This window comes from Arachis stenosperma, chromosome 10, assembly GCF_014773155.1.
Source record: "Arachis stenosperma cultivar V10309 chromosome 10, arast.V10309.gnm1.PFL2, whole genome shotgun sequence".
In the NCBI taxonomy this organism is placed as follows: Eukaryota; Viridiplantae; Streptophyta; class Magnoliopsida; order Fabales; family Fabaceae; genus Arachis; species Arachis stenosperma.
In genome coordinates, this window is record NC_080386.1 from 129,202,545 (window position 1) to 129,274,633 (window position 72,089).

A 72,089-nucleotide genomic window follows, 5' to 3' on the forward strand; every position below is an offset into this window, starting at 1 on the left:
AGGGGCTGAAAAGTTTTTTCATTCTCAACCTTTTTTTACTTACAAAATCGTCCCTAAGATTTAACTTAATTTGTCATTCGGATAAAAATGTCCTTCCTCCTTCTTTCCTAAACAATCAAAAACAAAAAACAGAAGCAGAACCACAAGCGAAAGCAACAACAATGAAACAACAACAACCAGAAGCAGAAGAACAAGAATAATGGATAATGAAATAAGAAGAACAATAACAACAAAAGCAACCAGAAACAGAAGAAGAAAAACAACAACAACCATGAATAATGGAATCAGAACAATAACAACAACAAAAGATCCAGAAGCAGAAGCAACTAGAAGCATAAACAAAACCACAAATAAAAAAAATCCAACCATATAATTAACAGAAAAAACAAAAGAATGGGAACTCTAAGAAGCACAGCGACGAGTGACTGGCGACCGAACGAGGAAGAGGAGTAGAAACAGCAAGCGATATCCTTTTTTTAGTTAGGGATATTTTCGAAATAAAAATTAAAAAATTGTTAAAAAATACGATTTTAAAATTAAATTAAATCTTAAAAACGATTTTGTAAGTAAAAAAAGATTGAGAATAAAAAAAATGTTCAACCTCAATCTTAAAAACCAAAATTATACTTAACCCTTCGTCTTTATCAATACCACTATCACAATAATAACTCACATCACCATCATTGACACTTCCACAAACGACTCCGATGTTTTTTTTTTTTTAAGTAGTAAATCAAATTGTTACTATTTTATTTTGTAATATACCAATTATGTTTTACACCATATCTAGCATAACCAAAACATCTAAAGACTATTATTTCTAGGAATGACAATGAGTTTTTATAGAGGTGGAATTTTTCTTCATTTATGTTTTCGTTTAGTAAAATGTCTTTTATTTATCTTTGCACGAGAGTAGGATACATACGAATATTCATGGATATTAAATTTTAAGTTTTTTAAAATAAAATTAATACAACCATAATAAAATTTAATACAATTTAAATAAATATATCAAATCAAGCACAAATTAACATAATAACTACACATAAAAATTTCAATATATAAATTAAAATGAAATACATTAGAATTACTAATATAACTTATTTATATATATAAAAATATTTCAGTAAATTTTCTTTTATGAAAATTTTGTTGGTCTCTGTAGGATGGATACTTCAATATCTACCTCGTCCGATTTTTTTGCAGGACAAATTTTTATTTGTGAGAATTTTACGATCCTGTTAATATTTTTATTGCAGATAATCTTTGCAGATATTTACAAATATAAATTTCTTTCGCCATCCCTAATTATTTCATTCTTTAATTTACATGTGTGTACGAAAATCACATTGACTTTATAATACAAATTACAAAATCACAATTTAAATTAAAAAAAAAAGAAATTTACATAAAAAATAATATATGTCCAATACAATTTTTCCACCTTTTGTATTCTACTTCTTTAGCCGTGTGTTAGACAATTTTTGTCATCGGTATATTTTAAAATAAAATGTGATCAATTTACCCGTTCACCTAAATAAATACGAAGATTCGAATTCGTCTTTGTACATACAATAATTCATTATTTATACTATAAAAAAGTTTAAAAAACTAACTAGTAGAGTGTAGCCAATTTAAAATCAACTAATTTAAAAAAAATTAATTTTAAATTTTAAAATTCAAAAAATCAAAATAATTTTTTTATAATGAACTTATTTTTCAATTAATTGACTCTAAGTTAACTACACCTAGTTAATTTCCTAAGAGAATCATTGTACTACAGCAATGATGTATAAAGACATCTTCATGTAGCCACGAACCACGATACTGTAATTTGTGCAATTTTCGCATCGGATTATCGCACACAGGGACAATCTAAATTGCAATCCATGAAAACCTGTTGCTCTAAACGGATTCTTGATTGTGGCATGTGGACGATGACATAGGCTTGGCCAAGTATGTAGGGTTGCTATCTCCAGCCATTATAACAACAATCTTAGGCTCCGAATCTTCCACTTCCATTCCCGTTGTCTTTGCCGGCGAGGTATTATCGGTAGATGATGAAGAATGTTGTTGATTGTGATAAGAACAAGCTAGAAGCATCAATGCCATTGCAATGAGTCCAAACATAAATGCTAAGCCACCAAACAGGTACGGAGTTGGAGATGAAACGTTTCTCAAACTTGTCGCACCTCCTCCTGCTGCATCCATTATGAAGTACTTTAATTTCTTGCAAATTGCAATTAAAGACCTCAATTATATGAATTTATTTCATTAAAGAGCATATAATTTTAGTGCTCTGTTACTTTGCTTTGAGGATGGGTTTTAGTTACTTGTAGCCGTGTTATTGGGATATGGCATAGAAGGAGAAGGGATTTATTTATTTATATATGAATTATTGAATTATAAGGTGACTCACATTCACATTAATGGACCCACTCATGTTGAAATTGTGATGAATGGAATTTTTGTTGTTGTTATTCGTTTCTTTGGATAACATAGGCTAATGCTTGAACTCGTCCATAAATAATATATTCTTTCGTGTGTTTTGAAGCATCATATCCCGGGCATCCTCCTCGCCTCTCTTGGAAGTTTCTTCATCATTAGGAGTTATCTCTGTATATATATTAAAATCAATCATCAATATAAAATATACGTTAAAAATTAGAATATAAATATATATTAAAAATAAATTAAATTATATATAAATATATTAGTAACTGATTTTAGTAACTAATTTTAATATATAAATAATTTTTTATGTATATATTTAAATATATATTAAAAAAATTAACAATTTTAGTTTATATTGATTATTAACTTATTACTATTTTTGTGGTTAACATTTCAATACCTTTAACTAAATAGTCCAGTATTATATTTTTAGGTAATATTTTTAAATATTAATAATTAATTATTAATTAAAAAAATTAAACTGGTCTGATCTTAGAGCATTGATATATATATTATTTTTGTTCTCTCCTTTTTGCTTTTAATGAAAGTTCTATGTGGCTATCTGTTATTTCATCTTTCACACATGCATTGCATCCCAAAGTCAAAGAAGGCCCCAATCTTGAAACGATTATATAATTTTTATTTTAAGAAAATTGAGAACTATTATAGACTTCTTTGGGAAATAACGTAAATTTGAAATTAGTTATTTTTATTAAAAAATAATTTATAAAAATAAAAAAAATTAATTATTATATGTTTATGTATATATTATACATATTTATATATTTTCTAATAACATAATCAACTACCAATAATCAAACTTTTTCTATAATAGAATGATCAAATATTTTGCCACAAAATATTAAAAAAATCAATTTTTTTTCTGGAACATTGAAAATAGTCACAAATAATCATTATTCTATTTTTCTATTTATATATATTATAAATGTAAATAAATCAAGTTTAGTTATAAATATTTTCTTCATCAAAGTGTCTATAAGTCAACGAAAATTAGCAATCATGATATACCAATATCATGTATGCATAGTTAATGCATGGTTAAAACTTTTAAAAAATATTACATGTTTACTTAAAAGAATTACATAATATACAGTTGCGGAGTTTGAAACAAAATTTTGAGGGCCAGATAGAAGATAATTGTTAAGATATTTTTTATATGGACTCATTTAAGATAAGTTCGTCTAACATCATCTCTCTAATTTGAGTGATATTGCCAAATTTGAAGCCGTTTTCTAGAGTCTCATTCCAAAAAATTAAGGTCAAACTCATCAGATGCAACTCTTTGAACTTTTAAAAGTTGTATTTCACTTTTTTGTAATTCATTAAAGTAGAAAAACTATTTACATGTGTTGATATTGTAAAAGTTATATATTTTTTTATCAATTTATACAAATACAATAATATCAATACTTATTGAATATTCTAATAATTTTTATCGTATAAAAAATTAAATTAAATAAATAGTAAAATATAAAATAATATTAAATTACATAAATAAAAAATACCTAATTTTTTGTATTTAAACTCAAAGGTAGAGAGAATGTTACTTATTGAGTAGAGAATTGCGAAATATGAATACACTTAGTTCAGTCCAAATCCAACAAAATTTGAATATTTAGAACTAAAATTTATTGTGTAATAAAAGTAAAAAATGAAAATTAAACTTTGATATTTTAAATTATAGTAAAATATTTGAATTAATTAAATTATTTTTTATTTTTTAAAAAAATACTACTAATTTTTTAATAAAAATTTAGAAAGCCATAGTCCCTTATCTTAACTAAGCTCTGTCCGTGATAATATGCATGTTAATGTTATGATGTTATGTTCAGTTGTTCACTTATCCTTTGTGTATTTATCTTTAAGCTGGGCATACAAAGACAGATATATAATACTATATCCGCTACAAGATGGATCAGTATATGTATTAATACTGAGGAAATCGTTGAATATCTTCGGTATGCGACTACAATAGGAACTTCGTCCCTTAATTAGTTGCTTGTATAATAAGCTCGATCTCTCTAGCAGATGCTGATCCAAGTCTTTTGCCAACACAAGAAATGTATTTGATATCGTAATATTTGTGTTCTTAAATGATCCATTGCATCATCCACGTAACAACCAACGCCATGCTGGATGTGGAAAGTGGAAACTAAAGAAGGAAATAAATATTTGTTGTATTTTTAAATTATTCAAAAATTATTTTATCGATAATATTTTTTAGTTCATGTTTAAAAAAGAGATTAAAATTGAGAGACAAAAATTGAAAAGTCTTAGTATTGTGTTTAATTTAAAATAAAAGTAGAAATAAAAATATTTAAAATTACATAAATATTTTTAAATTTAAAATACAACTCTAATCCAAATCTAATTTTATTTTTGTCACTAATCAAATGCAATTGTAACCCAATCCAGTCCCTTTTTCCTCTCTTCTAAAATTTTAACCGAAAAGGGAAGGAATCCTCCAGTCTTTTCTGCTGTCAATAGCACCGCCAAAAATTCCGAACGAACAAGGTGCATCTGCAAGTTTCCAACGGTTCACAATCGCACTACCATGTACTTCTCAAGGTTCGTGTTGTTGCCGCCATTTGCGCGCCTCTAGGTCTACGTAGCCACCATCACTACCGTCTCGGAGCTGTCTCTTTGGTCTCTTCTGTTTTTCTCTGGTCTCCTCTATTTACGGATGCTGTGCAAGTCTGGTAGGTACAAAACGTTGTCATTTTACCTTATTTGAGAAGATGAGAACACAAGGAATAAGAGATGAACTTCGATGGCGACTCACCTACCTAGCGGCGGCTACGACGGCGGCAACGAAGTGGCTATCCTAGCATTAGCGATGCATAGGCTGCAACTGGAGGTCTTTGAAGAAAGAATGAGAAGATGAAAGAATGAGGGGCTAATAAGAATGAAGTCCTAATTTGATTTGTACAAAGGGTAAAGATAGAATTTCAGTCTCCATCTCCAAAAATTTCAGTCTCCTATGTCTCCACTTTTTGAAAGTACTGAAATACTGGAATTTCGGAAACGGAGACTGAAATTTTAGTACCAGTCTCTGGACCAACAACCATAATATTAAGTCTCAATCCCCCAATTTCCGTCCCAATACTTCAAAACAAACGCATTCTGACAGATTTTTTTTTTTTTTTTGCAACTAAACTTTTTAGATACTGAATTGGTAATTAACTCTTATTTTTCTGTCCAAATCTAAGGTGGTAAACGATTTGCATCGTTAAAATATGCCAATAAATAAGGTGAATTTGCTTGCTCTACCAAACATGTGGTTGAAAAATTTTACCCCACCTTACAAAATAAAGGTAGGTCTAGGTCAAACAGGATAAATATAGTGGGTAGTGTAAGAATTGGAGATTAACAACCGTTTAAAAATAAAATGAAATAACAATTTATTTGCTCGGAACAAATTTAAAATTTTAAAGGTGAGATTTGAATTCAGTGAATTTTTTTGAGTGAAAAAATATAATTTTTTGAAAAAAATTGCGTAAAAACGCGTACCGGTAAATTAGCCGGCAGTACCGGCTTAAGTCTGTTCGGTACTGCATGAGAGTGATAAAACTGTAGAAAAACTTAAGAAAGTATTTAAAATAAAAAATCGGACACTAATCTTAAAAGTTTTGGTCCAAAATTGAACAAAACGAATCTAAAATGCTACGCGGTTGGACCGGGCCCAAGTCCAACGTATATAACACACTAAATGAACCCATTTCAGCCACATTAACACTTAGAGAGTGAGGGTTGCAGGTGAGTGAGTTGAGAGGAGAAGAAGAAGAAAAATACTATTCACTCTTCTCTTTAATTGCTCATAACTTGAGTTACGGTGCTTCGATTTGCATGTCATTTGCAGCCACGCATAGTTCTCGCTGAGCCTGTCATTTTTATCTAACAATTGCTGGTAAGAACTCGAATTTCACACTTCTTTCTTCAGCCCTAAAAGTTTCAAAAATTTGGCTTTACTTATTGAATAGATTTTGTGATTTTGGTTGTTTATGGGTGATCTAGCATTGGATTATTATTGGATTTTGTCCCAATACCGTCGGATAAGGTAAATTACTTCGAAACTCTTGTGGTTTGGTGTATTTTGAGCCCTATGATTAATGTATGGTAAATTGTATATATGTAGCTTGAATTATTGTATTTGGGGTGAAGTTGGTGGAATTGGAGTTGGACTTTTGGTGGTGGAGCTTGTCAAACTTATTTGGAGATCGTTTTTCAGTGTTTTGAGTTGCGTGAGAATCGACCAAAGTATGGTTTCGATTTTCTTTATTTAATATGTAATATTTTATGAAACTTAGGCTAGTGGATCCTAGGATAGGATTGAATTGAATGAATGGTTGAATAAATTGTGTTTGTGGTATATGTATTTTGACGAAGATTGAACGGATTGTATGTTTTGGAGCTTGCTTATGATGGTATATTGATAAATAATTATTGTAACGGATTAGAATGGTATGACTGAGGTATGATTGAGGTTTGGATTGGAATTGTTGAGGTTGATGGTTTTAAAGAAGAATTGTTGAAAGAATTGAGAGTATATTTATGGTTTAGATAGTCATATAATTAAGGAATGGTTGAAGAAGGTTTATTATGGCTTTTGGGTTGAATTGAGGTTGTTTGGGCTGTGGAAAACTTGATTTGGCATTGAGAGTTTTAAAAGTTAGAGGTTTTGCAAATTTTTGTATAAACTAATTTTTTTAACTAATTTTGATCAGCTATAATTTGGTCCCAGATCCTCAATTTTGATGAAATTTGATTTAAATGAAAGTTGGGTCCGAGAGTTTCGAAGAACAGATGAAAACTATTTTAAACGAAAAAGTTATGCGCGTTCAAAGTTCGGTACAGAAATTTGAATTCCGTAGCATTTAAAATTTTTCAAGATTTTATGGCATACGTATGCGAACTGTTGCACGCGATGCGGGGACTGGCTGCTGCCAAGCACCCTTATGTATGCGGCACAGGCATGCATATGCGAAAATGACACTCTTACAAGTATGCGTACGCAGCATGTTGCACTCGACCTGAGTCTCCCTTGCTGTTTTGAGGACTCGCGTATGCAAATGAAGTGTGCGTACGCATGACCCCTGTTTTACTAAAAATTTATCTTCTTGCAATTTCAACTGGTTCTCTAGCTTTCTAAACTTCTTTAAATATTGTTTAAGACTCCTAACTAGTAATTAGACTTTGAGGCTAGTGAGGATGGATTGGTAACTTAGACTAGATAATTTCTGTTTGAATTTAGAAGACGAAGACTTAGGGTTGCAAAGTTCTGTGGATGGAATGACTTGAGTGGATTGGCATAGAGTTGAGATGATAATATATTGAGAACTGATGATGAGTTTGAGACTTGGACATGAATGATTGTGATGAGATGAGTAATAATGAACTTGTGCTATGAGCAGTGATCACTGAGATTTATTCTATACTATTGATATATTGAAATTGATGAGTCGTTATGCGCTTGGCAACGACAGTGGTTAATCCTGGTTGTCGAGGTCGCGGCGCTGCTGTAAGGAGTAAGGACGATGGTTAATCTTGCTTACGTTGAGATGTGAGGTTTTAGGCTGAGTATTCCGCTCGTATCCTTTCGGGTTTCAAGAGTGTGTCGAGCATTATATCCCTGGATAGTGTGCCGGGCACTATATCCCTGGGGTACCAATTATTCGTGACTGTAAGGCTACATCTCGAGGGGATGTGTCGGGTTAGCAGTTAAAAATCGACAAGTGATATCACGACCAATAGGACAGGCATTTATCATGTGCATCTTCTATATGTTTATTTGTTTTGCTTAATGCTTACTTGCATCCTGTGCCTAAATGTATAATATACTTACTTGCTTCTTGAATACTTGCTATAAATGTATACTACTTGTGTTTTACTTGCGTGCATTATTTGTATTTTTTCCGCTGAGATTGAGGAGACTTGGTAGGCGGTGGCGATAGGATCGCATGGATGATAGGTTGGTGAAGGCTGTGGGACAGCGGTGTTTATGTTAGTTAGAAATTCCTTAAGTTAGTTTGCCCTATTATTGGTTTAAGTTATATATTTCTTTAAGTTTGAATCTTGTATCGGTGTGAAGTTCTAGGATTGTCTTTGGCATCCCGAAACCTTATATCTTTTCTGTTGGGTACTGTTACCATACTGAGAACCCCCAGTTTTCATACCATATGTTGTTGTTTTTCAAATGCAGGTCGCAACCCATCTCGGTGAGTTTGCTGAGCGGTGATGGGGCAGATGATCTCTTTTATCTGTTGGTCTTTTGGTTATTTTGATGTAGTTACAGTCTCTCTTTTGTATATTGCATTAATTGCGTTAGAGGCTTACTTTGAGAGTTAGGATGTTGCTATTTTATTTCAAAAATTCTATTATATTTTTATTTGAGCTAGCTGGCCTAAATTTTGTAGACTGTGACTAGTTTTCTTTTGTATATCATATATATACTTATCTTGATTTCTATATGTATTATGTTATCTCTTGCACCTTTACGCCTATAGTTAGTTCGTATGAACATTACGTGCTTTGTATCTCTATTTTTGAGCTTTATTTTTTTATCGGGATTCTAGTATTATTATTTTCTTCTATACATATTAATATATAAGCTTTAGAACTGTCGTAGTACTTTGTTATCATTTGCTTTACGGCTAGAGATAAAGATTAGAGTGATAGAGTGGTACAGGTAGAGTGATGCTACATGTACACTTGATTTTGGTAACTAAGTCCAACCAAGTTAACCCAACTACAATAAAAACCACTCTCAAAATGAAACGTGTGACACGTGCTTCAATGCTCTATAAGCGCACAATTCAAAGAGCTTGCACTACATATACGAGTATTTCTACACTTTCTGCAGCACACAAATTTTTGAAGTATAACACACACAAATTAGAAAGTAATATAAACTTAACAATATAACACACAAATTTTTGCACATAAGACACAAATTTTCGAATCATAACACACAAATTTTTGAAGCACAGCACACAAATTTTGCGACAACAAAATTTATGTGTATATTCTTTTATTGAGTTATATTACACCGTACCACATCACATGTGTAAATCAAATAAAATGAAATAACACACTTTTTCATTTTCACAGCACACAAGTAATCAAAGCTAATAGCTTGGTAGCTTACACTAATTGACAGATATCATTAAACAAATTCTTGTTTATTAAAGCACATAAATATTTAAGCGTATCACATATTTTTGTTTAGCATAGCACACAAATTCACATATATAGCACAAAAATCAGAATCATAGAATAACACTAATTTTTCAAACAACTCAATTAAGAAAACTAAGAACTTTATAAATAACCATAATTAAGAAAAAAACAAAAAAATATACAATAGCACACAAATATCTGAGTATAAAAAAACAATACAAGATAATCGAAATTCGAAGCTAATAGCCTGGTAACTCACACTATTTTGTCAGAAATCATTAAACAAATTCTAGTTCATTACAACACAAATATTTAAACATAGCACATATTTTTGTTCAACATAACATGCAAATTCATACAGATAGCACACAAATATTGAGTATAGAAAAATAATATAAAAGAGCATTTGTACTTTTTCAATTTCACTCAATAAAAAAGATACATTCAATGCACAAAGAAAAAGAAATTAAATAACAACAACAACAAGACGTTGAAAAAGAAAGAAGAAAGAAGGAACGTATGGAGGAGGAGAAGGAGGAGGAAAAAGAAGAAGAAGAAGAAGATGGTGGCAGCGACAGCAGCAACGACGACGATAGTGGTAGTGGCGACGGACAAAGACGAATCCAGAAATCTAAGAGTGGAGAGGTCGAAAATTAAAATTTTATATAATCATATATAATGTCATATATTTGATAATAAATATAATTATAATTAGATTTTTAATTAAAAAATTAATAAATACTTTTAAATAAAAAAATTATCTCAATTTTTATAATTTTTCATATTTTTTTATAATTTTATGTCTAATAAAATATAAAATTATCTATTTTTAAATATTTTGTTAATTAATTTATTTTATTGAATATTTATGTGACAGTGAATTATATTTTTATGTTTTATATTATTAAAAAATATGATATAAAATAATATAAATTAATTACACTAACAATTTTATTATGTGAATTTAAAATATATTAAAATATTTGTATATAACAATAGAAATAAAAATTAATTAAAAAATAATAAAAAAATAACTAAATAAAATTAGAAAAAAATAATATTATTATAAATAATATTAAATTATTTTTTATATGATTATAGATGTTAAAATTAATTTAAAAAAATATAAAAAAATTTTAAATCAAATAAAAATATATAAATAATATAAATACATGTAGAAAAATTTAAATTCTTAATTTATAAATAATATTAAGTAATTTTTTAACATTATTCGTTAATAATATAATAAACTAATAAAGATTTAGGTTTGGTGAAATTCTCGTATTATTTAAATAAAAATAAAATATATTTTTTATTTTTAAAGTTTGTCTTTTTTTTTAAATTTTATTTTATTTTAATTTTATCGTAAAAATTTATGATTTGTATATAGTATATTCATGGCGGTTAAATTTTTAAAAAATTTAAAATTAATTCAATAATATTGTTTAATAATTAGAGTCAAAATTTTGTATTTGTTCTACTTATTTATATTGAAGAATATCCTTTTTTTTGGTGATATTAAAAAAGGTTTGTATATTGTTAAATTAGTCATTAATTTTTAAAAAAGTTAATTATTAAAAATATATTTAATACAAATAAAAAAATTTAAATAAAATATAAAACTCACAAATATTTTTAAATTTTTTTAGCAAACTTCATGGTCAAAATTAATACTTTAGCCTTTAAATAAATAAAACTTAAAACGACGTTGTTTTAGTGACAGTAATATTTTCTTTTTGGTTTTTACCAAAAGCCCCTTTTTTCTCCTAATCCCCTCTCTCACACAGTCGCACTCTATTCCTAAACTCTCAGAAAAACTCTCCGGCCTCCGCTCTTTCTGTGCTCGGCGCCGCCGCTGCTGCTTCTGCTCCTTCCCCTCACGTTCGACGTCGTGTTTGCTAAGTTACTGGTCGGTGGCGATCAGTCTTCGCCTGTGCTTCTCCGCCATTCGCCTCTGCTTCTGCTCCGCCGTTTCTGCCGCTTCCTCTCTCTTTCCTTCGGGTACATTTTCACTCTCCAGCTCCATTATATCTCTTTCAGAATTAGAAATAGCATTTGGTTGTGGCTGTTAGTTTGTTACATGTTTGTCGCTTAGTCTGTTACTCTGTTAGTGTTAGTAATTTGATAATTGATTCTCTGCTATGGCTGTTACTCTGTTGATGATTGTAGGTTGTGGCTACCGAATGATTCTGAGTTGGTTTGAGTGTTGGACATTTTTCAGGATGTCTGAGAATGCACCAGGAAATAGAACTTTTAATTGTTATATCAGAATCTGAACTTAGATTGCTTAATCATGAATTGTTGTAATCTAATTGTGAAGGATTTGAATGCACTGCAGCACAAGAGAACTTCTGTTTTGACTATGTGCTTTGTGTTAACATTGTTAACTTAGACGGCTTATATTTGTGTAAAATTTCTATATGAAATGTTTCTTTCGTAGTACTAATATATATATTTATTTACTTTTTTGTATTTTATAAATATTTAAAACAGGAGGTAAACTCTTACGTTCTACAAGTTGACTCAAGGTGATCTCCGCTAATTTACTTAGACTTGCAAGTTTGACATCCTTGGGTAGAATGTCTAGTGAGGCAAGCTTAAGGCTTAAGCTCAAGAAAAAGGCTAAGCTAGTTGGAAAAACTTCAAGAAATTCTGGGAGAACTAAAAGAAATGAGGGTTCTTTTGAAGCTAAAAATGGAAATGGTGGATTTACTGGGAAATTGAAGGAAAGGGTGAAGTTCAAAGGAGGTGAAGAAGGATTTGGTGTGAGAAGAAATGTGAGAACTTTGGATTATAGTGGGAAGGACGGTGGAAGGAAGAAGAGAATTTATGGTAAGGAAGAAGAGAAATTAAAAACTAAGGACAGTGGAAGGAAGAAGAGAATTTATGGTAAGGAAGAAGAGAAATTTAAAACTAAGGATAGTGAGGTAGTGGTTGAGAATGGGAAGGTTTTGAATGGCGTAGCAGCATCGAAGAAGAAAGGCTCGTTGAAGAGAGGGAGTGATCGGAAGTTGAAAGATGAAGTTGTTGGACTGAGGAGTTCGACCAATGGGGGGAGGATGTGGGTTCAAGGTAAACAAAGGGACAGTGCCGGGTCTGAAGCAAAGAATTTGAGTCGAAAGGCTATGGGCAAGGAGAGTGTTGTATTGGCTACGAAACTGAAAGGGAATGTGAAGGAGGATGATTATGGTAGTGGTTTATTGAAGAAAAATAGAGAAAAGAAATCTGAAGTGAGCAAGGAGAAAAGCCTAAAGGTTGCATCTCCTCTGAGTTCTGGCAAGAAGAAAGCCCAAGATAAAGCAGGGTTGGAGGGTGATGATGATGCCGAGACACAAGACATTAAGCCAAAGAAGAAGAAAAGGATAATCAAGATTGACCCGAATGATATCTCAAACAAGAGACTAGATGATGGCATTGGTATTGATGGTAGGTAACTTATATTCCTCTCTTTGTATAATATATGCTGTTTGCCTGTTGTTCTTTGTTTTATTTAGATTGCATATTTGCATTAGGATCTCTAAAATTTCCAGTAATATACTGGTGATTAATAAAGGTTTGATAATGATTTTATGTTTCCCTAATGATTTTATGCAACCTCTCCTTTTCCATGAGCATAAATGTCAAACCCAGATTTCCACTACACCCACTTTGTTTTTTTTTATAGTTTGTACAGTCTTAGTTTTTTTGAAGAACGTGGACATCTATGCCTTCTCCATTGAGGAAAATATTAGGTTTATTACATTTAAACTAAGTATATCCGAGGACTTACACCTGAACTAAGAACAACATGCTAGGAATTCAGCGGTGCCAATGAATCAATTATATGTTTTTCCTGAATGAGGTTGAAGGTTGAGACTCCATGCTTAACATCTGCTTTGTGTAGACTGTCTTTGTTTTTGTGTTTCAATCTAGAAGCTACAAAGGAATGATCAAGAAGGTGGAGTTCTATGTTTCTGTTTGGGGCTCAGACCAACTTCCTGTAATATTTGTCTGTGGAACACCCATAATTACTTATTGTTTTTCTCGAATGTGTTTCTATGATTTACATGAGTGCTTTGAGGACTTCCCTTTTGATACCCAAAGTAATTTCAGGAAGTAAAGAAGTGAAGAAAAAAGAATGTGAGGAAGAACATCAGATGTCCAAGAATGCCCAATTCCGTGCGATACAGCCTACCCCTGAAATACTTTCTTTTGTGGAACAAAATGTAATTTGTATGAGTAGGGATATGGTTGTGTTGATTATGTTGTTCATTCATTGTTGCTATGAATGTATTTTGATTGCTTGAACAATGGTTATTATTTGCAGCTTTTGGGGAGGAGACGTTTGATTGACTTAAAAAGGGCAGGCTATAACATAGATCTTTCTGCGCCATTAGACAATATTCCCTTCTCCAGCAGTTCGGAAAGAGAGAGAATTGAAGAAAATGTATGCGACTGCTTAATGCATTTGACATAATATACTTGTAGAATTATTAAAGACACTCATAAGTAGTTTGTTCAATGCTGACATTCGATGCTGATTACCTGCAACAGGCTTTTAGGAATAAATTGGAATTTTTTGCTGCCGCAAAAGCCTCATCATCATTTCCGGCTCCTAATCTGCCAGAGATTGCATTTGCTGGTAGGATTGAGCAAACATCAATTCATCTCTATTTATTTGTCTCTTTGTTTTTCTTGGTTCACTTCTATTATTTTATTGCACTGTTGCATTCAATTGGTTACTAGGTAACTTTTATCTTGTTTCTAGTTCCTTTTCTTATCTGTTTTTATCTTTGCTGTATCTTTGATAAAAAAAACCTTCGACTTTGTAAAGTTGTTTGATGTGCTTATTATTATGTAATTAACTAATTAACTAATTATTATAATAACAACAAAAATTTAACTAAAAGTAATTTGGTTATTCTTATTGAGTGTTGGTGCAATAATAACAAATATTTCAGGGTAGTTCTTAACATAGATGTCTCAAGAGACAAGTACAATGATATTATTTTGATTTATGTTCTTGTTACCAGGAAGGTCAAATGTTGGGAAGTCATCACTTCTTAATGCACTCACTAGACAGTGGGGGGTTGTACGAACGTCAGACAAGCCTGGCCTTACCCAGGTGACTATGCTCTTAAAAGTTGTCATGTATGGCAATTCAAAAGATAGGTATCAAAATTTTGAATATTTTGTTGATCTAATAATGAATTTTATGCAGACAATTAACTTCTTCCAATTGGGAAAGAAGCTTTGTTTAGTTGATTTGCCAGGATATGGATTTGCATATGCAAAAGAAGAAGTCAAAGAAGCTTGGGAAGAGCTTGTAAGTTCACAGATTTTATTTTATCTTTTAGTGTTCATGTCTTAAATCCTCACAAGTGCAATCATACCACACATGCTTGTCTGTTTAGGTCATGGCAGCTGGCATGAGAAATTGATAGAACACTGTTAAGGCAAAACAGAAACAACTCAACAACGAATAGAACTAGAGTAATTTTCTTATTTTAATACTCTGAAGAGATGATCAAAAGCTCCTCAATTCAGGGAAATAAAGAAGAAATGACAAATAGAGATATAGCTGGAATTAGGTAACAAGCTAGAGTATAAAGAAGCTCTAAGCAGTCCAGAACTCAATCCTTTCATAAAACTTAAAATTAAAGTGTACTACCATAAAGGTAACTAGGTACGTCAGATCTGCCCCCTTCTATCTGGGCAATCTGTCCTACTAAGACTCAATTCTTGTTATTTACGGTCGTGACCTCCTATTTTCTCTTTTTTCTGTCTGTTTTCCTCCAATAAACTTTGTTAAATCCCTTAATTGGCCTTCCTACCATTGGGGTCTTATCAGTGGCCTACCAGTTCATAACTGTTATATTAGTAGGATAAGTAAAATAGACTTATGCGACTGATTTTTTGTGCTCTAAATCTAAACTATAAATGTCTTGCATTCATATGCTGCTTTCAGCTTTACAGTTAAGTGCACCAAGCAGGGTATTGAAATCATGTTTGTCTTTTCCTTGTTATATTAAAAGCACTGGTTAATTGTAGGTGAAGGAGTATGTTTCCACAAGAGTTGGACTCAAACGCGTGTGCCTTTTGATTGACACGAAATGGGGTATGAAGGCAAGAGATTATGAACTGATTGAATTAATGGAAAGGTACAACACACTTGTTCAATTCGTGCCTCACACATAGAAGCATGGCTTAATATGTGTTCATATAACACCAAATGGTACATGTCCATATGCTTAAATTTATTTGATGAGTGATATCAACCCAGATCAAAAACTAAATACCAGATAGTATTAACCAAGACAGACACAGTTTTCCCAATCGATGTGGCACGCCGGGCCACACAAATTGAAGAGGTAATATTCAAAACTATCATTCAGTCTGAAAGTCAATGTTATCCTTTTTGGAGATTGAAAGTTTCTTTTTGGCTTGTCCACAGAGCCTCCTGCAGAACAAGTCTGTAGTTCAGCCTCTGGTAAACTTCTTTCTGCAGATTTCTTCATACTTCTCTCCCCCTTTTTTTTTTTTCATATAATATCGTTGGAACTTGGAGGTAAGTTATCTCTTCACTGTCTTTTGTCTATTGCAGATGATGGTAAGCTCAAAATCTGGAGCAGGTATCCGAAGCTTAAGAACAGTTCTTGCCAATATAGCTAGATTTGTCAAAGTATAATACATACCACAAGGTGAATATTTTTATTCTACACACATCATGTTAGGAGAAATTAACGGTTTCTTTTTATTGTTAATGGTTTTCTTAACATGTAGGGCATATGTTAAAATTACAATTAAAAAAGTTTTTATAAAAAAATAAAAATATATAAAGTTTAAGTTTCTAATATATTTATTATGCATTTATTAAAGCAAAAATGTTTAAAAATTTCTACTATATTAATCTTAAGTTAGCTAATGGAAAAATAGAAATTATAGTCCTAAGTGATTAAGAACTTCCTTTAGTGACTTTGGACATTATTATCAGGGGTAAAAGTTAATAATTAAAGCTAGTTGCTCTAATTTGCCATCAATAACATCTAATTTTGCTTGCAGGCCATGATCTTCTGCTGATGCAGATATTTTAGTCCGAGACTGAGGGGAACCACAAAGGAACAGTTGATTTTTTTTTACTTTATTTTTTTTTTAGTCTAAGGTGCTGATTTGATTTTCTTCTGATCTCTGGCTAAACCTAATCTTTGTTTTCTGTCGAATGAATTTGTCCAGTCACCTGTCAGAGAATGGTGAGGATGAATTTATCATTTTCAAATTCTGAGAAACGTTTTTGTTCCATAATGTGCATGATTAGAGATTTCAAACTTAGAGAAACAAAATTGTCCAATTCAGATATTGTTGGTGATTAATTTAAAATTTTACTCTTAATCAAAATAACTTCACTAAGCAAAATAGTAATTTACTGCATATGACTAATATGTAAATCACTCCTTTAATTTGAAAATTTAGTTGTTTAAATTTTACATTAATATTCGTGTTTCGCTTTTGCCCTTGTTTTCTCCGTGAACTTTGTTTCTTTTTTCCCCTTATTTTCTTTCCTCTGTAAACCATGCCATCTAGCTTGCACTGTGGTCCTTAAAAATAAATTGCTGCATATTTTTTTTTTATCACTTTGTTGAAAGGAATTTGGTACATGTGAAACAGCGTTCGTAGACACGGAAGGTAGGATAATGTAACGTATCTATAAGGATTGATACGCAACCTTTCGTTATTTCGAGGTCACTTAATATTCACCAACAGTCCAACACAACGTCTGGAGTTTCCGACAACTGCTTGCACCAAAATAATATTGATTCTATTGAGGAAATGTACTTTTATTCCCTTTACGATGGCCTTCACAAAGTTCCCTTTAGAAGGAGAACTTTAAGTGTTTCCCCTGAAGTTTGAAAATATTATAAATGACAGGAGCAAGTTTTATATCGCATGGAAATTACAATATTGGACAATCTAGTTAACAAGGAAATCAAAAGAAATCATCTGAATATATCGAAGAAAATTGAAAATGTAGTAAAATAAAAAGAGAAACGAGTCCTTGATATGGAAGGTGAAAATGGTGAAATAGAGAAGAGGAAGATGAAGTCATGAAACTAAACCCTCAGAAAGAGAAGGGACTTGGTTTATATTAAGGAGGTCCACTAATTGACTTGGTTTACAAGAAAGGTTCCTTGCGTTGCTTTTCTTGCCCTTCTCTTAGCTTAGCATTGATAAATCATGACCCAGAGCTAGGAATAAAGATGGCAAGAATTCTCGAGACGCCAAGATCTATAATGAGAAATACTGGTTCTTCTAATAAACTAGGCAACTGCAACGGGAGGACAAGAGGCAAGCTTGGTAACAGATTATGTACTAACTACTAAAGGTAATAACATTAGAAATAAGTGAAGCAAGGACACCCGATTCGCCGAGGGCAACAATATTTTGTTTTGGCGGTGCGAAGAGTTTTCGAAGCAGCCGCAAGAGACAAACAGAAGGAATCATGACAAGTCACAAACCAATGTAAGGGATAACAAAAGTAAGATCCGAAATGGCCCAATCCAGAGTATTGCCAGAGTCGGATGTATGTTTCAAAAAAGAGGAAGGCTCTTAGATACTCGATTTTTATTTATGGTTTATCTGTCATAAAAAAGTAACTTCACTTTAACTTTTGTGTCATAAATAATAAATAAAAACTCAAAGCATCTCTCTATTCTCTATAAGGAGAAACTAACTTTAGTCCCTGTTATAGTCCCACTTAATTAATTAATTAAAATATTTAAAATTAATATAATTAATTTTTTTCAATAATATAATTTAAATTTATAAATTTAAAGATAATTCACTATTAAAAGATATTAATATTAAATAAATTCATATATAACAATAATACACAATATATAATTCGGGATTACAATAATTTGTAAAATTACTTAATATAAAGAAAAACATAATTAAACTCTATAGTTGACGACAAGCATTGTGAAATTGCCATATGTGTTCAATCAAGTCATCTTTCAATTGTCTATGCTGCTGCCTATTTCGAAGTTGGACATTTCTTTGGAGAAATTGATGGTATGGTGCAAAATCTTCTTCTCCCAGTTGATGTTATGATAAGCCATTTTCGACATCATCGTACTCTAAGTCTTTAGCAAAATTTCCTACAAAAGTGTCTCTTTCATCCTCAACAATCATATTATGCAATATAATACAAGCTCTCATTATGTTGGCAAGCTTCTTCTTTTCCCAAAAGCGAGTTGGACCACGTATAATTGCAAAGTGTGCTTGCAACACTCCGAATGCTCACTCCACATATTTTCTTTACCCTTCTTGGTATTGTGTAAATAACTTGCGTTTCTCTCCTTGTGGCTTTGAGATTGATTTGACAAATGTGGCCTATTCAAGATAAATACCATCTGTTAAATAGTATCACATAGTATAATTATTATCATTAATAGTATAATTTACCTTCGAAACACAGTCATTTAGAATATCATCGAACACTGGAGAACGATCTAACACGTTGATATCGTTATTTGAACCAGAAACTCCAAAGAATACATGCCATATCCAAAGGTCTAAAGATGCTACAACCTCAAGTACTATGGTTGCAACCCCACGATAACCACTCATGTACATACCTTTCCACGCATTTGGACAATTTTTTCATTGCCAATGCATGCAGTCAATGCTACCCAACATGCCAGGAAAGCCACGACCCTCTGCCATTTATAGTAGTCATTTGGATTTGGTTTTCGCAAGTATTCATCCTCGAACACCGAAATGACACATTCAACAAATTTTTCCAAGCATTCAATTGTAGTGTTCTCGCCTATGCGCACATAATCATCAACAGCATCAGCGGCTACGCCATATGCTAACATCCGTATCGCAGCGGTACATTTTTCGAGTGGTGACAAGCCTCTTCTTCCAGTTGCATCAACCCTCTGTTGGAAATACGGATACACGTTTAAGAGCATGTCTACTATCCGAAGGAACACATGTCTTCTCATTCGAAATCTCCGTCGAAAAATGTCAGCATTATACATCGGTTCATCTGCAAAGTAATATTGGAAAAGACGATCATGTCCTGCTTCTCGATTTCTGTTGATCCATCTACGAGGAGTTGGGATAGAGCTTCTATCGATATCTTCTTCTTCTGAATCTTCGAGTAAACACTCATCGATCCAATTATCTATGAGTGTGTTATCTTGCCGTCTTCTTTTGCCATACAAAGCCTCATTAAACATATCATCAAAATTTCTAGCCATATCTAGAAATGTAATTTTTAGTTCTCTTTCGAGGTGAGAAACAAGAGTTGAAGTGGAATTGCAGAGTCATTGATAGTTGATATTTATAAGTGTGTCTGCAATAAGTACCTACTCCTCAACGACTAGTTTTACAACGGCTACTTAACGGCTAGTTTTGCAATGGTTGGTTTTGCAATGGCTCGTTTCACAATGGCTACTTAACGGCTAGTTTTGCAACGGTTAGTTTTGCAACGGCTAGTTTTGTAACGGCTAGTTTTGCAATGGATAGTTTTGAATGGCTAGTTTTGCAACGGTCACTTTTATGAACAATAACGGCACAATAATATAGACTAATTTAAAAAATTACATCAGAAATAAATAAAACAAACTTCATCACATACCAGTAATACGCAATAAAAATAAGAACATACTACATAACTCTACGAATACAAGGAACCATTAAGTAAACCAGTTGGCGATTATTTTCTCACATGCAATTTCATGAAGAGCTCATAGTTTTTTCACTCATTGTAGACGTGTCAGCATTAAGTATTTGCATATCCATTTCCCTTTCCCTTTCCTTGGCCATCCTTTCCAATCTCCTTCCTTTTGCATTTATCTCCATTTCTTTAATATACCTCTGAGTTTATAATTCTTGTTCTTTTATTGCCGCTTGAGCTTGTAATTCTTGTTCTTTCATTGCCGCGTGAATTTGTAACTCCTTCTCTTTGATTGCCATAATCTTTGCTCTATGTTTCCTCTCTTTTTCTCTTTCTCTTTCCTTATCCATTAGTTCCTTTTCTCTAACATTCTTAATATCTTCCATGAGAGATAATTTTTTAACAACCGATAATTTCTTTTCGCTAAAATCTTCAGATATTTGTACTTTTTTCTTACCTTTTCGCTTGCTCTTCTTTGATCCTTGTGGGCAAACGGGAGAGTCCACACCAGGTTCGTCAGCCAATGGTGTTTTTGGATTTGATGAGGATGAGTATACTCCAGTTGCACTAACCTTGGTTCTCTTTGAGCCGCCACTCTGTGTAGGTAGTTGGCTTCTCCATTTTTGCTCCAACCTAAGCATGTTCCAATGCCTCTCAAAAGTGAATTTTTTACCATAATTTGTGGAATAAAGTTTATAAGCCAACTCCTTTATATCATCAGCGTTCGAACCACTCTTTATGTTTCGACTAGCTTGATCGTAGCAACCAGCAAATTGTGCAACAGCCTTGTTGATCTTATATCATCGTTTCTTACATGCAACTATCCCCTTGTCATGTCGAAGCAAAATTCTACACAGTAGCTATGAATTTAACTCCAAAATATTTTTTCCTTTTGATCGGTACCAACTATAGGGTCAGTTAAAACATTTAACCATGCCCTGATCAACATCTCATCCTCTTTCTAATGCCAGTGTTGAATACTATCTTGCTTCTGATCTTCAATATCATCATCATTGAGGTCGATAACATCTAATCCACGAGAATTGGCAAAATCTGAATATTACGAATTTGGACTAGATTGTATAGGAGTCTGAGAGGATGGGTTAGAAGAGCCACCAACACCAGATGAGTTATGTATTGATGCACTGAATTGAGTTGGAAACGGAAAGGAAGTTGGAGTAAAATTTTCGATAGAGGGGTTAAATATGGATGAAAATGAAAAATGTGGTGTTTGTGAATTTTAATTTTGCGGTTGGAATATAGGAAATTGATTATTATAAGGAGTTTGAAAATTGAAATTAGAAAGATTTTGTGGATTTGGATTTTGAAATGTATTCGGTAGTGTGAAGTTTTGATTTAGAACTTGAGAGTTTGTGGTTTGAGATTGTTGGGTATTTGGAATTTGAGAAAAAATTTTGTAAATAATTGAAGAAAGAGTTGAGTTGGTTTGGATCCATTTTTCCGAACAAAAAATAATATTAGTATAACTTTGATTTTGTAAACTTGGAAGAAGATGAAGAAGAGTAGTAGAAAGTGTGAGAATAGAAGTATATCTAAGTGGTATATATAGAGTAATAAAATATTAATTTATTAATAATAACGGTAATATAGTAACGACTAGTTTTCAACGGCTAATTTTGTAACGACTAGTTTTACAATGGCTAATTTAATATAATAATATCAATAATATTCAACATTAATTATGACATAAATAATTAATATAAATAATTAATTAAATAAAAATTTAATTATTTAATCTAATTAATTATTTTAATTATTAATAAATTAATTACGATTTAATTATTATTTAAATAATTAATATAAATTATTAATTAAATAAAAATATAATTATTTAATATAATTAATTATTATAATTATTGTTAAATTAATTATTATTTAATTATTTAATATAATTATTTATTTAAATAATAACTTACCATTTAACAAGTTATTATTGGCCATTTCAAAGTTCTCATTCAGAGGGCCTGGTTTCCCTTAAAAATCGTGTGGGACGTTCTCCTTTTTTTCTCCAACAGTTGGGACCTCTCTCTCAAAAAAAAGTGAAATTAGCACTCATGTATTGGAGTTGCTCTTAGATGAAAAGCTGCTTTGGGTCTCATTCCAATTGTTTTTCATAACTAAGAAAACAAAAGGCTATATAAGTATAACATTTTAGATTATGAACACCTTTTGGCCTTTATTTTGGCGCCTCAAAGTAGCCTTTAATGCTTCTTTGTGACAAGCCTCCAACGCTTCTTTGTGACAAGCCAAAGGGAAGTTCAAGATGAAATTGCAACATAACCTCCTCATATTTTAACAAGAATAACTTGAATTATAAAGTTTTAAATGAGATGATTTTAGTGTTATTAGAAAGTAGATTTTTAAAACTTTTCAACTATAGGTACAATCCTTTTTAATTAAAAAATGGATAAATTTATATGCTTATTACAATAGCTAACGCCTTAGACTAAGATAAAAAAATGAATTAAAGAATTAAGTGATGAGTATGTTTTCTAGACTAGTGGTATTTTTCTTTATTTGAAAAAACTTTTTACATTGACTCCAAAACTAAAAACGGCCTTAATCGAGGTGAAAAGTTCAGAGAACCTTAAATCAATACATTTATGAAATTACAAAGTGAAGTTAAATAGTACATGCCAAGTATCTAAACACTCTTTTCACTGCAAGCAAGTGCTCTTGACATGGTTGAGACATGAACCGACGTAGCTTATTCATCGAAAAGCTAATATCAGGTCGTAAAATGGTTGCATACTGCAACCCCCCTAATGGAGTGAGATGGGGTTGGATTTTCAAAGGGGGTGCCAGCATTCGGTTCCCTCCTTCTCCGTTCTTCCTTTTCTTTTCCTATATGCACGTGTTGTATTTAGATTTTAGAAAGTGAATGGCAGTTAGGATAAAAGGGTTAGGGTTAAGACACTCATTACTTAATTAATAAATCCTAGCTTCACGAGTTTTATAGTGTGTGTAAAATAATAACATATATTAACATTAATATATAAGAAGAATCACATCACTGATCATTCTGTGCATCGCACCAATTTTACCCTAGTTGATGATAATTACTAAACAACTATACATTGATTGCAAGTTGTTTAAGGTGAATCCAAGGTGATTTTCGTGTACTCCTCACCTCATTAAGTCCGTGTTTAGTTTTGGAGTCCATACAAAAAATATTTTTCAAGTAAAGAAAAATACCGTAAGTCTAGAAAGCACACTCATTACAATGAGATGGTGTGTAATGCAACAAGTATTACGGAATTGAAAGAGGTCGAAGAAGAGCCTAACCCGAAAGCGAAGAGATTTTATCATCTGTTAAAAGTTGCTGCGAAATTTTTGTACATCCAAGAAGTGATCTCAAAGTCAGCATTTATATCTTCTTGAGACAAATTTAAAGCTTGGCCAATATTTTTCTCATTTTGATTTGTATAACAGTATTACTTGGTCCATCATTATTTAAAATCAATTAATTCCACCTCTCCTAATAAATTTGTTACAGTATTATTTTTTTTATTTTTCACAAATGATGGTGGTTCGATATCTAGTGATCTGGGAGCGAAACCTATTCCTCTGTGCGAGTACCAATTTTCTAGAAGTGCATCAAAGCGTCTCCGATTAGACAAGTTTCGACAATGAAAATCAAATGAATTTGTAAAATGTTAAATAATATTTAAAAATCAAAGTTTTCAATAAATAAAGACATGGTAAATGAAAAGACTTATGCCAAAATCAAAAGGAAACAATAAAAAGTGCCTTTAATTAAATCAAAGAACTTCAAAGTAAGTCAAAGAATGCTAGAAAATAAACTAAACAGAGAAAATAAAGAATATAAATAACACTTAGCGAATAAGATTAAATGAAATTGTTTTACAAACAGAATTGAATTTAAAAGAAAGAAGAAGGAGGTGGAAGGAACCCTACAGAAAAAGTAAACTCAATCGCAAACTCAGGGATTCGCTGGGATGTGAGAGTGCTATAGTGTTTTTCTGAGTAAAAGTTCCAACCCTTATTCCCTAACACTTCACAGTATTTATAGACTATCCTACATAACGGTTAACTTGATTACAATTAAATGAAGAATTACAAATTTAAAATACAATCACTCGTGGTAACCGTTCCCACTATGTGATTGTAGGTATTTCCAATATTTTCTTCGTGTGATAAAAGCCACGAACTTCCCCGCTTCCACCAATACTCTAACGGTCCTTCGAAAAGTTTTATCTGATTTCTCGAATCGAGACTCCTGCTCGATTTAACTTATTCGATTAACAACATAATCGAGACCCAAACTAGTGCCGATTACTTTCAAATCCATCTCGTACATGTATCTTTTCAAAAAATTATATTTAACTCACTTCGAATCAACTTACTTGTATCAAAAATATTTTTTGATCAACCCACACACACACACATATTTATATTGTTAACGGTTACCGGGTGGTTCGGGTGGAGTTTGTGAACTGGGCGGTTCGGGTGGAGTTTGTGAACTGGGAACGCTTCGATCACGGTCGTGCTGGGATCCGGTCGGCCGGGTAGCCAAGCTCTCGCTGTGGGAGGAGGGGGTGTCACCTGCAAAGACACTCCGACGCTCTAGTCAGTTATTGTGCTGGTGAGAAATGGGTTAGGTGAAATGTGTGACGTACCTTGGGGGAGGGGTAGGACCCTCCCCTTATATACTGTGTCAGATGTGGGTCCCACAGGGGCAGACCCCGCCTTCTTCGAAGTTTCCTTGTACAGCTGTGGCGGCCAGCTGTCCCGGACGCGTGTTCGGGTCGGATATGAGCGCATCACCCGACCGTTCTGGTAGGGTGGTTAGTGGGTCGAGTCGGCCCAAGTTCCCTTTGGTCCAGGCCACAACAGTGCCCCCAATGTGCCAGCAATAGTCGCGTGGGCTGTTGGTGGCGTGTTATTTCTGACTCCATGTGTTCTCGTTAGGTCGGCCGCCTGTGAGAGGGGCGTGCCTTTTGTGCGCGTGTCTGTTTGTTGTTGGGGTGGTCACTTATCGCCTCGTTCTTCGCATCAAGCATTAAATGCTCATAATGGGTTTAAAATCCTTCGTGCAAAGACTAATATGCCCCTCGACTTTCGCACTCCTTTTGGTGGTGGTTTTAAAACAGTTTTGTGGTGCCTCTGGTATTCATTTGGCGTTCATCTCTTTGCTTCCAAACCTGCTATCCCACCTTCTTCTCCCTCAGCACTCCGTCGTCGTTGTTTTCCTTTCGGTCATTTGCTATCATTGCAGGTAATTGTGCATCTTTCTCATCCTCTTTCGTTGTTCTTTTGCTTCTGCCATTGCTTCCCTTTGTGCATGCCATTTGTTTAGCTTTAATTTGCATGATGGTTGATCTTAGGCCCTAAGTAGGTGTGTCAGGGGGGTTGCCATTCTAGGGTAGATTTTGTTTGGGTCTTATCGTTTTTAATCGTGTTTAGTCTTAGTTGCGGAATAGACTGAGTGTAGCTTCTGTATTCACTCCGAGCAACCGACCTCTTAGACTGACTGGATGGTCCCCCCGTGTAGGTATGGCTCGCATCGCCTCCCGGGCTTCCCCTTCTCCCGCGGCATACGATCCCTATGCCTAGGTTGTTTCTGATCTAAGGGACTCCCCCAATCAGATGGGCGAGGAGGAGCTCACCGAGTTTCGCCAAAACGAGTATCTATGCGGAGGAACCGACGAGGAGTCCAACTACGACGTCTTCGTCCCGGCTCATCACGAATGCTTGTATGAGCTCAACTTCCACGCTCTCCGAGTTGCCGATTGGATTTGGTTCTATAAATTCATGTTTACTCAAGTGGGGGTTCGTATTCTGTTCTCCGCCTTCCAAATGGCGCTTCTGAGCCGGGTTTTCGTGGCACCGTCACAGCTGTATCCAAACAGTTGGGCTTCTATCTGTTGTTTCGAGATGGTTTGTGAATATCTCGAGCTGCCGATGTCCGTAGATGTTTTTCTTTTCTTTTTCAACTTTACAAACCCTTCGAAGGAAGGGAAACATAAGAAGGGGTTCATGTCCTTCCGGTCTGCCCAAGGTCGGAGGATTTTTAGTTTGTGTGAGGACACCTACCACGGGTTCAAAGATAAATATTTCAAGGTCCGCCCCGTCAAAGGTCGTCATCCTTTTTGGCTGTCGTTAGAGGGGGCACGCCTCATCCCGACCTATTGGAGCTTCGGGGCGGGGTCCAATGCCTTCATTAAAGTATCCTACAAGGGTATGTCTGCGGTGGATAGGAAGATTGCCGATGTGTTACTGGCAATCTTTGGGAGGAATCATGTGAATCCTCACCTCCTCATGGGTGACCAGGAAGTCGGTCGGAACTATATTTGTGAGAAGTCTTAACTTGCTTTGCCTTTAGTTTCTTGCTTTTCCTCATATTTTATCACGACTAAAGAATTTTCTTTTCTTGTTACAGTGGGAATGTATGCCGAGATAACGGGTCTCCCTAACTTGTTCCAAACCATTTTATGTGCAAGTGACGATGAGGCGGCCAATGAGAAGTCGACTGCTGCCTCGGAGGACAAGAACAAGGCCACTTCCGAGCAAGGGGCGGTGGCCGATGAGACCGGTACTTCGGCTCAGGGTGCCTTGGCTCAAAGTGACAAGGAAGTGCGCGTTTCCCCCTTTTGTGAAGTGGTCGATACTGGGGGTTCGCCGTCCAACCCTGCAGCCGACGATGAGGTGGAGGAGGTGCCCGCCTCAAAAGGAGGAGGACGTCCAGTATTCCCGAGGGGGTTCTCACTGTGATGGAGAAAAATTTTGACGCCGGGAATTTTATAGATTCTCAATTGATTCCCGGCACTGAGGAGCACTTCCACGAGTCATCTCTTGCCGGGCAAGCGAGGTGGATGTATCGTACCCTCTTGCGCGGCGCAGTGATAGCTCGGAAGGCCGAGTTTGAGTTGTCCAGGATGGAATCTCTCCGCAGGAGGTTGGAGTCTGCTAGGAAGGCCAATAATGAACTTAAGCGCGAAGTTGAAACTCTTCGGGAACAACTGACCTAATCCAATGAGAAGCTCGATGCTGCCAAGAAGAAAGCTTCCACTGCCAAGAAGAAAGCCTCTACCGCCGAGAAAAAATTAGAAGAATCGGATGCCACGGTTTCCCGGCTTGTCGAGCGGGAAATGACTTTAGAGAGTCAGGTTGGCGTGGCTCAAGGGCGGGTGTCCGTGTTGGAGAAAGAGAAAGAGGCTGTCGAAAATGAGCTTGCAGGGTTGAAGACGAAGTATAAAGATGTCATTAAGCAGGGGAAGGGCGCGATCCTGGCGACCAAGGAAGCCCTTAAAGCTCAGGTTAAAATTGTCGCTCCTGATTTCGACACATCGGCAATCGGCGTCTTCAAGGTGATCAAGGACGGCAAGATTGTTGACGTTCCTAAGAAATGATTTCTCTTGTTCTGTATGAAACTTTTGGTTAGCCGTCATGTTTTGGCTTTTGTGAACAGTTGGTTTCTTTGATCGTTTGCCCGTTTTATCATAGTTAATACTTTTTTATTTGCTTGGTTGTGTTGTTGTTTATATTCACCGTTATTGGTTTGTAGTTGCCGTTCGTTCTACCATATTGATGATATTCCGGCTGAGCCAACTGAGCCAGGTCGTGGCTTTTCAGTGTAGCCGTTTGCTATTGTGGTAGTTGATGGGCTCCCGGGGTGATCAGTCCCGGGGCCGTGTATCGTTGTTGCGTGGAATTCGTTTGCGCAATGGGTTGTCCAGGAAAGGTGAACAAAACAAAAGAAACAAAACTTTGCACAAGTATATCTTAGTCGATAATTGCACGAAAGGTCTATAGACCATAGCAAAAAGTACAATTCCATGAATTAAATACTTAGCTCGATTGGTCGGCATGTCGCCTCATGTGCTAGGAGTAAAATCTTCTCAAGTTACTTGTGTTCCACGTTCTTGGAACTTCTTTGCCATCCAGCCTTTCCAACTTGAAAGTGCCTTTGTCCATCGCTTCTTTAACTTTGTAGGGACCTTCCCAATTTGCCGCCAGCTTGCCCTCCCCCGGGATCGGTAAGCCGATGTCGTTGCGCTTCAGGACGAGGTCGTTTGGCCCAAACTCTCTTTTGAGCACTTTGGTGTTGTAGCGTAGGGCCATTCTTTGCTTCAGCGCTGTTTCCGTCAAGTGGGCCATTTCTCTGGCTTCATCTATCAGGTCCTTCTCCATGGCTTCCCCTACTCCCTTCAAAAGTAGTCGTGGGCTTGGTTCCCCGATTTCCACAGGTATTACCGCATCTAGCCCGTATGTTAGTCGGAAGGGGGTCTCCCCGGTGGATGATTGCTCGATTGTACGGTAAGACCAGAGGACCGAGGCGAGCTCGTCGGCCCAAGCACCTTTTTTATTATCGAGCTGCTTCTTAGGCCCTAACAGGATGATCTTGTTTACGGACTCAACCTGTCCGTTTGTTTGGGGGTGTTCCACCGAGGAAAACTTCTGTCTTATGCCCAGGCCGGTGAGGAACTCCGTGAACTTCCTGTCGGTAAATTATGTCCCGTTATCCGAGATGACGATTTCTGGGATGCCGAACCGTGTTATCACTTGCCTCCACATGAACTTCCTGCAATTGGATGAGGATATGCTGCCCAGTGGCTCGGCCTCTATCCATTTGGTGTAGTAGTCAATGACGACTATGAGGTACTTGACTTGTCCAGGACCAATCGGGAAGGGCCCCAAGAGGTCGACTCCCCACTGTGAGAATGGCCGGGAAGACGTTAACAAGTTTAGCTCGGAGGCCGGTGCCTGTGGAAATTGACGTTCTCTTGACACTTGACGCACTTTCTAACAAATTCTTTGGAGTCTGCCATCATTGATGGCCAATAGTATCCAGCACGGATTAATTTTCTTGCTAGGGCCTTACCCCCTATGTGATGTCCGCAACACCCTTCATGGACTTCCCTGAGGACGTAGTCCGTTTGGTCGGGGTGTAGACATTTCAATAGTGGCTGGCTGAGTCCTTTTCTGAACAGCTGACCCTAGATGATCGCGTACTTGGCCGCTTCCCTTCTCAGCTTCTTGGCGTCTTTTTCGTCGTCGGGGAGCTTGCCGTTTTCTAAGAAGCTGGTGATGGGGTCCAACCATGAGGGGCTTATCCTTGACAGGTGCAAAGTGACCGCCGGCTCCCTCATCATACCTTGGATGAGAGACCGGTTACCTTCTCCCGGTTTGGTGCTAGCCAATTTTGATAAGAGACCCGCCCGTGTGTTCCTTTCTCTTGGAACGTGGTGGATCGTGACCTCCTCAAACTTCTGGCTCAAATCCTTGACTTTCTCCAAGTACTTTTGTAATAGTGAGTCTCTGGCTTGGTAACTCCTGTTTACTTGGGAGGTGACGACTTGTGAATCGCTGCATATTTCCAACCTTGTCGCGCCAACTTCCGTTGCTAGGGCTAAGCCCCCTATGAGGGCTTCGTATTCTGCTTGGTTGTTCGAGACGGGAAATTCGAACTTAATCGACTGTTCGTATACGACCCCGGCTGGGCTTTCCAGGATGATCCCGGCGCCCCCGGACGTCTGATTGGAGGCTCCATCCACGTGGAGCATCCACTGTGTGCGCGTCTCTTCGGTTGGATCCCCCGTCACTTCTACCAGGAAGTCATCCATCGCTTGTGCCTTGATCGCTTGCCGGGGTTCGTACCGTATGTCGTATTGGAAAAGTTCAATGGACCAAGTCATCATCCTTTCCGTCAAATCGGGTTTTTGGAGTACTTGTCGGATTTCTTGGTCCGTCCTTACGAGAATCCGGTGACCTTGGAAATATTGTTTTAACCTCCGTGAAGAGGTCAAGAGTGCTAAAGCTAGCTTTTCCAGTTTGCTGTACCTTAGTTCTGCCCCTTGTAGGGCTCTGCTCATGAAGTAGACTGGCTGTTGGGCCCTTCCTTCTTCTCGTACCAACACCACGGCCAGAGCTTCTCCTGTTATGGCGAGGTATAGGTATAATGGCTCTCCGTTCTTTGGCTTTCCGAGCACAGGGGGTGCCGCCAGGATTTCCTTGAAGTGTCTAAAAGCTTCCTCGCATGCGAGCGTCCATTCAAACACTATCCCTTTCCTCATGAGGTTAAAGAAGGGTAGGGCTTTTGTTGCCGAAGCTCCGAGAAAACGGGATAACGAGGTCAGTCGCCCTGCTAATCTCTGAATGTCCTTGATACAACCCGGGCTCTTCATCTGGAGTATCGCTTGGCATTTCTCAGGGTTAGCTTCTACCCCCCTTTGGGTTATCATGAACCCTAGGAACTTTTCAGCTTCCATGGCAAAGGCACATTTGAGGGGATTGAGCCTCATGCCGTGTTGTCGGAGAGACGCGAATACATTTGCCAGGTCATTCAGGAGGTCGTCGGGTCGCGTAGTTTTCGCGAGGATGTCGTCTACATAGACTTCCACCGTCCTGCCTATAAGGTCACGGAATATTTTGTTCATCAGCCTTTGGTATGTTATCCCCGCGTTTTTTAGGCCGAACGGCATCACCTTATAACAGAAGGTTCCCCCAGGCGTTATAAATGCTGTCTTGTCCTCGTCGGGTCGGTGCATCGGTATCTGATTGTAGCCGGAGTAGGCATCCATAAAGCTCAGATACCGGTAGCCCGCCGCCGCGTCGACGAGTGCATCTATGTTGGGGAGGGGGAAACAATCTTTAGGGCATGCCTTGTTAAGGTCGGAGTGGTCTACGCACATTCTCCATTTGCCATTGTGCTTCTTTACCAGAACTAAATTCGGAGCCAGGTCGAGTAGTCTAGTTCTCGTATGAAACCTGCTTCTAGGAGGCTGGCCGTCTGCCTGGCCACCTCCTCCGCCCTCTCCCGCGACATCTTTCTCCTCCGTTGGGCTATCGGGCGTGCTTCCGTCTTGACGGCCAGGTGGTGTGACATGACTTCGGGGTCTATACCCGGCATGTTGACCGGTGTCCAGGCGAACAAATCCCCATTGGTCCTGATCATTTCTACCAGAGGCTCCTTCAATTCATGTGGGAGGTTTCTATTGACAAACGTGAACTTTTCCTCCGTGTCGCCGACCCTGAACTTTTCCAGGTCCCCCTCTGGTTCTGGGCTTGTCGTCTACCCTAGCGTCTAGGTCAGCCAGGAACACCCCCGACGCCTCTTTAGACTTCTTCCTTAGGGAGAGGCTGGCGTTGTCGCAAGCGACCGCCGTTTCTAGGTCTCCCCTTATGGACCCTATAGATCCGTCGTCGGTAACAAACTTCATGACTAGTAGCTTTGTGTTGATTATTGCTTCAACATCGTTAATCGTCTTCCTCCCCAAGATGATGTTCTAGGCCATGAAAGCTCGGAGAACCACGAACTCAGCCATTGCCGATCTTCGGCCTTGGGCCTGTCCCACGGAAATCGGCAGGGATATTACTCCATCTGGCTTGATGAAGTGGTAGCCTAACCCGATGACCCCGTGCTGATGAGTCGATAGGTCGGCGTCCCTTAATCCCAGTGCATCGAACACGTTGCGGAACATGATGTTCGAGTCTGCCCCCGTGTCAACAAGGATTCGTTTTACGAGGCCTGTTCCCACCCTGGCCGTGATGACCATGGGTGGATTTTCAGGGGCCTCGTCGAACCACTGATCTTCCAGGCTGAAGGAGATAGATGGGGGCTTCTTAGAGCTTCGCATCCGCGTAGAGCTTCGCATCCGCGTGGAGGAGATCGCCAGGATCTTGGCGTCTTTCTTATGCGCCGATCTCGACCTTGGTGCGGTGTTTTTGGCGGTTACTACGTTTATCACGGTGAGACCGTGGTCTTTGTCTTCTGGCTCTTGTCGTCGCTTTGCCGACCGGGTCTTGCCTTCCTCGTCTTGGTCGCGATGTCGCCTCCTCGGCTCCCTTATGAGATGGGAGAATTGTGAGAGTTTACCGTCCCTTATGGCTTGCTCTAGTGCATCCCTCAGGCAAAGCAGTCTTGTGTTTAGTGCCCATAGCCCTTGTGGTAGTCACAGTAGAGGCTATTGTTTTCCCCCGTACGGTCCTTGAGTGGTCGGGGCTTCGACAAGATTTCTTTTTCGGCTATTTGCTGGTAAACTTCCATGATGGGGAGAGTGAGTGGAGTGTAGTTGGTGAATTTCCCGATCCGGGAAAACGGTCTAGGTGCCTTGCTCGGCCCTCCCTCTTTGGCTTGTTCTTTCTGTCTTTCTCCGTTACCTTGTTGCCTAGGTTGATTGTAGCCGGAGTGCCGTTTATTGGCAGCCACGACCTGGCTGACTTCCTCGTCATTTATGTATTCCTTAGCTACCGTTTAGATTTCGTGCATCGTCCAAACCGGTTTGGTGGTGAGGTGTTTTCAGAAGTCCTTGTTCAGGAGACCGTTCGTCAGACAGAGGCTGGCCACCGAGTCGGTTAGGCCGTCAATTTCCAAGCATTCGTCGTTGAAGCGGTCCAGGTATTTTTTGGTCGGCTCCCCGGGCCTTTGGGTTATCCCGAGCAGGTTGATCGGGTGTTTTGCCTTTGCTATTCGTGTTGTGAATTGAGCCAAGAAGGCACGACTGATGTCCGGGAACCCATAGATGGATCCCTGTGGGAAGTCGTTAAACCATCAGATCGCAGGTCCAGCTAGGGTGACTGGGAAGGCCCGGCACCTCACATCGTCTCCTACTCCCTCCAGATTCATTCTAGCCTCGAAGGCCGTGAGGTGTTCCAGAGGGTCTTGGGTTCCATCGTACCTCATGTCCGTTGGTTTGTCGAAGTGCTTCGGCAACCGGACCTCAAGAATGGACCGATGGAACGGGGTGGCACCCATTATCACGGGTTGTCGTGTCCTCACAGGCCTCCCTTCTCCGTCTTCGCGATCCCGTCCCGTGTGGCGCGTTTCCTTGCCTCGGGAGTAGATAATTGTGTCGTTTCGTCTTCTCGGGATGGGCAAATCTTCTCGGGTGCTCTCCGCTTCCATTCTGGAGGCGGAGGCGTGTCGGGGGTGACTCCGGTGGGAACCTCTCTCCCGGCTTTCAGGGGATGGGGAGTAGCTAGGATCGGTGGTTTGTCGATCATGCTCTTGGTCGGCTAGTTGTCGTTCCAGGTTCTGGACCCTATGGCGTAGCTCCTACATTATTCTGGTGCTGTCACCACCAGTTCCTCCGAAGGGTCGCGTCTCTCGCGACCTTGTGCGTGGTTCGGTGCGTTGTCGGGGGGACCTGCGTCGCCCTCCCGGGGAGGCGACAGAGGCTGCCCCCTCTGCGCCGACTGGTCGGCCTTGGTCTCCAAAGCCCGACAAGACTTTCATTTAGACGGTCCCCACAGACGGCGCCAATGTTCTGTTGAACGGTTATCGGGCGGTTTGGGTGGAGTTTGTGAACTGGGAACGCTTCGATCACGGTCGTGCTGGGATCCGGTCGGCCGGGTAGCCGAGCTCTCGTTGTGGGAGGAGGGGGTGTCACCTGCAAAGACACTCCGACGCTCTAGTCAGTTAGTGTGCAGGTGAGAAATGGGTTAGGTGAAATGTGTGACGTACCTTGGGGGAGGGGTAGGACCCTCCCCTTATATACTGTGTCAGATGTGGGTCCCACAGGGGCAGACCCCGCCTTCTTCGAAGTTTCCTTGTACAGCTGTGGCGGCCAGCTGTCCCGGACGCGTGTTCAGGTCGGATATGAGCGCATCACCCGACCGTTCTGGTCGAGTGGTTAGCGGGTCGGGTCGGCCCAGGTTCCCTTTGGGCCAGGCCGCAACATATATATATATATCATAGTGATTTTCCTGATTTTTTAACAATTTTTTTTCGATGCCCAAGCAAGATTAACCATTCCTCTATTATTATAAACTCTTTTAGTTAAAACATCAAGAATTGATGAGCTTATTCTTGAGATGATAGATTTTCTGATAATGGTGTCTGTGATGAGTTTGGTTTCAACCATCCTTGTCTTTTATGTTTTCGCTCCTTTGCACTCCCAAAGTAAGTTAAAATTTGGAAAGCAGGGCACCATTTCAGAAATCCAGTCTCCCAGTTAAGCATCACACTAGTTGGCACCACGATTAAATGTGGACCCCATATTCCCTTTTCATAAGCAAGATAAGCAAGCAAAGCTATAGTCATAATTGTTTTGCCAAGCCCCATTTCATCGGCCAAAATTCCATTCAGTCTCTGCATTTTCAAATCTTTTACTCTTGTTCTTTGCATTCTCAATTTTTTTGTTTTTTTCTGTGTTTTCGTTTTCTAAAATCAAACATTAAGAGAAATAATTGTTGATTTTTTTCATTTATTTTCATAAAATAATCACTAATGCAAGAACATATCATCAGAGCAAGGTTCGAGAGGGAGCACAAGTGCTTTGTGGGTATGGCCTCTAGTATTACCATGGAGCATGTTGAGTCTCAAAGGGGAAGGAATGCTATTCCTTCTTAATGGGAGGCAAGAAAACCTATTCTTCAAGTGAGCCTAGAAGTAAGGACTTTAACTTCTTAAAAGAGAGAGTTTCTATGTTGGCGAACGTTCTATCCTCTATGGATGAGCGCTTCCAAAGAATAGAACATGACAATGAGACCCTCGAGACTCACGTGTTGGAAGAACTAGACGCTTTTAAAGAAAACATGCTCCAAATCAAAGAGAAGCTTGAGAATTTCTTGAAGCTATTTGAGAAAGTTCGAGGAGGCAAAATCTTGACCAACTATTATAAGGGAAACGACAAAGATTGATCTCTCAACGGCAAAGGAGTTCAAGGGCATGAGGGACGCTCGAGAGGTGGAGAACTTCCTATGACAAATGGAGAGGTATTTTGAAGGCTAAGGGGTGGTCGAAGAAGCAATAAAGGTACGCACTACAGTTCTTTACCTTTCTGATAATGCTACTTTGTGGTGGAGGAGAAAGTATGTAGATATGGAAAAGGGTACTTACAACATAGCCACGTGGAAAGATTTCAAATGAAAGTTGAAAAGACAATTTTTTTTTCCGAGAATGTGGTCTATGAAGCAAGAAAGAAGTTGAGGGAGTTGAAGTATAAGAGTACGATTAGCTACTATGTAAAGGAGTTCACTACTCTCACGCTTTAAATCATCAACTTAGCATCAGAGGATGCATTGTTCTTCTTCATTGATGGACTCCAACCTTGGACAAAGCAAGAACTACAAAGAAGGAATGTTAAGGATGTCGATGAGGCCATCGTGGTGGCCGAATCACTCCCTGAGTATCATAGGGGAGACTCTAAACCCAAATCTTCCTCCAAACCTAGTTCTACTAAAGGTGGGGGAGACAAGGGGAAGAGTTTCTAAACCAAGAAAGAAGGAAAATACTCTTCAAAGAAAGAGTACGATGAAAAGAAGAAAGCTTTTGTGCCCAAAGGAGGATGCTTCATGTGCAAGGGACCACACCAAATGAAGGACTGTCCCAAGTTAGGAACTCTGGTATCTATCATCGAGGAACAAGAGGCCCAAACTCAAGTAAATGAGTGTGTTTGATCTATCCAACTCATGAATGCTGTGAAGGGCAAAGAGGCAAGCACTTAACAATGTAACCATCAATAAGAAATACACCCATTCCTTTGATAGTCGATTTGTTTTATCAACTTGGTAGAGTCAAGTGGTTCTCAAAATTGGATTTAAGGTCAGGATATCACTAAGTGAGAATTGCTGATGGTGATGATCCTCAGACCACGTGTGTTACGATGTATGGATCGTATGAGTGGTTGGAGATGCCTTTTGGCTTGACCAATGCTCCTGCGAGCTTTTGTACCTTGATGAACGAGATCTTTCGACCTTACCTTGATCAATTTGTAGTGGTCTACTTAGATGATATTGTTGTCTAGAGCAATACTTTGGAAGAATATGTAGAACACTTACGAACCGTGTTAAAGATCTTGTGAGAGAATAACCTATATGTGAAGAAGGAAAAGTGTTCCTTTGCAAGGGACAAAGTCCACTTCTTGGGACACATAATTAAAGATGGAACTCTTTGTATGAATCAAGGAAAGGTGAAAGCTATCAAAGAATGGGAGCTGCCAAATAAGGTATCTGAATTGAGGTCATTTCTTAGGTTAGCTAATTACTATCGGAGGTTTATCAAGGGATACTCCGCCAAGGCTGCACCATTAACTGATCTTCTCAAGAAGAATCACTCTTGGAAATGGTCAAAGAAGTGTCAAAAGGCCTTTGATAAGTTGAAGGCTGCTATCACAAAAGGACCAGTACTAGCACTGCCTAACTACTCAAAGGTGTTTGAAGTCCACACCGATGCTTCTAACTACGCCATTGAAGGGGTTCTGATATAAGAAGGACATCCTATTGCCTTTGAGAGTTGCAAGTTGAATGATAAAAAGAGGTGATACACCATTCAAGAGAAGGAGATGACCATAGTGGTGCATTGTCTAAGAACTTGGCGTCACTACTTGCTTTGTTCATACTTCATCGTCAAGACAGACAATGTGGCTACAAGCTACTTCCAAACTCGAAAGAAATTAAGCCCCAAACAAGCTAGGTGGCAAGATTTCATAGCTGAGTTTGATTTTGAATTTGAATACAAGTCAGGCAAGACTAATGTAGTAGCAGATGCGCTCAGCCGCAAGGTTGAGTTGGTAGCCATTTCCATGGTCGAAGGAGATATTGTGCATACCATCAAGGAAGGGTTGCATCATCCATTAGCCTAGAAGTTGGTGGAGTTGTCCAGAGAAGATAAGAGCAAAAGATTTTGGCTAGAAGACGACATTCTCTACACTAAAGGGAGAAGACTATACGTCCCTAAATGGAAAAATCTAAGAAAAAATCAGTGAGAGAATACCACGACACCAGGTGGGCTGGTCACCAAGGTCAGCGAAGGACCTTGACTCTCATTGAATCTTCTTATTATTGGCCTCAAATGAGAGATGAAGTTGAGAGCTATGTGAAGACTTGTCATGTGTGCCAAATGGATGAGATTGAAAGCAAGATACTAAGTGGACTGTTGGAACCTCTGCCTCCATCAAAGCGACCGTGGGAAAGTATCTCTCTAAATTTTATCTCTGCCTTACCGAAGTCCGAGGGGTTTTGATTTATTCTCGTGGTAGTGGATCGATTTTCAAAGTATGCTATTTTTATACATGCTCCTACTGACTACACTGCAGAGGAAGCAGCATGACTATTCTTCAAGAATGTGGTGAAATACTAGGGATTGCCTAAGAGCATCATTAGTGATCGAGATCCACTATTCATAGGACGACTACGGACAGAGCTGTTCAAATTCCTTGGGTTGGAGCTTCATTTTTCAACAAGCTTCCATCCTCAAACTGATGGGCAGACTGAGAGAGTTAATGCCTTACTCAAGTGTTACTTTAAGCATTTTGTAAGCGCTAATCAGAAGGATTGGACAAAACTCCTCGACATTGCTCAATTCTCATACAATTTGCAAAGGAGAGAGTCCACGGGGAAAAGTCCATTTGAGATTGTGACTGGACAACAGCCGCTTATACCACACTCTCTTTTTTCCTCTTACTCAGGGAAGAGCCTTGGAGCTTATCTTATGATTAAGTCATGGAAAGAACAAGAAAATGTCACTCGTTCTTACCTCGACAAAGCTGCAAAGAGGATGAAGAAATGGGCAGATAAGAAGCATGCAAGCTATCAAGTGGGAGACAAGATAATGATTAAGCTTCTTCCACAACAATTCAAAACCTTTTGCAAGGTTCATAAGGGCTTAATCTGCAAATACGAAGGGCCATTTGAGATCATTGGATGTGTTGGAGAGGTTGCTTACAAAGTACAACTCCCTCCCTCTATAAAGATCCACCCGGTCTTCCTTGTGAGTATGCTTAAACCATATCATGAAGACCAAGATGAACCGAGTAGAGGTGACTCAAGTTGTGCTCTGCTTGTGATGATTAGATCCTTTAATAAAGAAATCGAAGAGATCTTAGCCAATCGTGTCATGCGACGAAGAGCAGTACCACCAAGTATCCAATACTTGATCAAGTGGAAAGGACTCTCGATAACCGAAGCTAGCTAGGAAGCTCATGAAGATCTGTGACAATTCCAAGAACACCTAGAACGCTATCATGAACAGAATACGACGAGGACGTCTACGCATCTGGTGGGGGAGAATGTCACGATAAATTTTAGAAAGTTAAATTTAACAGTGTTTGTATAGTTTTCTGTAGTTTTGAGAATGCTCTAAATGGTTCCGAAACATTCTAAAATATCTTAGAAGGTCCCGGAATATCCTAGAAGGTTTTAGAAGACTCTGGAAGGTCATAGAGTATTTTAGAAGAGTGTACATGTATATGGAATAATCTAGAAGTATTTAGAAGGTTCTAGAATACCCTATGAAGAGTAATCTGAAATAATCTAGAAGTATTTAGAAAGTTGTGATATGATGGATATTTGTAATGAAGGTTCTAGATGATTAATCTAGACAATTGATTAGATTTAATCCTAACCATCCATTGATTAAGATCACGACACTAAAGAATGATGAAGGGGTCTGGATTGAGAACGCATAGATGTTAAAAAAATATGGGATGGAATACTTCAAAATCCTATATGCAGCGGACTCTAATAATGAAATTTACCCAAAAAACTTTCTTGAAAGGAAGGTTAATATCCGATAATATTCTAATAGCTCACGAATGTATGCACATGATCTTAAGTAAAAAAGATCAGGTTCGGTGAATGAAATGGCGTGCTGGGGCTCTTGGGGTGGTCAGTTCCAGGAAGCCGCACTCGTAATTTGTTAATAGTTTTCAAACAAAAAAATTTAACACAAAGTACAAGTAGTTTGAAAAAAAATGATCTCAGTCAAAATCCTTTGCTGTTGTTCCGTGTTGACGGTAAGAAGAAAGAGTACCCCTTTTTTCATATATCATGATAGTACAAGTAGGCTTACAAGATTAAAATAAAGTAAATAAAAATGAACACAAAGTGCATTCTACACTAGAACTTATATAATTTAAAATTTTCGATGAAAATGAAAATAAAATATATTTTTTTGTATACTTCTCACCTCGATTCATCGTGAAAATAGAGACTTTCGCTTACGTCAAAGATAAGATCTCAAAAAAACTGCTTCATTGAAAGAAGTCTTTTCTCTGGACCAGTGGACACACAAGTTAAAATTTATTTTTTAAGACATGTGATTTTTTATGAAATAGATTTTTCAATATTTCTGCCTTTGACAATAAAATTATAGCTGCAGATACGGCCATTTCTAATGATCTATCCACTCTCACTTTTAACATTTTACCACCACCTCAGAACTCTCTATGCAGCACTGTAGAAAGGAGTTGGCGGTGGTTGGCTGGCGATAGCATTGTTGGCGATGGTGATTTGACGGTGGCAGAAGCGAAGTGGGAGAAAGTGGTGTTAAACTAATCGTTATTTTTATACTTTTATTGATGGATAATTTATATATATTCGTGTATAAAAATTAAAAGTTAAATTATTTTGTTACAAGTTATTACAGGTTTTGATGATTGATAATTTTTAGATTGATAATTATATTTAATTTTTTTTATTTAACTTTTGAATTTGTATTTTGATAAGATCACATAGATTTAGTTGATGATATTTCCAGTATTTTAGATAGTTTCCTCGCCCCTCCAAAAGATAACTAATTGTGGTGGCTGTACAACCTGAACATCTACAGATGAGTCAGTTTAATGCTTTAAATCAATCTTAGTTCAAAGTAGAGGAACTTTCTCAAATAATAAGCACTTAATAACCAAGATGAAAAAAAAAATCTTAGAGAAATTAAATAGTGATCCAATTAAGACTAACACAAAGTATGTGTGTATATATACATAGATAAAGAGACAAAAAGAAAAGTTCTTGAACTTGAAGATGGTGATCCTCCAAAGAAATGGTTCCAAAGATAGGTTGCAAGATTTGTGGCTTCATCATCTGAATTGAGAGAGTAACCTGAAAGTGAAATACCTTAATTACTCGTTACTATTTATTTCTATTATTACCTTCTTTATGATTCCACATTTGTATGTGTATGTATATGCAATCCTAATTCTAGTTTCATAATTTCTTTTCTTAATGCACTCACTCAGCTATCTCTCCCCCTCAATCGGATATTTGCACAAACAACTCAATACTCACAGTGTCTCACTGCACATTTTTTATCCACTCATTCACACCTGTGCTACTCTTTAGTTTTCTGTTGGCTGTTTTATCGTGACATTCTTCATTACTCCATTGATTTTTAAATTAGTTGGTTTTTTAAAAAATTTAATGCTTCAACTTGGCTTCTTAAAAAAATCAACACGAGTCAAATTGATCATTCTTGTAACTATTTGATAATATTACGACAAAGTTGGAAGTTCGGTAAAAAATAAAGATTGCATTCTTTATGATAAAAAAAATAAAAAAGGATTAAAGTTATCATATGCAATGCATACTCTTTTTTTTTTTTTTCAAAATATAATTATAATTTTCACTCTTCTCCAAACATCACCCTTCACTAATCTTTAGAATGGACAAAAACAAACATTGTGAAGAGAACATACTTGACTTCTCATACTAGATCATGATGGATATATTTTAAATTTATCTAGGAGAAACAAAAATTTGCTGTTGGAAGATATCTACTTCATGATAATTATAAAATAGTGCTTTTATTATATGAATTTGTATGTACAGGATCTAAATTAATGGCAGTAGTGGATGGACTGAAAATTATAGTTCATGGCAATGGTAAATGGGCTGAAAATTATAGTTCAGTGCGTATTAGAGGAAGCACTAGGACCACTGGAGTCCTTGATTTTTAAAACAACAGAACAACAATTCTTTAAGTGACAATTAGATCATCACAAGTTTACTGGAAACTCAACTTTGAGAAAAATAAATTCTAACAATTTTATCCAATAGATTAGATACATTTGAAAAAACTAATCCAAAAAAGACTTCACTTTCATCTAAAGATCGGAAAATATTGCAAATTCAGATAATCATACTAGAAGTATTAGAAGTGAATAAGAGTGTTTTTTTTTTGTATGTGGTGCATAGTAATAAAATTTTTATTTACAATAATCTTGATATTAATGTCAAAAAAATTATTATATAGTTAGTATTTGATGTTTTAATGTATATGATAAAATAGGTAAAAATAGAAAATCAATAAAAATGTGAGTCATGTATGTTTTATTTTTATTTTTGCTATTCTTATTAAAACTCCCTCTTTTCTTATTGAGGTTGAGGACTTACGGTAAAAAAAAAAAAAAAAAAAAAAAAACTAAAAAAATTCCCTAACTATTTATGTGCAGTCTTCAATCTTCATGTGACACATCAAGAATGTGATACTAAAAATTTTCTCATATGTCAACTAATGTTAATGGAACGAACAACTTAACTGACGCAAGTATGTTTTAGAGACTAAATTAAATCATTGAAATTTTTTAAAGATTAAATTAACTTTTAAAATTAAACATTTTAAAAAAATTAAACACCAAGAAAAAGGAATTTCTATTATATAAGGTTAGCAACATACTCTTCACTCAAAGTTGGCATTCCACTTTATATATAACATAGTACATTTAAGAATATTTAATTATGATAAGATTACGTATAAAATTATCAAGCATGAAAAATAAGAAAAAAAGAAAAGCTAGGCGTACGATCATTTTTAATCAAATTTTAAACTAAGTGACAAAAAAAAATTAGAAACTTTATTTTTTGTTTTTATTATTTTTCTTTGTTTAATATAGAAATTAACAAAATAACACAAACTATTACAAAAATAAAGTAAAAACTATACAAAAAATAATGCAAAAATTTAGTCGAAACAACACAAAAACTTCAACAAAAATTTATGTATTTGATTTTTTATTTTATTTTCTGTTAAACAAACTACCTTTTGGATAAATGTTATGTGACTTTTTCACTAAAGATATTGGTTTTTTAGCATCTCTATTTCCAAATATTTCTTAAATATTTTTTTTTTCTCAATTTCTTTCTCTTATTCATATGTCTATAACCTTGATTGTCACCTCTACTATTACTTAATTCAAATTCAAAAATCAAATCTATCAAAAGTTCTAATTTTCAATTTTGCCAAGTTCAAGAAAAAAAAGAAAACAATATGCTGGAAAAAGAAAAGGGAGAAGGAAGAAGTAGTGGTGCCCCTAACTTTTTTGTGACTTAGCTAGTATTTACTATTTAGCCATGTAGCACAACTCATCAAACAATACCTTAATTCGCATGGGATCTAACCGTAGCAGGAGTGAAAAGAAATTTTACGAGTTTAAGAGCCATTTTTGTCATTTCAATATAAGGGGGAGTAAAGAGAATTTTCAATTTTGTCAACCCTATTGCATTCAAATTTTTGGTTTTCTTAAATTCCAAACCTAATATAACGTAATTTTTCAAAGAATAAGACCTTTGGACTTCATAAGATTCTCATTTTGATTTTTAATATTGAAATTACACAAATACTTCTCAAAAATCATATATATAAACTATCATTTTATTTAGTGTATGTAGTCTACTTTTAAATATATTATATATGTTTTATTTTTAAATATTTAATTAATTAATTTTAATTGAAGTGGTTCCATTGTGATTTACTAGTTGAATAATTAACCCAATGCTATGATATCTTACCGGTGAAACGAACTTTTGAATTGGTATGTCAATATAACGAAAAAGTTAAAGTATATAGTAGTGATAGGAGAATATAGATCTTCTCAATTTTCTTTAACATTTAAAAAAATAAAATGTAATTTTTTATTATTAATTTTATAAATAAAATAAAAAATAAATATGAAAAAAATAATAAAAAATTAAATTAAACAATTAATACTATCTATTTTTTTCTCTAAAGAAGAGAATCCGTTTCCGTAATTAGATCAAATCTTTATATGTATAATAAAAAATAATCATTAAATCATATTGTATATATTTTATATGGGAAGTTGATTTAATTATATATATATGTAATATGATTAGTCACAAAAAAAAATATGTAATATGATTATAACAATTAATAATATGTAGAGAAGATATACATGAACGTTAATATGGAGGAAATGAAATTTCTTTACTTTTTAGTTGATAATGTTATTTTTTATTATATATTATTTTTATTATCATTATCGATTATAAAAATTACAATATCAATATCTTATCATTATTAGGATCGATAAGATTTATATTTTATTTTAATTTTGTTTGTGAATTTTTTTTTTAAATTAAACTCTATTTTATTTGCAGTCATGTTATACATACAAGTCTTTTTTATTTACAAGTCTTACAAGTTGGGTCAAACTCAACAAAAGCTACACTCACCTATAAAAGCGTTTTAACAAGCGCACTACATTTTCAAAGCGCTCCCTCACCATTAAGAACGATTCTTCTTCTTCTGCCTCGATGAAAATTATAACTGTCATTTTTTCTTCGCGTTTCTCCTCCTCCTCTTCTTCCTTCCTCTTCTCCTTTTTCTTTATATTTCTCCTCCTTTTTCTTCGCGTGTTTCATCTTTATCATCGTATTTCTCCTCCTTCTTCTTTTGATTTTGCAACATTATTTATTTTTTTCTTTTTAGTTTGATTTTTTCCTCCTAAAAAAAATTATGAGAATATGAAATAAGAAGATGAAGAAGAACAACAGAAGATGAGGAGGAAGATGAAGAGTTCTGAATTATACAGAACATATCAGAATAAAAATACACCCAAATATCTTCGTTTTACACCCAAATATCTTCGTGTTACTCCTAAATATCTTCGTTTTACATCTAAATTTGCTACAAATACAAAAATGAGTTATGTTACATGTACACTAAAATCAACCACCAAAGTTAGCCACCAGTATAAAATACATACTGGAATACAAATAATACAATGAAAATAAATTAAAGTACACATATTTATACACAAATACATTGGTGGTTGATTTTAGTGGCTAATTTTAGTGTACAAATAGCATTTTTGTACAGAAAAATATTTTCTCTAATGCTGCATTTTCTTCTTCTTCTTTTCCTTATTTCTTTCTTTTTTTTAGTTAAATGAATGTAAGTTCATCCTCTTTCAAGTAATTTTGCAGCATTATGTGTTTTTTTTCTTCTTTGTTTGATTTTTTTGTTTTTATTCTTGTTAAAAGAGTAAAACAAGAAGAAACTTGAGAAGGTAAAAGAAAAAGAAAAAGATGAATAAAAAAAAGAAGAAGACGGTGATAATGATGAAAAAAAAGAACCAGCAGAAGATGAGGAGGAGGAAGAAGAAGAGTTCTGAATTATGCAGAACTTATCAGAATAAAAATACACACAAAATTCTTTAAAATATACCCAAATATCTTTGTGTTACACTCAAATATCTTAGTTTTACACCCAAATTTGCTGCAGATACATAAATGAGTTATGCTATTTGTACACTAAAATCAGCCACCAAAGTCAGCCATCAGTATAAAATACATATTGGAATACAAATATACATTGAAAATAAATTAAACCACACATGTATTTATACACAAATACATTGTTGGTTGATTTTAGTATACAAATAGCATTTTTGTATAAAAAAATATTTCCTCTAATGCTGTATCTTTTTCTTCTTTTCCTTATTTCTTTCTTTCTTTTAGTTAAATGAATGTAAATTCATCCTTTTCCAAGTAATTTTAGAGCATTATGTGTTTCTTCTTTTTCTTTGTTTGATTTTTTGTTTTTATTCTTGTTAAGAGAGTAAAACAAGAAGAAACTTGAGAATGTAAAACAAAAAGGAAAAGATGAATAAGAAAAGAAGAAGAAGATGATGATGATGATGATAAAAAAAAAGTAGCAGCAGAATATGAGGAAGAAGAGAAAGAGTTCTAAATTATGCAGAACTTATCAGCATAAAACTACACCCAAAATTCCTTAAAATACATTCAAATATCTTCGTATTACACCTAAATATCTTCGTTTTACACCCAAATTTGCTGCAAATACAGAAATGAGTTATGCTACGTGTACACTAAAATTAGCCACCAAAGTCAGCCACTAGTATAAAATACATACTGGAATACAAATATACATTGAAAATAAATTAAACCACACATGTATTTATACACAAATACATTGGTAGCTGATTTTAGTGTACAAATAGCATTTTTGTACAGAAAATGCTACATTTTTTTCTTCTGAATTGAATCACACCTCAGCCAATTGATTGGATTCAAAACAAATAAAATGATGAGAAGACTTGTAAAGACTTGTATGAGAAAAACGCTTGTATGTGTAAAACAAACTGCTCATCAATACTATAGAGGGGCTGCAAAATACACTCAAAATACACCATATTAAAACAAACATAAACTATAAAATGCAAATAGAACTATAAAACCATCATAAAAAATAACAAAAATCAGATTCATGTATCATCATTAAACAAAAACTAAAACAATTCAACTAAAAGAATAAGACAATTAGAGATAAAAAAGTCATAAACTGTAAATACACCCAAACTTTCCTAAAATACACCCAAATATTCCTGATTTACACCCGAACATCTGATATAAAATGCAAAAAATTCATCAAAACTAGTACATTAGATTCAATTCAAACAAGGAATAATGAACAGCAAATTTCACAGACAAGGTTCATGCATTATTCAACTACACAATTATAAACTACTAATTGGATTCAAATTCAAATTCAATTATTAACTAGAATTAAACCACACCTCATGAACTTCATTGGATTCAAATTCAAAATCCACTTTGCTTTGATTCAGTTGATAATCTGAAGTTGAATCATCAATTATCTTCAAAACGATTTAAGAGCTTAATTTCAAAAACAATGAAAAACGAGAAAAATGAAGAAAGAGAACAGAGAGAGAAACTTACGTAAACGACAAAGGAGAATGAAGAGAGAAACGCACGAAAGAGATCGAAGAGAGAAGACAAGAAAACGTAGAAGGAATTCAAAAAAGAAAACGAAATCCTTTCAAAAAAGGAAGTTATATATTTGCGCGTTGATTGATTGAAAAATTTGTTAAGAAGGCGCGTGAAACATACATGCCATAAGAGGCGCGTTTTAGGGATTAGGGATTTTTAGGACTTGTATGACTTATATAGTTAAAAGGCTTATATGTGAAGATTAATCCTTTTATTTGTAGGTTGAGAATCTCTCAACTTTAATCTTATCTGCATTTTAAAATTATATACTTGACTTGACTTACAATAATTTTTTTAACTAAACACAATATTTAATCATTTTATATAGTTTATAAATATACTAATAAAATAAAAGAATAACAAAATCATAAAAAAAAATATATGAGTTTTATTTTCAATAACTTTATTTTATATGACTTTATATAGTAATTTTTAATTACATAATAAAATACGTCAAGAGTGCAAATTAATGGGATAGAATTAGGCCTAAATCCGTAACTTAATTTGCTCTACTTTTAAAGTAGGGTTGGAAGTGAGTCGAGTTGAGTTGAGTTAGACCAAACTCAAGTTCAAGCTTGGCTTACAAATATTGAGCTTGGTTCACAATTCGACACACCAAAAGCTCACGAGCTGACTCGAGCTCACGAGTTGACTCAAATAATAAGAACATAATCTATAATTTTATATCAATAAATTATCTTATATATTTTAAAAAATATTTAAAAAGATCAATTTTATATATTGTTTATCTATCAATAAAGTATTAATTTTTTATTTATGTCCTACATCAAAATTATATAAAAAAATAAATATAAAATTTTAAATAATTAAAATGATTAATATATATATATATATATATATATATATATATTATATATATATATATATATAATTGAGCCAGTTCACGAACTAATGAGTTGATCTTATCCAAGTTCAAACTCGCCTCATTTAATTTATGAGCTCAATTTCAGGTTCAAACTTGACTCACTAACTCACGAATTTAGCTTGTCGAACTCGAGCTGGTTCATGAGCTGGCTTTACTCACTTCTAACCCTACTTTCAACCCTATCCTACCTAACGAATTGAATTGAATACTCGCATATAGAGTTAGTATTATCATCCCTAAGGATGAAGGTGAATCAAGCCAGCTCGAAGTCGACTCATTAATAGCTTGATAAGCTGATGAATTCGTGAGCTGGTGAGCCAAGTTTGAACTTGAATTTGAGCTAATAAATTAAATGAGTTGAGCTTGAGTTTGGATAAGCTCAACTCATTAGTTCGTGAGCTAGCTCGATTATATATAATATTAAAAGTATAGATTAAATGTATATAGGATATGCGTATTAATAATTTAATATATATATATATATATATATATATATATATATATATATAATAGTAATATATAATTTTACATATATATTAATATTTTTAATTATTTAAAATTTTAAAATAATTTTTTATATATAGTTTTGATGTAAGACATAAATAAAAAATTTATAATTGATAGATAAATAATATATTAAATTTATTTTTTAAATATTTTTTAATATATATAAATTATAATTTATTGATATAAAATTATAGATTATGTTCTTATTATTTAAGTCAGCTCGCTAATTCGTGAGGTTTTATTGAATCGAACTTGAGTTTATAAAATAAGATGTAAACCAAGTTTAATTTTGGTGCGTCAAACTTAAACTTTATCTAATTTGACTGGCTTGGAACCCTCTCGTCCCTAATCATCCCGCTGAGCCGTATGTAAGTTGTAACGAATCAACGGCTGTGGAGCCTAAGTGACACATGGCTCCAAAATGTGTAATCAATATATTATGAACAAAAGGGTTTCACACTTTCCCATCTCTTTAATGATTCCAAAAGCCGAGGAGGAACAAGCTTGGCCCTACCAAGAAGATACTCTTATTAGTTATTATACTACACTAGTAGTAGAAATTAGGAAGAAGTTGAATTTTGAATAAAATAAACTGATAATTTAAAAAAATAACACTTAATTAAATTGGTCTAAAAAAATTAGATTGGATACTTGGATTTCATTATACTTTTATTTTTTAAAAGTATATAAAAATTATTCTTGTTGAACAAATTAATTACTCTATCTCTTTTGATTAAAATTTTAACATGCGTGTTAAAAAAATAAACTGTTAATAAATTTTATTATTACAATTAAATCTTAAAAAAAAATACTCTAAGATAAATTAAATAATTCTCTTTTAAAATATGTCGAAATTAATTTGTTTAATAATAATTTTAATTTTTTTAAAATAAAAATTTTAAAATTAAAATATTTGATCTAAAATTTTTTATATTAATTTATTAAAATTAATTCTAATATTTTTGGTACGACAATATCTTAATTATAAAATTTAAAATAGTGCATGAATTTAATTAAAATTTTTTTAATTATAAATTTAGTAAAATAATAAAAATTAATAGAATAATTTAACTTTAATTATTTTGATATAAAAAATTTGAATAAATAAAGTGAAAAAAAAAACTCAACTTGTGAAAAGCGGAAACACTTAATAAAACTGATAAATTGGTTTTCATTAAATTTGTGATAAATAATTTGTCAATTTATTACTTCAGTTCATATATGCCTGGAACATTGGTAAAGAAGTTAATTTTCTTACAAAAGAAAATTTTGTGGAATAAAGAGGATGGCAATTATGGGTTATCATTAGTAAAAAATGATATTGTCAAAGTCCTAAAAAAGTTAGGAGGTCTGGAAATGGATGATGCAATAATTTGGAATACAGTTCTTTTGTTCAAGTGGTGGTGGAGATTTTTGAAAAAAAAAATTATCCATTATAAAAGAAAATTGTGTGCTCTTGTAACGATTTGAATCTAAATATTGTTCTTTTTTGTCAACTCGTGCCAAAAGAATGAGGCTCATAGAAGGATATATGTTAATTACAGATAAAAGAAATACATGTGAGAGACAATATGATTAGAGGATTATCTTTGGAAGTAGAAAATAGTAGAAGAATTCACTTTTGGAAAGATAATTGGCTATCATGTATTCATGTGGTATGTTGAAATTAGTCTTTCTAAGACTTTTTTCGGTTTCAAATCAAAGCAGATCCGTAATAAGAGATTGTAGATTTTGGGATAGATTAGAGTAGATATGTCATTTTCAATAGAAAAGACAATTATTTCAATGGGAGTTGGAGTTAGTTAATCAACTTCATAGGGTCCTTCAGTCAATCATATTAACACATGGAAGAGAGAACCGATTAGTTTTGTAGGCTGAACTATTACCGAAGGATATTTTAAGTTACAGTTTTACTAGTTCTATTTAGAAGAATTTGGTCCCACTACGAATTGAGTTATTCACCTGATTTGTGTTAGTGGGCAAGAGTCAATACTAAAGAGAGATTATGTAAATTTGGTCATTGATCAAAATGATAGTATTTGTATTTTATGTAAATAGAATACCAAGAATGATTACCATTTATTTATTGGTTGTGAGTTTACTTGACAAGTGTGGTATGCTTAGTTGTGTGCCAATAATAAACCATAGTGTATTCTAGGTTCAATTAAGTAACATTTTGAGAGTTAGGATATGTGTATCTATAAGAAAAGGAAAAACATAACATGTGGTTGATTGGTTTTTTTTTTTTTTTGTTATTATTTAGAGTACTTAGTTGAAAAGAAATGACAAAATTTTCAGAAATAAAAAAATATGTATTGCTGTGTTGTGAAAATAGTCAATAGGTCAATTAGGAATTATAAAAATAGAGTGATATTTAATCTTTTGAGTTATTGATGATATTATTGAAAATAATTAAAAATTAATTTATTTTATCTATCTAATATTTTTGCATTGATACTCCACCTTAATGTGTTGAGTTTTTTTGTTTCAAAAAAATATTTTATTAAAAATATACAAAAACAACCTGTATAAATATATAAATAATAATGTGCGGGCTAATTTCTAATTTCCACGGACATTTGTTGGCATTCTAGTTCGAGCAAAGCTTACATTATTGATTCTATTAATTTATTTTACACAACTCAAACTTCAAATATTAGCAAATAAGCACAACTCCACAAGATAGTGCGAAGAACTTTTGTGGACCAATAAGCACCCGCCACGTGGCCACCCGGATTCTTCCTCACCACTATTTGGTTCACTACTCCCCTCACTCATCACTCGTCACTCAACACTCAACTCAACTTCCTTTCCCCAAAAACTCTCTCCTTTCCCTACCTTCCTTCAAATTTCTAGCAACCCAAAAAACCAAAGACAACGCGCTCCGTAACTAACTAACTTGCTGAAAACGCACACAAAAACAGTTACAACAGAAAACATGCTGAGGGAAGGAACAAACATCAATATTGGCGGGAGCTGCAGCTCCACCAACAACTGGTCACGTGCCTGCGACACGTGCCGCTCTGCACCCTGCGTGGTGTACTGCCGCGCGGACTCTGCCTATCTCTGCTCCGCATGCGACGACAGAGTCCACGCCGCAAACAGGGTGGCGTCGAGGCACGAGCGCGTGTGGGTCTGCGAGGCCTGCGAGCGTGCCCCGGCAGCCTTCCTCTGCAGAGCCGACGCCGCCTCCCTCTGCTCCTCCTGCGACTCCGACATCCACTCCGCCAACCCCCTTGCCGGCCGCCACCACCGCGTCCCCATTCTCCCCATCTCAGGCTGCTCCTCGCTCATCCGAGAAGAAGAACAAAGAGAAGGAGAACCAGAAAGAGAAAATGATCACGTGTTTGAAATTGAAGGTACAATTAATAATCAGAATTATAACCATGGATGTGAAATGGAGGATGAGGAGTGTGAGGGTGATGATGAGGCTGAAGCTGCTTCGTGGTTGTTGCCGCATCCTGTGAGGATGGGTGGTAACGATGAGAGTGATGGGTTCTTGTTTTGTGGTGGCGACGGTGACGGCGATGGTGATGAGTACTTGGAGTTTGTGGATTGTGATGATGATAATAATAATAATAACCAGTTTAGTTGTCTTGATCATGATCAAGATCAAGATATGCTGCATAACTATGGCGGCGATCATAATCAGGGAAACAACCATGACAGCGTGGTTCCGGTTCAGATGCAACAGTGTTTCGAGTTTGACTCCTCTAAAGTCGGTGCTGGATTCAGTTACAATGGTTCTCTTAGTCAAAGTGTAAGTATATTTATCATTTCTTTTCTTTTGCTTTTGCTTTAAGAAAAGTTTTCAATTTGAATTAGGTAATTAACATTAAATATCTATTCAACCATTAGATAATACCAAAATTAGTATACGTAAAAATATAAAATATATATTAAAAATAAATATAACTGATTTTAAATTTTTGATATTTAATTTTAGTATATAAATAATATTTTACTGTATTACATAAATTTTTCTAACTTTTTTAGATAAAATTCGTTACTTTACCTTTTCAAACAATGAGTGTCTAAAAGGTGTAATGTCTAATTTTTCACTTAAAACTATTTAGTTCAAATATAGTTCTATTCTTATTTTTGTAGTAGTCTTAGCAATTTTTACTTGATTGATTAAATAAACTTTTAACTTCAAAGTTTAAACAAATATATACTATATACATGTATGATTAAATTGAATTCAGGTTTATTATCTAACAAGCTTTCATTCTTTTTCACTCTTACACAAGGATTGAGATTATTTTCAAAGTTGTACAACGCTTCACTAAAGGGATGAAGCTTGCGGATTTAAATTTTCTAAAGTTTAAAAATTATTTTAAAGAGTAAATTGTGATCTTTCACCTTTGATTAGTTTTTCTTTCATATTTATTTTTGGTCCCACCTATGTAATAAATGGTGAGAAATCACACTTTACTCTCTAAAGTGAAATTCAAACTTTAAAGGATCCAAATCCAAAGTTTACTAGCTAGAATGTGCAATTTAGTATTTTTCCTCTTTCAGATATGGAAATTAAATGATAATATATAATTATATATGTTCATGTCCTTGATAGTTGTACTTTGATTTTGCCTTTGTAGAGATAAAATACTTTATTTCCGTTTCTGGAAACACAAAAGGGCAACTTAACTATTTTTGTTTACTTGGTTTACCCCCTCTATCTTATAAAAAAAAAAAATAAAAAGTAAGAATAAATTCTTTCACCAAGTTTTGTTTTGTACAAAATTCCTCAGCCTCACTATATATTGGAGTATGGGAATTGGGAAAGTTAACTAGGAATCCAAAATAAGGGTTATCCAAATATTGTAAAATCTAGATGTGGCTACCATAAAAGAATGCTACCCAAAAAAGGATAAGTTTTTATCTATTTTATTTGGACATAAATTTTTTCGTTTAAAAAAAAATCCAATTTTTAAATTTGTATACTATCTGAATCATGTTCTTAAAATTATAAAAAATATTGTATATATACAAAAATCAACTACCATATATTTATGTATAAAGACAATATTTATAAATTTTTAATGTGTATTTTAACATGTGTTTTTATTGAAGTGAGTGATTTAGTGGGTAATTTTATTGAATTGTGATCTCATAAACTTATTAAAAAATTTCAGGTTTCAATGTCATCCATGGAAGTTGGAGTTGTACCAGAATCAACATTGAGTGATGTGTCAATCTCACATTCAAAGGCACAAATAGGAACAAGTGAGCAATTTCCTCCAATGCCTATGCCTTCAACACTTCTAACTCCAATGGACAGAGTAGCTAGAGTTCTAAGATACAAAGAGAAAAAGAAAACAAGAAAGTTTGAGAAGAAAATAAGATATGAATCAAGAAAGGCCTATGCAGAAACCAGGCCACGTATTAAGGGTCGTTTTGCAAAGAGAACAGATGTAGAAGCTGAAGTTGATCAAATGTTATCTTCAACCCTAATGTCAGAAGCTGGATATGGCATTGTTCCTTCCTTCTGAAGAAATCTGCTATGTTGGATATTGTTTTTGAGATAGTAGACGCGAAAATTAGTTTGATCTTAGAGACAGAGATACAGAAATATAAAATTTGGTATTTTCTGTATTTTTTAAAAGTGAAAATAGAAAATATTTATCTTTAACTTTTTGTCTCTGTATATCTATCTCAAAAAAATATCTTAAAGAAAAAGAATAGAAGGCACAATTAATCTATTTTTATGTAGTCCAAATAAATTCGGACAAATTATATTTTTCAGTTCTATACTCATGTTTATAAATGTGATATCCTTATCTTAATTTTGTTAACACTTCTGAAAAAATTTTCATGTTCTTTTGCTCTATATATAGAAAAATAATAGAGTAAATACCCAATTCGGTCCCTGTCCATTTTCAATTAGGACAACGCGATCCCTCACCAAAAAATTAACCTACACCGGTTCCTGTCTATGCAAAAAATCACTCATCGCGCCCCCTCCCGTGTATCCCCCGTCCATAGATGACGGAAAAAGCTTATGTGTCAGTTACCGGCGCTGATCTGTCAGTTAACCCAGTGTGAAGTGCCAAGGTGGATAAGTGGGAATGGACAGGGGTCGATTTGTCCCCCTGTCACATTAAAAAACGACGTCGTTGCTAGGTTAATAAGAAGCAAACGTTTCCTTCATCATTTCATTCCTCAACCTCTGCACAAAGTATTCATAGTCTAAACAAGAAACCCTAGGGGACCATGGTTGAAAGTGGAGAACGTTGTGTATCCTCCAACCTGCGAGCTGGTGATAGTTGGAGTTATAGCATGAACTCTAATGAGAGTATTGTAGGTAGAAGGAAGAAGAGATGGGTCTCCCCAAAATGCTGTTGCGGGTCTGATGCTGTTCTATTCATGTCTGGGACCAAAAGTAATCCGAATAAGTTATTCTTACGGTGCCCTAAATTCAAGGTATGTTCATGTAAAATTTTGTGTTGAATATACAAAAATTCTATATTTAGTTCCAGGTCTGTTCATGGTTTTAACATTTTTGTATCTGTCTATATGTAAACTGCAGAAGGATGTTGCTCATTTTTTGTATGGCTAGATGATTATGTCTCTTCCTTTAATGAACATTTTTCGAAGACAACATCAAAAGGGGTATTGCAGAAGAACCAGCAACGATTTGAAGGCCTTAGTGATGCGGTGGATGACAAAGTAGAAGAGTTAGAAATGAGGTTGATTGGATTAGAAAATTAATTGGGAAAGAGCAAGAAAAAAATGGGTGAAAGTAGATGCTCGGAGTTAGGTTGTAGTATTTTTGCATTTTTGATTGGTGTTATGGTTGCCTGTTTATTTAGGACAACTATGTATGCAACCTAATGAATAACTTTAGGGTATCTAAGAACTGTGTGGCAAGATGAGATTGGAAATGTAAACATTTTGGATGTAAGTTATATGAAGATGAATTATTATGATGAGTGTTTAAAGTTTGTTACCTGATCTTAATGCAAATTAGAGCAGCAAATATTTGTGCATGTAACATAGATTGAAGTAAACCTTGTAAAGCATAGCAAAAAGTACTATTATATTCATATTGTCAAGAAAGATGTAACTCATATGTTCATAGTGATATATCATTGCAGAGGCAACATGATCCTATCAAACTTAGACATTTGTAAATACCAAAATATCAACAGAGGCAACATGATCCTAATCAAACTTAGACATTTGTAAATACCAAAATATCAAAATAACAGCAAAACATTTGCTGACATAATTGTATCCTTCAACTAAAGTCTCAAAATACCAAATAACAGTATCACAATCTCAGTATCACATATCTAAACTCCTATTATAAGTGTCACCCCTACTTAGGAGGCCTAAGTCCTGGAGGCCGGTAGCCGGGTGTTGGCACAAATTTCAGAAGTCGTGATGCTGTAGTTTGAATTTGCACTGCCATCGTCTCTTCAGAATCGCATCATGACTGGTTCCTGGAGTAGTCTTCCCAGCTATTGAGTCATTTGATTGGAGCTGTGAGCTGTGGGCATCAGGTTTGGGGCTTGGAAGGTTGAGATTTGAACCATAAGGTTGGCCCCGGTGCTGGTATGGGTGGAGGCACGAAAGATGGAGCTGGAGGCCTAACAATCTGCTGCTTCTCCCTAACTGTTGGAGGGTTGTCGTTGGAGTTTTTTTTCTTGCAGCCTGTAACAATTTAGGTTTAGCAGTTATATGAATGAAACTTTAAGGGATTGAGATGTAATAATTTGTTGGATGAAACAGGTTTTATTTTTTAAACAATAGGAAAAAAAGTACCTCCTCAGCTGGTGGTGCAGATTGCGAAACTGAAATTTCTTCTCTCTGATTTTTGGGTAGTTTTCTTCTAGCTTTTCTGGCTTTGCTCTGTGACAAATTCAATATCATAGAAAGCAAGCAACAAAAGACAATTCTCAACTCAGCCATTGTACATAACACAACCATTCTCAATCAAGCAACATATAAACCTAATCAGTACATAACACAGTCTTTCTCAAGCAAGCAACATATAACTCTAATCAGTACATAACACAGCCATACTTAAGCAAGCAATATAAACTTAATCAGTACATAACACATCCATTGTACCTCAATTCTCAAACATAGAGTAAAGAAGTTATTGTTTAGGATAAGTCAATTGTTAAAGCTAAGACATTGTACATGATCAGTGTTTGTGGCTGGAGCAGTATTTGTTGCTGGATCAGTTGATGATTTGTGAGTTGTTGTCTTCTTCTGTGCTCGTCTCTCCATTTTAGTCATAGGCTTCCAGTTGGGATCTTGTGCTGCATTCGGACATGTCTTGTAGTAATGGCCTGTTTGGCCACACTTAGAGCAAGTAACAACGAATGTCTTCTTCGCCTTGGTGGTGCTCATCTCTCTATCAACTGGATCGGCTCTTCTCTTCATCTTAGGTCTATGAGCAGCTCTCTTGATAGAGGGAGGCAGTGGCCTTGGTGCATTAGTAGGTGTCCAGTACTCTTCACTGTTGACTGGTTTAATGCAATGTGAATAAGTTGCTCTGATGGCTTCCATAGTTAGCCACTTATGCACGAAATCCTCAGCCTTAAGACCCATTTTAGCTAGTGCTGCAACTGCATGTCTACAAGGCATTCCTATGTACAATAACAAATTGATGTAGAATCAGAAAAAGGCAATGAAAATATAATGATAAACCAAAAATTAAAACAACAAAATAATTATCCATAACTATATAACCAGACTTACCATCAACTGCCATACATTGCATGTACATGTCCTCTTGTGAAGATTGACACCCACTTATGGTTTTGAGAATGAACCTCAAAGAGGACTCTTTCCGAATCACCAGCCATATAGCTCTCCATTTTGACTCTTAGGCTTAATAAATTGATCCAACTTCTTATGTTGGACTGGTGCAAGTGGTCCAATGTGAGCCTCCAACTTCTTGTGCGTTGCCATCTTTCTATTATGTAGCACCGCAGCCTTCACACATGCTTAGAATAGCTTTTCCCTATGCTCCACAATCTTCGCATTCCATACTTCACTATTATATTAGTTTGTCCACTTTCGGCCCATGACTAAAGTACGCCTTACACCACACAGCCGGATCAAATTTTGCATATACTACCCATGCTGGTGCACTTACTCACTTTAATTTCTCCATCGAAGCAGCTAATTCAGTGTGTGTGGTGCACCTTGCACATTCCCAAACCAATTGTTTCGTCTCTTCATCTTTGAAGTGCTTGTGAAGTTCTTCCAGATATAGTACACAATTCCTGTGGTGAGGCTCTCGGAATATCTCCTTCAAGGCCAATGCCAACCCCTATATCAGTCCAAGGACATGATATGATTAGAAAATTCTAATTAGCAATGATGAAAAATATTAAAATTGTAATGCTTCATTCATTTCATTTAAGATCTATTGTGGCATGCAGCATCGCTAAGTGTTTCTACAGTCTAACCAGTTATGTGAGCAATTTAAAGATAATTAACATAAAATTATATGTTCGATGATGCCATGCCATGAAGCATTTTGAGATGTGATAATAAGAAATCACATATTAGATTTCAGCAACTTAACTAGTTATGATTCCCAAGATTTTTATTTTTTTAAAAGATATCTTGGAATAAAGAATCATATCTTTACTCATAAGTAATTCAAGTTAAAATGTTTTTCTGTCTTTTAGCATCATGCTAAAACTAGAAATCTTAGTATTATATACAAAATTATAATATATTATTTCTATCAATCTCACAAGATGATTCAACTAAGTGATATTATACTCTTGCATAATAATAGCAATAACAATAACAACAATAATATTATGCTGATTTATGTTTTGTGCATGGAAGGCCATCCCTCTACATGGTTGTCATTTAAAACATGAGTATAGTGCTATTTCAAAAATGTAGAATAAACATGAACTTAACAGCATGTTCAATGTATTGCATTAGACCAAACGCTATTGAAAAGTTAGTAGGTAAAAAATAGAAATAAAAAAAGAAAGGTTAGGTAGCAACCATAAGTTTGTGATCTCCAAGTCCTATTTTTACAAAAAAAAAGTCACAAAGGAACACACAATATAAAAATCCCCACAAATGATTATTACACTTACAAAAACTCTTCACATTTGATATTTGCAAACAGAACTCCAAGCCTAAGTAAGGCCAAAAAGAAAACTCAAAAACTTACAACCAATAGATTCCAAACACCACACAACACTGATAGCACCCCAAAATAGAGATAGCTTATCTTCAATCTCCAAACACCACTAATGGATTCCAACCACCAAATGCCACAACCACACAAACTGACCAAACTAATGAAAACCAAAACCAAAGCATAGTTCTTTCCGAAGAACACAACACCCCAAAATTTGTTTTGTAATGATGGTTCCATTTTAGTCACATGCCCAGGAAGAACAAATCTCATAATCACTCAGATTTTTAATTGAACCATTCATGTAGATATAGCCAAGCAGCTTCACTCCGTTTTCATGACACATGTATCATATTGAAAATTTTTTAAGGTTTCATTTGATCTCATTGAGGTCTTCTCAGAGACTTATCACATGTAAAAACTGAAGACAAACCAATCAATCACCATTTTCTTATCTATCACAGTGGTGTGCTAAATTTAATACACAATCAAATTTGTTTAAGAAAAAAATCTGGTGTGAACCCCTTTAGACAGTGCTAACGAATTGCAAAGGCCAATAATAACCAGTAGATTTCTTTGATGGAAACAATTAACCTTTTCTGGAAAAAATAAGAGTAGCTTCTAATTAAAATTATTTCCAGTTTCTGAAATCAAGTTGTCACAACAATTTTTTGAGAATCAGCAACAAACACACCCATAACTTTCCTTCTTATTTTAAAGTGGTTTCAAAGTACATAAAAATTAATTCCTCAACTAATAAACTAAAAAATAAAAAAAGTTTTATCTCAATGAAACAGAGATTACCAACCAAATCAAAGCGTAGAACATACATAATCATTCAACACAAGTAACTAATTAGCAGGGTTTAGAGCTGACCTTTTGTTGATCGGAGATAAAATTCAGTCCCAACTCAGTGCAATCCCCCAGATCCTGCTTCAATACTGACAAAAACCAGCCCCAGGTGTCTTTGCATTCGTTCGGAACCACAGCATACGCAATTACAAAAAAGTGGTTGTTGGCATCTTGCCCCACTGCAGATAATAGCTGTCCACCATAGTAACCTTTGAGAAAGCACCCGTCCAACCCGATTAGAGGCCTGCACCCAGCTATAAAACCCCTTTTACATGCATCCAAACTTATATACAGTTTGTCGAACAGTGGCAGCGACTCTGGCTGAGGTATGACATCAATCATAGCTGTGCTCCCTGGATTACTCCTGTGTAGTTCCATCAGATAGTCACGAAGCTTTTCATACTGAACTTGTTCGTTGCCTATAACTATCTCTCTGGCAACCTTCAGTCCCCTGCTTATCATTTTCTCACTAAGATGTACATTGTACTCCTCAATCATATACTCCCTTGCCTGTTTAGGCTTTAACTCAGGCTGAGTCAGTAGCCTTTTCACTAACTTTGATGTCACCCACTCTCTGCTAGCTAGATTACTGCCAAAATCTCTAGCACAGTTGTGCTCATTAACCAGTGTCTTCACCTGATAACACCCCCCAGCACTGTTCCAAGAGGTTAGAATCAACCAAGGACAATTCTCTCCTGCACATGCAGCCCTCACCCTCTTCTTTTCATTCTTTAGATACATCACATCCTTCCCTTCATACACAAAGTAGTCCTTTAGTGCATTCTTAAAAGTTTTCATTGTGATGAATGTTTGCCCCACCTTAAATTCAACTTCCCCATATTCTGTCTCCTCATTGAAAGCATCAAATGCAGTCCTATTTTTATCATCATCAGACACCGGACTGTTAAATGCTTCACTCTCATATTCATAAGGCTTTTCATAATCTGAGTCTAGCTCTTCCCCAACAATATCAAAACTTGATGCCATTGTATTCCCAACAAATCCATGTCCAGCCTCCACACCACCACCTGCTTCAGGCCCATCAACTACTGCACCTTCTGTCCCAGTTTTTTCATCCCTTAGAATATGTTTCCTCCTCCTACCAGAATACCTCTTGGAAGCCCGTTTCTTGGCTGTCTTTGGAGAATAACATGGACCACCTTTACTTGGTCCAGGCTTATCCCTATTCTTTTTTTTTTCTTCAATCTCTCCTTCCTTTTCTGTACCTCACTACATCACTGCTATGAGTCTCTTCATATTCTGGAGAGGTGGCTTATATGGCTCGTCCTCAGTTGTTTCATACCCCACCTGAGGAAGATGGGTCACTCATAATAACCTCCTCAGCTTGCATTCCTCATCCCAACATCTGGCACACTAACGGGTGATCAAAGTATATGAATCTCGTTTGTCTCCTTGTTTTTAATCTTGTTAGACCTCATGTCATTTATCTCAGTATCACCCTCATTACATGTAAGCCGGATTCCAAATCAGGTGCCATGCAATCAAACCAAAACTAGTCTTGTACTCCCTATAACCCAACTCCTTCAGTAACGTTACAAAATCAAAGAAGTTCACCAAATCAATGTCTAAAGGTGGCCACTTCTTGACTTTTTCATCAACATATTCTAATTTGCCCTTTGCATTCCTCTTAAAATTCCTCCATGATGAAAAACAGGAACTATTCAAGCTCATCCTCTGGAAATTATTTTACTAATCAAATCCAATTCATGACAGTTTAACATCACTGAGCCAATCATCTAAACTACTGACAATTAACATCAATTATTTAACAAATTAACTAAAGAAGTTCAAAATCTATCAGCATCACACATTTATAAAAATAACAACCAGGCAACCCATTTCAACCCACTAAACACTAAGCACCAACATGCAATTTAGGAACACAAATTGATTAATACTGTTTTAGATGCCCAAATTCATTACTAACCTGAATGCCGACACAAGCTGCCTCCTCCACTACACGGCGTCAGTGACTCCGTCAAGTGTGGCGTTAGAGCTCACCTTCGAGTCCTTCCTGGCGGCCTTGTCAGCACCCTTGTCAGCACCAACACTTGCTACTTTCACCACTCTCTTTCCTATCATGCGGAGAAGGTTGAGGGGTTTTGGTTCTCTGTAAATTTGAGTTGGGCTTGGGGGTTATGAGGGTGAGAATGACGTTTGCTTCTTATTAACCTAGCAACGACGTCGTTTTTTAATGTGACAGGGGGACAAATCGACCCTTGTCCATTCCCACTTATCCACCTTGGCACTTCACACTGGGTTAACTGACAGATCAGCGCCGGTAACTGACACATAAGCTTTTTTCGTCATCTATGGATGGGGGATACACAGGAGGGGGCGCGATGAGTGATTTTTTGCATAGACAGGGACCGGTGTGGGTTAGTTTTTTGGTGAGGAATCGCGTTGTCCTAATTGAAAATGGATAGGGACCGAATTGAGTGTTTACTCAAAATAATAGGACTTCATCCAATTTTTCCCTGTTATTTTTACATTTTTCAATTTTCATTGTATTTTTTGAAATAAAATATTCTACATTTGATCATCTTTTATTATTAATCTACTTTATGGTTGAATTGAGTTTCTTTGATCAATTTTAGTTCACACTTTGAGTTCCACTTGAAGTTGAAGGACAATTTCTTTTTTCTTTTTTCTTTTTTTCCTTTAGTGTAGAAGCACAATAGTAGTTTTGTCTAAAATAGGACAACAGAGGCTTTAGTAGGAAAATGTGATTCAATAGATTAGGTTATTATATATTTTTGTTCTTATTAAGTGTTTAGAGTTTATTAATACTCGTCTTAGGTATGGAAGAATTCTAAAATTGTGAATTAGATATCTTGCCCATCAAGTGCCTATAAATTAAAGAATTAGTCACTATAAAAAAAATTACAACAATGGCTTTTATTTTGTATGCTTAATTCAGCATTCTCAATTATGAATAGATATAGAAAGTAATATTACATCCATTACAACATTAACATATTATTATTATTTTGATTGGCTTCTTTATCTACTTGCATCATTCTCCCTTCTTTGGTGTGGTATATTATAGGAGTATACATTAAAATAATTAAATAGTGGTTAATTCATTAAAAAATTATAACCACATTTTAGTTAACTAATTTAATAAAATAATTTAAAAAATTATATCTATATTATTAAAAAATAGTTAATTAAAATTAAATTTAAAAAATCATTTTTAACCGATTAATTAAAATCAAAATTGTTCGATATCTTGAGATTCTGGACGAGCTGGTGAAGTGTCCCGGATGAGGTAGTACGGATCAGCCCGACTCTGAGCTCGTGTGCGAGATGCGGGGGTTGGCGATCTCCCGAACTCTATGTGAGGTGAAGGGGGTGTCACATCCGACACTCAAGTCAAAAGGTACCCAGGTGAATTGAGTGTAAGGTGATGATGACGAATCTTGGGAGAGGAGTAGGACCCTCCCCATATATATCTTATGAGTAGGGCGGGCCTCATAGAAAAGGTCTCTTTCTAGAAAACTTCCTCTTCCACAGCTGTCATGTAGCTAGCAGCAAGGATGCTTTTGTCCGGGTTGTAAACCGGACGGGTTATGCCCACCAATCCGACCATGCGGGTCGGGTCGTCCATGGATCGGGTTGGCCAACAGGCCAGTTGGATTGGATCGTAACAAAAACTAAATTTTATGTAATTCTTGTGTTTAAATTGGTTAACAGGTTTTTTTTTTGTAAAAATCGATTTTTGTTTTTTTTTTTTGAAAAATCTAATTTTTGTGTGTAAAAAATCGGTTATTTTTTTAATTGGTTTTTATTTTATAACTAATTAAAAATCCATTTTTGAATTTTTTTAATTGATTAATAACTAATTTTATCATATAAAACCAATTTGATTAACTAATCAAATTATAAGACACCAAAAAAAACTTAACCAAATTATATACAGCCCTAATATATTACCTAGTAATTTAGATTATTCTATATTGGCAATAATCTAGAATCAACTTCATTAGGTTAGAAAACAAATTTATTCACTCACTATTTTGTTAATTTTTTTACTCATTTTACCTTTTTTTTTCTCTCTCAACATCATAATCCACAGCCACCCACCAGTCCACCACCACTGTACCAATTGTCGTTGTTGTTGATGAGTTTGAAAAGCTCTTGTTTAATTCTGATGATGAACAAACATTATTAAATATTTAATTACAAAATTATTAATTTGATCTCAACTCATATTTGCTTAATTAATAATTTTGTTGTGCAGATTTTGTGTTGGGCCGAAAATGAAATTCTGGATTAAGCCCAACTAGCCTTACTACATGCTTCTCATGCTATAAAGCTGAATTATTATTTGGGCCGAACAAAACAAAAGAAATGTTGCAAAGCCCAAGTGAAATTTTTTCAGCTTTGATTTTAAAGATTATAATCAACAAAGTGAAGCTGAATTATGATTGGGCCAAATGAAACCTATTGCTACCAAGCCCATGTTGATGAATGTTTCCATGCCTTATTCGAATCCATGAAGCAATGAAATGCCTAAATGCTTCCAACGGATTCCACTTCATTATTGAAAGATTCAAATTAATTAATGCATTGAAATATAAGAAAGAGAGAGAAGATTGATTTGATAGCTATTATGACACTACACCCTACTCAACAAAGGGAAGTGGGAAACTTGAATTCACTTTTACTCTCTCTCTCTTTGTTCATTGATTATTGTTCAAATCCATTGATATTTTCTCTCTTCTCTCTCATCCTCCCTTTCTCTTCTTTCTTCGGTCATTAACCAGAAGCCATGGACTACTGGAGCTACCAAAGGAAAGAAAAGCAAGGCTAAAGACCATCGAGTTGATGGCACAAAAAAGAAAAAGAAAAGTATGCTGTGGCTGAGATTATCACCTAATCTGGTAAGATTTGGTGAGGTAATCTCGGATCCTTCATACTCAAAAAGAAGGATGAAGATTCGGCCAGTAGGGAAGATCCTTGGAGGCATGGCTTGTCTTTGATTCTGCTCAACCACCACAGGGAGTAGCTAGAGTGGCGAAGTGATAGTTGAAGGCAGAAATCAAAGCAGATGAAGTCATTATCATCATGAAGCATCAAGGGCCAGAAATCCATCTTGGAGAGGAAGCCAAGGATGGAGCGCTCGGATTGATGAAGAGTGATGACCAAGGAAGGACTAGAGGTATTTGCATGTTGGTTTCTGCATTAGTTACCTCTTCTCACTGAGTGGCCGAACCGGTTTTGTTGAAGGAAAAGAAGCTGAGCTCGGGTTTGTGTTTCAACTGTGAAGGCTTCACTTCTCTATAAAAGAGGTGAACAGTCATGGTTTGATTCAAGGAGTAAGATTTGAGAGTGCAAGGCACAGAGTTCTCAGAGCTACCTAAGCTAGCAGTTCTCTTCTCCTTCAATGTTTTCTGTTTTGTATTTTTCTGTTTAATTTTGTCATGTCTTGAGTCTCATGGAAAAAGGCAAACAGTGAGGTTTGTATGAAAAAGCCATAGAGCGAAAAAAGGCATAGAGTGCAAAATTAAAAGAAAAAGCCATAGATGTCTTAGAGTTCCTTTGTACATCTGTGTTGTGTTTTATGATTCTGTGGGAATCCCCTTGTAAGTTGGGTTATCACTTTACAAGTTGTAATCTGGATGATTATAGTAAAATTCCGTCATTGTTGTGATGGAGACTGGATGTAGGCTGCACTGCACTTAGCAGCTGAACCAGGATATATCTGGGTGTTATCTTCTCTCTCTTCCTACTTCAATTCTGTTTTTACTGTTCAAGATGAAAAATCAAAAATGTCTCGTGTCAAATGACGAGACAAAATGAAAATGTCTCGTAACTAGGGACGAGCTAAAATCAGAAAAGCTTTCTCTAAGTCCAGCAAGTGTCAGCAAGCAAAAAGGGGCTAAGATTCAACTCCCCCTTCTCTTAGCCACTGAAACCATCAGTTGTTGATTAATCACTTGCTGCCGATGATACTAAATACTAAACTTTAAATTCTAAATCTTAAATCTTAAATAATATTATAAATCTTTTAAAAGTTAGAGTGAAAGTTAAAAAGATAATTTTATAATAAAAAATTAATTAATATTCACTACTTATTTTCCAAAGATATATTTGGATGTGGACGATACATTTTAAAATCTGAGAAAATTTAAAATTTTGGACCATCTAAATACTTTAGTTTACTCAACATAGAATTCAATAATATAGTTACATCAAGCAATGGAGAAGAGGGAGAAGTGCAGAGATAAAATACTTGATAATAAAAATATGGATCCTGCTAGGGAGACAATGAACTATTTGTATAATGTGTATAATTGGCTATTGAGTTACAAAATGAACATCCTCCATACTATTTAGAATGGACTATTTGTACAATGTGTATAATAATGGGCTATTGAGTTACAAAATGAACATTCTCAATATTATCTAGAATAACCATCCGAGTATTAGGGATAATAAATTTTTTCATCCGAGTACTAGGGATAATAAACATCTTCCCAAAAGTTTAAACTGATTTTGGAGTTCACCAAGGATCAAATTCTTAACATTTTAGATCTAGCGCTCTAATACCATGTCATGATACTACTCATCCCAAAAGTTTCAGTTGATAAAAAAGTGTAATACTAATGATTATATCTCTAATACTCCATAAACTTCCATTGTACACATTGTACAAATATTCCATTAATTTCTCATACTTCCATAAAACCCTAATAATTAAACTTCAGTTAGTTAGCCTTTGCTAGAGACTATGTTAATTAGGTCAAAGCTTTTCATATTTCACTGAAGTGAATAAATGGGCATGCCCTTATTGATGATGAGGAATATAATATGTCACGCATAAAATGAGTAAGCAAACTACAAGGAATTATTATTTAGGCATCTTCATTATTAGTACTACTGGATGGTGGAATACATGATTGATGAGTTTGACAAAAAAGAATCAATTGAACCTCCACAACATGATAAGAAAGTTATATGAACTAAATGGTATATGCCATGGATATGGTTGAAAATGCCAAAGGAAAAAAAAAAAGATTTCTATGAACTTTTGTCTTTGTGGAATTGAATATTATTTCACAAAAAAGAGTACAATTTCTAGTGGAAGGTAGATGAAGCTGTAGAGAGAAGTCAAACATGTCATGCTTTGTACATACATATATGATGATATGATACATGTTGTAATGTTAGAGTTGACCCTGTTTTGTTTCTTGAGATTGACGAGTTATATCGATTTAGTCTTGAGAATTCAATTACTTTAATTTAGTCTCTAAATTTAAAAAAATGTACCACGTTAGTCTTCAGCATATTTTTCATCACCGAAGTTTAATATCGTGAGTGACGTGGCTTAGTAGGAGGTGAAAACAGGTCAGGTCAAGCTACCTGGCCTGACCTAAAGCCCGTTAAAAGGTCTGTTAAATTTTTTATAAAAATAAAAATATTATTTAAAAAATTTATTTTTTAATTATATATTTAATTTATAAAAAATTTTAAACTTTTAATGTATTTAAAATATACAAAAATATTTATAATAAAATATAATAGATTTAAAATATCTTATAATTTTGTTATAATAAATAATTATTTATATATTTAATTATATTTTAACATATCCAGACAAGTCTAACAGGCTAATTAAGACTAATTAGTGAGTATGGACCTGGCTTATTAACATATCAAGACTTTTAAAAGAGTCTGAGTTTATGCCTATTTTATAACAGACCAAACCAGACCAAACACAAACTAAGCTGCAGACTTCTAGTAGGCCACCTAATCTTTTTCCACTCTTATGACTTAGTCCTTATCTCAATCTAGAGAACTAAATTAGAACAATTGATAATGTGATGTATATGGTGAAGATGCAAAGAAATTCATTATTAGCACTTTTAATTTGTCACTTTAGATTTATGGTAGGCATGGCATGGGAATATTAGAATGATCTATATCTGAAGTGCAATTCGTTACAAGTTTATTGGCAGTGACCATTTTTCTCCCACTCGGCACAAGATTCATATTTCATGGTTGCAAATTAGGTACCAAGCACAGCTAATTAAGGAGTTGGAACTTGGAATATTCTTACTTATTTTTCTTTGTATATACATATTGTGCACTTATTTACTACAAATTATGACTCTGTCGAATTTAAATAGTTACTATATTTAACAATAAATATCTTAGTCTTAGAGAGAGAAAAAAATCATTCGATTTTAAGGATTTTTTTTTTTATCAAAGTCGTTAAGAACAAGACTGGAATCCATAATCTCTAAATGAATATGAAAAAACTATGTTATTTGAGATATAGTTCGTTGGCTTCGATTTTAACTCGTTAGGAATAGAAGAAGTGAACAATAAAATATTCTAAAAGGATATTAAATTTCATAAGAGTAGTGAATTTTGTAATTAATGAGGCCTTTTAATAGTATAATAATGCTCTAGAGTCTTTTTAAGAGTTCATATCCTGCGTTTTATAGAACATAAAAAATTAATCGAACGTTTTATAGCAGAATAATAAAATCGATTATAAATTTAATTTTGATGTTTATCAGTGTAAAACAGCATTAAATGTATATCTAATTATATAATCTTAATTTAATAAAAAAATTAATCGAACGTTTTATAGTAGAATAATAAAATCGATTATAAATTTAATTTTGATGTTAAACAGCATTAAATGTATATCTAATTATATAAGTTTAATTTAATAAAAATAATTATTTTTATATTAATTACATAAATAATTATTTAAAAAATAGATACAATTGGATAATGTATATTTTTATATTATTCAATGCATCAAAATTAAATTCATTTATTATAATAAAATTATAGAGTTCTTTAAGGTATTTAGTTTATATTGCTAACAGGGACGGATCCAGGAATGTTATCATGGGGGGGCCAATAATATATATAATATAAAAAAATATATGCAAATAAATTATAATGTAAGATGCATTACAAAAATATACTGATAGAGAATATATATTTAAAATGCAAAAAAGGTGTACTTTTTACTAACGAAGTGGTACACGTCGATTCTTCATATCATAAAATTCATCGATAATAGAATCTGTGTCAAATCTTTCAGCAATCTTCTTCTCAATGTAAATCAAAAGACAATTAGCAAGCAATTCATCTTCCATTTTGTTTCTGAGTCTATTCTTCACAATATTCATAGCTGAAAAAGATCTCTCAGTTGTAGCAGTTGAAACAGGGAGAGTTAATACCAAGCGAATCAAACGATCAATCAAAGGATATGTTAAAGACTTTCCTGTCTTCGTTAATCCTTGACATAACTCTGAAATTGTGCACAAGTTAGTTAATTCAACATGATTAGGAACATCAAGTTCATAATGTTGAGCTTGCATTCTAATGTGAAATTTCTCTTGGTCACTGAAGTCACCTGGATAAAACCGTTCTACTAATTCACATACTTTGTTGACACTGAAGAACTTATAATTATCTCTGGGATCTAAAGTTGAACTTAAAGTAAGCAATTCCACCATATTATCATTGAATCTTCCATTAAGCTCTTGCAATTGTGTATCAATTACAGCCAGAAATAAATTAACACGGTAATGATGCTCTACTGAAATTTGATCAACAATTTTGCGAGTCCGGCCTCTTCTAGGAATATGCAATGCATTCATATCAGGAACTTCAACTTCATGTTTCTCACAAAATAATATAACTTCTTTAATGAAAGCCTCCCAACTTAATTCTCTCATTCTTTGGATTAAAGTCTTCGTAGTAGAAACCAGAGTTAAAGCATTCAATATGTCTTGATTTTTTCGTTGCAAAGCTTGACAAAGATCATGACTAACTTCCAAAATATTTCTCATCAAATGCAAAACAAAGACAAAATTCAAAGGATGTGATAGCATCATAAGCAGCACTAGCATCACCACGAGTGGAGAAATTACCTTCTTCCGTGCTTTTTTTCAAGAACTTCACAAGTAGCATCAAACATGCATAACAAGCTACGTACAGAATTCAAATGAGACCCCCATCTAGTATCTCCAGCTCTTTGCAAAGTACCAATTTGATTAAGTCCACTACCTGTCACAATTTGATCATTGGCAATTAAGTTTGCAACATTATTTGCTTGAGCAACCCTTAACTGATCATGACGTTTAGGAGAAACAGTCACAACATTCACAATTAGTGTAAGTTTTGAAAAGAATTGATGAACATAACAAACTTCTTTGGCTGCAGAAACAAGTGCTAATTGTAATCGATGAGCAAGACAATGAATGTAATAAGCAAAAGGGCAATCTTTCAAAAATAGAGCTTGCAATCCATTCCATTCACCACGCATATTACTAGCTCCATCGTACCCTTGTCCCCTAAGATTTTGGATATCAAGATTATGACGAGAAAGAACTGATGAAATTTCTGTTTTCAATGTCAAAGAACATGTATCAGAAACATGTATAAGATCAAAAAATCTTTCTTGAACACAACCGTGCTTGTCTACAAATCTCAAAACCACAGACATTTGTTCTCGCTTTGACTCATCTCTTGCTTCATCAATAATTATACAAAATTTAGAATCACCAATTTCTTCTCGAATTGTTGCACGCACTTTTCTAGCAAAGATATGCAATATATCTTTTGAACACTGGGAGATATATTGAGCATTTCCTCGCCTCTAAATGCACATGCTTGAAATGCAAGCCATCGAATAGCATTAATAGATGTCTTCAACCTTAACGGTTATTTGCAATAGTTTCATCACTATGCCTATCAAGAACTTTGTATATGCTTAGATTGAGCCATCAAATCATCACAAGATTTCACACATAAATTATGGGGAGAATTAGGAATAGAACCCTCATGACACAAATGCACAATTTACCCCTTGTTTACTTTCTTCCAGTTACTAAATCCTAACTCTGAAAATGCATTTTTCCATCATTGCGAGCACCATAATGTTACCAAACAAGTAGCAAGGCAAACAATAAGCAGCATCTTTTTCTGGTGAATATTCTAACCAACTTGAAAATTTCTTAAACCAAGAAGATTGAAAATATCGACGGTGATTGTTATTACCAGAAGCTGGATAGCTAATATTTGTTGGTTGGTATGGCCCAGCTATTATGTATGCTCTACGAATCTTATCACGTTCATTGACATTATACTGCCAATTGGACGTCGCTTTCCTGGATCCCTTTCTAGTAAAGAGATATCAACATCTCTTTCTAATCTTGGTACTTTAGTTTCATGTTGATATGTATTTTGAGTAAGATTAGAGAGCTCACTTACTTGACCTTCTTGTGAAATAGGATTAGAGAGTTGGCTTGTTTGAACTCCAACATTATCAGTAGCTTTTCTCTTAAAAATTGCATCAATTTTACTTTGCTTTTTCATTATAAAATGTTCTAATTTCTTTTTACCTGAAAAAAAAGAATTCAAATAATTAGATACTTACATGAATAAACAAAGTCTAAATATATTTTATTAATTAAATATCAATAATAATAATTTTTTCACTAAATCACTATCAATTTTATTAAAAAATAAAATAAAAAATAAGAAAGAATAAATCTTAAAAATAGATCAATAATTTGTCTATGTAAATACAAAAGAATAAAATTAAATTATTCCATAATAAAATAATGTACTTTATTAATTAATAATTTTATGTAATTATATAAAAGAATTGAAAAATAAAATAAATACCTTTTTCACTGGCAATGGCAGTATGACCAAGTGAAGACTGAGGACACTGTCGCCGCGTGTTAGGAGACAAAAGGATTAGAAAAGAATAGGAAAGGTGAAGATACAGCATTAGTTTTAGGGATTTTTTTAAATTTTAATGTTTTATTTGTATTAGGTTGGGCTTTTAACTAGTGACTATTATTTTTTTTTTAAAAAAGCTGGGGGGGCCCAGGCCTCTACTTGCCCCCCATGTATCCGTCCCTAATTGCTAATCAAATGAGAGAATATAAGATAAGAAGAAACCACATCAAACTCAAAATCTTAAGGCAATAAATTAATGAGTCTCTTATCTTATAAACTCCTCACTCTTTTTTATTTTTTTTGATGTGGGACTAACTTCAACACTCCTCACACTTGCAACACTAATAAAGATATTCAACCTTAGTATCCTATCAAATTCAATTAGGATATGATATAAATTTCTCTCCAATCTATATAAGTACATTATAAATACAAGGATCAGATGTAAATTCCTTCCAAATCCATCTAGATATACTATAAGTGCAAAGTGAAATATCTACTGAGATAATGATAAAAAAATAAAAAAATAGTCAAAATTTATCTTATTTAATATTTATTAATTATTATAATAATTAATAAATAACAAATAAAATAAATTCTAACAATTTTTTGTATGATATTTTTTTTAATCTTTATACTGATTTGATCGTCAAAGATCCTTAGGACTTGTAAGTTATGGTTGATTGGAAGTCTCTAACCTCTCAAAAAAAAAAATTTCTCGTTTTAACCCAAGTAGCTACATGCTAATTATTTTTCTTAAGACAGCGTTGAAACCATGAATATTATTAGAATTTGAAACTAAAATAGTAGAGATATGCACTGCAACTTTGTATGTATATCCCTAGAAATATGAAATCCTTGGCAAAGATATTCGAAAAGTGTAAAGTGTGGGTCATATAGTGGTCCTAAAAGGTAAAAAGCGATGCACTTTTTTCTTTATGGAAGGCATGAGATACAACTAAGTAGAACAAATCATTCATGAGGTTATTGCTTTATACCCATTGTGTGAATGTGATAGAGAGAATGGTATTTTTAAATCTGGAAAAGTGTGGAAGAAAAACACTCTAGCTTGCACTTTTCGCTTTGAATTTCAGGTTTGTAGTGGTTACGAATATTGTGATGATCTATATCTGTAACGTTATTTGCTACATTTTAATGCTTGGAGTAACCATTATCCCTCCCCCACAAAGACCAACATTCTTATCTCTTGGCTCCAAAGTTTGCTTATTAAACACCCATATTAACTTCAATTTTCTACTAAGATTGAATCATCAGATTTGATGCAATAATGCAAACTCTTTTGATGCCATGTGTTTTTTTTTTTTTCTTTACCCATCATTCACTCATCTTATATATGTCATCTAACCAACTTGGACTAGTCGCAATTGATTAGCTCACTCGTCTGCTTAAATAAGTGTCGGATGTTCGAATTAAGGGTGGCAACGGAACGGGTTTTTGCTCTACCCGACCCTACTCTGCCGTACAGCAACCCGCATAGAGCCCGGCCCGTTTCTACCCGCAGGTAGTAAAATGTTGAACACTAACCCGCCTTTATAATTATTAAAATTTAATAAATAAAATTAAATTTCAAAATTTATATAACCATCATCACATACATAATATAAATTAAAGTAAAAATTTAAATATGAAACAATTTTATATATTAAAATTATATATATTATATATATAGCGGGGCGGGTAGGAGCGGGTATTACCTAAACCCGCTCCCGCCCCACCCCTCCTAATAATCTGTCCCGCTAAAAATCCGTTCCGGTGCGGGGCGGGGTGGGTACCCGCAGGTTCGGGTGATATTGCCATCCCTAATTCGAATTTTGCCTTTAAATGGAGATCATATCCGCAACGAATTAATTCTTAACTTGTTGAGTTAAGAGATACCGTGGACA

General features: G+C 34.8%; 6 protein-coding genes across 6 annotated transcripts; 2 read left to right on the plus strand and 4 right to left on the minus strand.

Moving 5' to 3' along the window:
• Positions 1-1,905: 1,905 nt before the first annotated feature.
• Positions 1,906-2,211, minus strand: LOC130957716 (protein GLUTAMINE DUMPER 5-like). Its single transcript, XM_057884560.1, has one exon. It carries the CDS (start codon positions 2,209-2,211, stop codon positions 1,906-1,908), a length of 306 nt encoding a protein of 101 aa, XP_057740543.1.
• Positions 2,212-11,439: 9,228 nt separating this feature from the next.
• Positions 11,440-17,008, plus strand: LOC130954967 (uncharacterized). Its single transcript, XM_057881742.1, has 12 exons — positions 11,440-11,652; positions 12,145-13,077; positions 13,744-13,856; positions 13,958-14,077; positions 14,185-14,272; positions 14,664-14,755; positions 14,852-14,956; positions 15,682-15,791; positions 15,914-16,001; positions 16,085-16,120; positions 16,235-16,331; positions 16,693-17,008. The coding sequence occupies exons 2-11, from the start codon at positions 12,231-12,233 to the stop codon at positions 16,316-16,318; spliced, it is 1,683 nt and encodes a 560-aa protein (XP_057737725.1). The 5' UTR covers positions 11,440-11,652; positions 12,145-12,230; the 3' UTR covers positions 16,319-16,331; positions 16,693-17,008.
• Positions 17,009-20,520: 3,512 nt separating this feature from the next.
• On the minus strand, positions 20,521-25,647 carry LOC130957717 (glutathione S-transferase T2-like). Its single transcript, XM_057884561.1, has 2 exons — positions 25,513-25,647; positions 20,521-21,108 (listed from the first exon to the last, which is right to left on the minus strand). The coding sequence occupies exons 1-2, from the start codon at positions 25,645-25,647 to the stop codon at positions 20,521-20,523; spliced, it is 723 nt and encodes a 240-aa protein (XP_057740544.1).
• A 24,614-nt stretch (positions 25,648-50,261) lies between these two features.
• On the plus strand, positions 50,262-53,018 carry LOC130956488 (zinc finger protein CONSTANS-LIKE 2-like). Its single transcript, XM_057883540.1, has 2 exons — positions 50,262-51,222; positions 52,598-53,018. Exons 1-2 carry the CDS (start codon positions 50,401-50,403, stop codon positions 52,952-52,954), a joined length of 1,179 nt encoding a protein of 392 aa, XP_057739523.1. The 5' UTR covers positions 50,262-50,400; the 3' UTR covers positions 52,955-53,018.
• A 3,556-nt stretch (positions 53,019-56,574) lies between these two features.
• Positions 56,575-60,543, minus strand: LOC130957719 (uncharacterized). Its single transcript, XM_057884563.1, has 4 exons — positions 60,463-60,543; positions 59,949-60,087; positions 58,465-59,573; positions 56,575-56,751 (listed from the first exon to the last, which is right to left on the minus strand). Exons 1-4 carry the CDS (start codon positions 60,541-60,543, stop codon positions 56,575-56,577), a joined length of 1,506 nt encoding a protein of 501 aa, XP_057740546.1.
• A 6,914-nt stretch (positions 60,544-67,457) lies between these two features.
• LOC130957720 (uncharacterized) lies at positions 67,458-68,941 on the minus strand. The gene is made up of 2 exons (XM_057884564.1): positions 68,367-68,941; positions 67,458-68,070 (listed from the first exon to the last, which is right to left on the minus strand). The coding sequence occupies exons 1-2, from the start codon at positions 68,939-68,941 to the stop codon at positions 67,458-67,460; spliced, it is 1,188 nt and encodes a 395-aa protein (XP_057740547.1).
• Positions 68,942-72,089: the final 3,148 nt, after the last annotated feature.

Bases quoted from the DNA above. Each gene is read 5' to 3' on its own strand.
- LOC130957716 (XM_057884560.1), bottom strand. From the start codon at position 2,211: ATGGATGCAGCAGGAGGAGGTGCGACAAGTTTGAGAAACGTTTCATCT.
- LOC130954967 (XM_057881742.1), top strand. From the start codon at position 12,231: ATGTCTAGTGAGGCAAGCTTAAGGCTTAAGCTCAAGAAAAAGGCTAAG. The intron at 13,078-13,743 runs GTAGGTAACTTA...AAGTAATTTCAG, and splicing joins TGATGGCATTGGTATTGATG to GAAGTAAAGAAGTGAAGAAA. The intron at 13,857-13,957 runs GTAATTTGTATG...TATTATTTGCAG, and splicing joins TTTCTTTTGTGGAACAAAAT to CTTTTGGGGAGGAGACGTTT.
- LOC130957717 (XM_057884561.1), bottom strand. From the start codon at position 25,647: ATGGCATGCACAAAGGGAAGCAATGGCAGAAGCAAAAGAACAACGAAA. The intron at 21,109-25,512 runs GTGGGATAGCAG...CGATGATATAAG, and splicing joins GAGTGCTGAGGGAGAAGAAG to ATCAACAAGGCTGTTGCACA.
- LOC130956488 (XM_057883540.1), top strand. From the start codon at position 50,401: ATGCTGAGGGAAGGAACAAACATCAATATTGGCGGGAGCTGCAGCTCC. The intron at 51,223-52,597 runs GTAAGTATATTT...AAAAAATTTCAG, and splicing joins ATGGTTCTCTTAGTCAAAGT to GTTTCAATGTCATCCATGGA.
- LOC130957719 (XM_057884563.1), bottom strand. From the start codon at position 60,543: ATGATAGGAAAGAGAGTGGTGAAAGTAGCAAGTGTTGGTGCTGACAAG. The intron at 59,574-59,948 runs GTTTGATTGCAT...CTCCAAAGACAG, and splicing joins GGAGTACAAGACTAGTTTTG to CCAAGAAACGGGCTTCCAAG. The intron at 56,752-58,464 runs GTCAGCTCTAAA...GGACTGATATAG, and splicing joins TTATCTCCGATCAACAAAAG to GGGTTGGCATTGGCCTTGAA.
- LOC130957720 (XM_057884564.1), bottom strand. From the start codon at position 68,941: ATGTCTGTGGTTTTGAGATTTGTAGACAAGCACGGTTGTGTTCAAGAA. The intron at 68,071-68,366 runs GTAATTTCTCCA...GCATATTCCTAG, and splicing joins GAAAAAAAGCACGGAAGAAG to AAGAGGCCGGACTCGCAAAA.